Source organism: Macadamia integrifolia, chromosome 2, assembly GCF_013358625.1.
Source record: "Macadamia integrifolia cultivar HAES 741 chromosome 2, SCU_Mint_v3, whole genome shotgun sequence".
NCBI lineage: Eukaryota > Viridiplantae > Streptophyta > Magnoliopsida > Proteales > Proteaceae > Macadamia > Macadamia integrifolia.
The window spans coordinates 14,665,966-14,738,054 of NC_056558.1; the positions used below are offsets into that span (position 1 = coordinate 14,665,966).

The window sequence follows — 72,089 nt, forward strand, 5'->3', positions numbered from 1 at the left end:
GATAAGGTGTAAGACTTGGTGAGAGTGAGAGAAGTATTGAGTTTGACCCTCTTCGTTTCTGTTTTGATTTTAGAAATTAAAAACTAATTAGTAACCGTGGTATGGGACGCGGTGATACTATGCAATCGTACTTTGTCATATAGGAGCATGCGGTTTAGGATTATCATTTCCCCGTGCTACAACCCTTCCCAACAAGGATTGAGGTGTTGGATTATCACTTAGGGGGAAGCAGTGGTCGCGGTTGTCGGGTCATTGTGGCAGTTAGACATACACCCGGCTGGTCATTAGGACAGTCGGCAACCTCAGTGGTATATTCAAGAGGGCCAATCGTACTGCTTTTAAATTGCTGGGGTCAGCACCTTTACTTTTATATCATTTACTTTATGTTGAGAGCTGGTAGTCGGCATGCTTTACTTTTCTGAGTACTCACGGTGGGCCTTTTCTGACAACCCTATGGGCGTATCACGGGATAGAGTTCGCGGCTCGTACCCGGGGCATACCGCACTGTGGTTGTAAGTAGCACATAACCAAAGACTTAGTAATGTTGTTTAGGTGGATAAGATTTAAAATGAATTGCATAGCATATAGTGCATATGGATGTGATTGTTGTGTGGTTTTTCTTTTCACTTACTGAGCTAGTGAGCTCATCCAGCATGTACACCTCTTTTAGATGATTTTGCAGGTCACCCACCCAAAGATCAGGGGTCGGGCCCCACAGTTGAGTTTCCTGATGAGGATTGATGGGTCCTTGAGGAGTATGAGCACGATATTGATTGCATGTGCGAGAGCTGTGCTGCGGGACCGCAGTAATGACACCGTACAAGATTTTGTTTTTTGATTCTTTTGATGACCCCCCCTTTTTGTGTACTTGATATGTAAATTTTTTTTGTATAAATATCATGCATGCGAACCCACATGTACTTAGCTATATACTACAATTTGGGTATCAAGTATATTGGGGATATTTACAGGTAATTTAAGTCTTCCGTTGAATTTTTGAACACTTATTTTAGATGTGGGTATGCTGTGGTGGGGTACTGCTTGGTTTTGATGTTTTAAGTCAACTTTCTGCCTTAAAATGGACCCCTACAGGATTGAATGCAAATAAAATTTTCTTCCATGGCCACAGGTTACTAACTTGTTTCTTGCAGAATCTCTGTCCTCCTTCAAGGAGCATCTTATGGCCACTTCTTGTGCGGAAAATCACACAGAATTCATGCAAAAATGCTCTTTTCCATTATTGCAGAATCCAGATTTCTTCATCCAGCTTCCTTTAAAAAAGAACGAAGATATCAACCCCACCAAGGCGAACCATTCTGGGATGAATCCTAAAAATCTCGCTCTGGCTATTGAGGAACTCCAACAGCTCCAACAGCAAGGGTTGATTGAACCAACCACCTCGGTATGGGCATGTGAAGCTTTCTATGTGTACAAAAGAGCAGAGTAAACTAGAGGAAAGATGAGAATTGTCATTAATTATCAGCCTCTTAATACTTTTCTTGCAGATTACAAGTTTCCTTTACCAACAAGGCCAGTTCTTTTATCCTATTTACCAAATGCCCGAGTTTTTTCAAAGTTTGATCTAAAAGCAGGGTTTTGGCAACTTGGTATTCATCCAGATGACAGACCAAAGATAGATTTCTGCATTCTTGGCCATCATTATCAATGGAAAGTCATGCCTTTTGGCTTGAAAACAGCTCCATCCATCTTCCAAAGAGCCATGATGAAGATTCTCTCTCCTATTGAGAAATCTGCTTTGATCTATATTGATGATATTCTTTTCTTCCCCAAAGGCATGGATTCTCATTCCAAATTGTTGCAAGAATTCCACTCTATTGTGCAAGCCCATGGAGTTATGCTCTCTACGAAGAAATTGACAATCGACGTCTCTGAAATTGATTTCCTTGGAGTCACCATTAGAGACGAACAATATTAGCTTCAACCTCTTATAGGAAAATCACTATTCCAATTTTCTGATGACAATCTTACTAAGTAGCAAGTGCAATAATTTCTTGGAATTGTCAATTATATGTTGGAATTCATTCCCAGCAGAATCCAACTCACAACAATTTTACATGCCTTTTTGAAAAAGAATGCTCCAACATGGTCTTCTCAACATAAAAAAGCGATTCAGTCATTGAAGCGGATAGCACAATCTATTCCACCATTAAAACTCCCTTCTACAAGATTGTAAATTCTTCAGACTGACGCAAGTGATCATTTTTTAGGAGCAATCCTTTTTGAAGAGCTGAATAACCAAAGGCATGTTTGTGGTTAAAAAAGTGGATAGTTCACTCCAGCAGAAAAAAAAATTACCACAGCATATTCAAAGAAATTTTGGTTGTGAAAAGAGGCATTGAAAAATTTCAGTTCCACTTAATTGGTCATACTTTTGAGTTAACCGGATTAACCCGGTCACCAGTCCGGTTCTGTGTGAACGGAGTGTGATAGTTGGTGCCGTGTTTCAATATCTTTATGAATCGACCTGAATCAGATCATACCGTATTGGATGAATCTGTCTCTGTTTCATGTCTTGAGTTATGGTTTACTTATTTCATCGATTTCCTTGTATCATTCTATTTTTTTATTTGAATTGTGTTATTTTATTACAGACCTTAGCTAACATGGTTTATATATGCAGGTGAGTCTTTAATTCAAATGTAAGAACATGTGGGGTAATTCCCCAAGAGATAATGGTTCGAATCCATCAAGACTTCTTTATTAATTCAAATTCTGATCGAAGGAGATTCTCTTAGCAGCTTCTAGTTGTGTCGAAGGTTCTTTGTACTGTCATTGCAAGGATGAACAAGTCAGCAGAGAGGCACCGGAGCTGGCTAGTGCGATAACCCTCCGACGACAAAATCAAAATTAAGCAACAGGTATATGTTATTCCCAGATTTCGATCCCCTTCTCCATGGGCTTAGCACTTGTATTGATAAGGCCTGATCCTCTTACGTCCCTCTAGTGTCCTACTGCTCCACGTTCTCCTGAATCAAAGAGGGAGATGGGGAATAGAATTGATTCATGCGATCTTAGGTTGGGAGTTGATATCGGATCAAGGGAAAAATCAGATTTCTAATGAAAATAGAGGTAAAATTGTCTGATCAAAATTGATACAAACCAATCTGGATCCGTATCAAATTGATATCAATCCGATACCAAGGAGATGGGTTGGAATCATTTCTTTCAACACTATCATGGAAAGAAAAAAACCTCTCTCATAGTAGAAGATTGAGGTCTTCAATATATCTTTTTCCAAAATCAGAAGGCTCGAACTCAAGACCTCAGCCTTTGCAATGATGTGCCCTTCTTTTTTTGTAATGCTTATAGTGAAGCAATTAGAATTAGAAATTATTATTTGAATCATATTACTTCGGTTCCATGATTAAATTATTTGACATTTCTGATTTCTCCTCCTCAAAAACTAATGTCACTATTAAAAGGTAAATGAGTCAGATTACAAATTACATACATAAACATAAGATGTATGTATGTAATATATCGTTGGATGATATGAAGAGTCAATATACCTAGTCTCATCACTTAAGATGATTATAATACTTCTTCTTCTTCATCTTTATCTTCATGATCATCATCTTCTTTTTCTTTCTCTTCTTCATGCATATATATATATATATATATATAGAGAGAGAGAGAGAGAGAGAGAGAGAGAGATGAAACCTAATTGGGGAAAAATTGAGTCAATCAAGGAGTTTCGATGGATTCAAACCATCGTCTCATGGGAATTATCCCATGTGTTCTTCCATTTGAACTAAAGACTCACCTACATATATGAACCATGTTAGCTATGGTCTATAATAAAATAACACAATTCACATACAAAATGGAATGATACAAAGAAATGGATGAAATAAGTAAACCATAACTTACATGTTTTTGGAGAACTTTGTTCTTAAAGAATGAAAAGAATATGGTCCTCCAAACAAAGGCAGATGATTAGAAATTGTAAAATTTATATTAAATGGAAATAAAAATAAAATACAAAATAATATATTGTTCAAATCAGTATCGGATAGACCGATTCATATCTGGAACAGCAGGGCCAATACTACTGATTCATGCGATCCTGGGTTGGGAGTTGATAACAGATCAAGGGGAAAATCAGAGTTCTAATGAAAACAGAGGTAAAATTGTCTGACCAAAACTGATACAAACCAATCTGGATCCGTATCAAATTGATATCGATCCGATGCCAAGGAGATGGGTTAGAAGCAAAACCTCTTTTTCTAAACATATTGCGGAAAGTGATATAATGCAGTAACTAGTCAAAACAGTGAAGAAGAATGACAACTTTTGACAATTCCAGCAATATATCAACTTCAACCGTTTGCTGAAATTAATACATTCTCGCCACAATTTTTGCCGATTGTCTCTAACACAACACCTGAATCATCAAATCCCGGAGACAATAATCAGAAGTACCATACAGAAAAGAATACCAAATAGCTTATAAATCCAATCGAGAAACCCTTTTAATTTTCAGCGAGAGAGAGGGAGAAGCTGATCTTAAAGGGTTTAAAGGTAGTGGATTTTGCTTTTTCTGGGTTGTTGTTGCGTAGATGTGTATATATAGGGATGGGAGATTTTGTTGGGTAGAAGATGAAGTAAGCTGTGTCAAACTGAAAAGGATAGGAAGAAATCTGGAAATCTTGCAAAAGAGAAAAGAATGAAATCTGAAATCGCCAAAACGGTTACTAATTAGTTTTTAATTTCTAAAATCAAAACAGAAACGAAGAGGGTCAAACTCAATACTACTCTCACTCTCACTGAGTCTTACACCTTATCTAAAGCTTAATTTCCGTGATTTAAATCCCTGGTCCAACCTACACACTAAAGCAAGGTTCTAAAACTTTAGAACAGTCATGGGTTGATGCCATGTTTTAATATCTTTCTGGATCAACCTGAATCAGACCTGATTGTATTGGACGAATCTACCTCTATTTTTTTTTAATTATTTCTATTATGATTTTACCATTACATACATGTGTATTAAGATTGATAAGATCAAGGTCAAAGATTGGCCAAGATTGACACTGATCCTATCCGAAGATTTAAAATCCTTGCTCCAAAATTCGAACTACACACTCAAGGCCTAACTGGGGACTAAAACGCACATAGAAGAAAAAAATAATCCCAATTAATTTTAGTTGAACCACCAATATAATGCTGCTTGATCATGAGTGAACAAGGTCAGACCAAGCAACTGGGAGAAAAGGACTCGAACTTAAGATCAAAGCCTAAGTCTACTAGGACGAGACAAACTTAATCAACTGAGAGAAACGTCTGCACACAATTCTATGGTGTGTCCTTACTAGATACATCTCAACTATTCAATTCTTTTTTTTTTTTGGTAGAATCTCAAGTATTCAATTCACTGACCAAAGTCTTGTGCCAACTTGGCTGCTTGAATCTCTCTCCACTATCTACTCTATTTAGAGAGTAATGTTGGACAGCAAAATTGATGATCAAATTAATGCAAGTACTGGATAGCCTTATAGGCCCTTCTCTCTTAAAAGGAAATTGTTAACTCCTTTGTTCATACACTTTCATTCTTAATGTGAGGCCATATTTGGCCTAATGGATCTATATAAGATATCCATCATCAGAAAAACAAAAAATTTCAGTGTCACATTCTAAGGATCCAATCATATACCAAAGAGCCAGGTCAAAGAATATCAAGCTGAAAATCGGATAGCTAAACCACTAATTTTTTACCAAATTTATCAAAAAAAAAAGTAATTTGGACTTTTGTTGGGATAAGGTTTTGAATGTTGTTGTTATTGTATAATGTAATTTCAGCTTCACTTTATTTTTTTTGCCATCGCTGGAGTGAAACCCTTATACCCCCTCTATGTTTCATAAGTAGATATTTCCCAACCCACCTTCCTGGCACTGATCATTGCCCCGCCCTTCGAGCAATAGTTGTTGTCTATCTTGACGGAGACGGAAGAAAGAGAGAAAAAAAATAGAAAGATGAGAGGGAAATTACAAACAACACCATACCTTTAAAGTTTGATAAGTGACATTGCCATTTGACTTCTTATATCTAATAGTATTTTTAAGCCGAGTTTCTCCCCTATATTATAACCAATACTGGCCCTTCTATCATACTATACTAGCTAATGGATTTGAAGTGAATTTATTCTTAGTTACGGCAATTCCTTGCAAATATTTTTACCAAAGATATAAAAATAAAATTAAAATGTCTTCCAAATACCTACACAATTCTTAATACATTTACATGATGAGTTGTGATTGAAAAGACACTCACACCCTATCTCCACTTACCCATGTGTTTGGGCGTAAGATACATTAGAAAGTAACGTTTTTCACCCGTTTGTTTGTTTAACTCCACACTAATGATGCAGCAAGAAGAATCGATATACCATGCTCTGCCCTTGCCCAATCCCATTCCCAAACCCAAACCCAAACCCAAACCCAAACCCAAGCCAACAATGGCTGGTGGTTTTTATAAGATGTAGATGGCCACTGTCATATCCAATGAACTTTGAACTCTTGATTGAATCCTCAACTTCGATGCAATCTTTTTTTATTTTTTAGAATTTTTTTTATGGAATTTTTTATTTTTGAGATGAAAAGCAGAAAAAAATCTAAAGAAAATTTATAAAAGTTAAAAAATTTCATTTCCCTTCTCTTCAATTCCCATGCAACCAATCTGATGCCGACACTTAGAACCAACATTGATTACAATTACAACCAGAAAAACTTTGTTTACAATTACTTCCATAAATGGTGAGTTCTCAGTTAAACTTGATAAAAAAAAAAAAATCTCGAATATTTTTTATTAGTTGCTTCCGCTATTCTTATTCTAAGGTAATGGAATTTTATAAATGTAAAAAACTGTTGCTCGCAGATGTATTTTAACAAGTTTTTAAAATTATGAATTGATTTTGGGATTGGTCTTAATCGATATCAATGTGGATGAGATTGAGATCGAAATAGATTGGATGAATTTAATATTTTTATTTTAAATATTTTTTAATGTTCTGAATCGGATCGATATTAATTGAGATTCAATTTGGGTGACCCTAACCAATCCCATTTTTAAAAATATGATTCTAATCATGGACGTTGAAAAGCTAAGAAAATTCTTATGTGCGAGAAAGGGATTAAAGATCTTTCTCACGCCCTCATATTTATAGATTGAGGTATCGGTATTGAATTGAGAGTATTGGCCTCAGTCCAATTCAAAATTAGACGTTATTATCGGATCAAAGGTAAAATTATCAAAAAACCTAACCCGCAAAAATAAAGGTAAAAATATAAAGCCAATCGATCTAAACTAATATATATATATATATATATATATATTTTTAAAGCTGAGATCAACTTCATTTTCCCCCCCCCAAAAAAAAAATCATTTATTGAGTTCTTTCCGGATCTAAAATTCCAGATCCTCTCCAAATTCCACTAAGGTGGTGCAATTATGATCAATTCCCCTTAATCTGGTGACATGCGATTTTACAGATGTTGACAGTCGAGATTTGGGGAGAAAAAATTGAGGACAAATTGGGTTTAAATCTGCAAAAACCCAACCCGATCCATACCCTCCAAAGTAAAACCCAAAGTTTACATTGATTTGCCCCTTTCGATGCGAGAAATCTAGGTATGCAAATCCAGTTCATATAGAGGAATGGCCATTGCAGATCCTTCCCGAAGGTTTGCCAAAGAAGGTCTTGCCATTTGGTGAAACAATTGGAACTTAATGCAGTTGATATACCTTCAATCGAGACCTAATGTTTAATTGTTGTTCTATTTATTTTTCATGTTTTTTAAAAATATTTTTGTAGGAGAAAAAGGATGCTACACTTGTGTCTCTACGCTCATTGACCTGGGCACTGGCGCAATCGCCATGCAAGTGAATAGAGTTCTCTTATCTATTTTTCTATTCTTTATTTTGGTGGACTACTTTCATTATTCTGGGTGGATGATGATTGATATATGGTGAAGTTTACCATTTTGGCAATTGGCAACAATATTCCCACCTACCACACTAGAATGCTTTTAAAAAATTAATTGATGTTTGGTGAAGAGTACAATCATATCAGAATTTTATTCCCACCTAAAACAAGAAGTCTTACAAATTAATTGGTTTTTGATAGAGGTTAATTATCAGATACACATCTAAAAAACTTACTGTTTGGTTTTCCAAATCCATGTGAATATACTCATCTTTTTTTTTTTTTTTTTTTGGAGAATAACGCTCTTAAATTATCTCTCCCCCAACCTTGCACATGCGGAAGCCTTTGCAATGATATGCCTCTTTTTTTTTTTTTTTTTTTTTTTTGTATGCTCTTATAGTGAAACAATTAGAATTATAAATTATTATTTGAATCATATTACTTCGGTGCCATGATTAAATTATTTGACATTTCTGATTTCTCCTCCTAAAAAGCAAATGTCACTATCAAAGGGTAAATGAGTCAGATTACAAATTACATACATAAACATTAGATGTATGTATGTAATATATCGTTGGATGATATGAAGAGTTAATATACCTAGTCTTAGTCTCAGCACTTAAGATGATTATAATACTTCTTCTTATTCATCTTTATCTTCATGATCATCATCTTCATCTTCTTCTTTTTCTTTCTCTTCTTCCTTTGTGTGTGTAGAGAGAGAGAGAGAGAGAGAGAGAGAGAGAGAGAGAGATTGCTTTGAAATCTAATTGGAGAACAATTTTGAGTCAATAGAGGAGTCTTGATGGATTCGAACCATCATCTCATGGGAATTACCCCATGTGCTCTTCCATTTGAGCTAAAGACTCACCTGCATACATAAATCATGTTGGTTAAAGTTTATAATAAAATAACACAATTCACATACAAAATGGAATGGTACAAAGAAATAGATGAAATAAGTAAACCATACTTACATGTTTTTAGAGAACTTTGTTCTTAAAGAATGAAAAGAACATGGTCCTCCAAACAAAAGCACATGATTAGAAATTGTAAAATTTCTATGAAATGGAAATAAAAATAAAATACAAAATTATATATTATTCAAATCAGTATCGGATAGACCGATTCATATCTGGAACAGCAGGGGCCAATACTACTGATTCATGCGATCCTGGGTTGGGGAAATATCAGATTTCTAATGAAAATGGAGCTAAAATTGTCTGATCAAAACTGAAACAAACCAATTTGGATCTGTAGACAATAAAAGAGAAACAAAACCTTTAATTACCCTTTTTCTAAACATATTGCTGATAGCGATATATTGCAGGAACTAGTGAAAATAGTGAAGAAGAATGACAAAGCACCTTCTTCTTACAATTTTTGAGCAGTACTAGTTCTTGCAATATATCAGCTTCAACAATATGCTGAAATTAATACATTCTCGCCACAATTTTTGCTGAGTACTCTCTGTAACACAACACCTGAATCATCAAATCCCGGAGACAATAATCAGAAGTACTATACAGAAAAGAAAGCCTAATAGCTTATAAATCCAATCGAAAAACCCTTTAATTTTCAGCGAGAGAGAGAGAGAGAGAGAGAGAGAGAGGGAGAAGCTGATCTTAAAGGGTTTAAAGCAGGTAGTTGAATTTTGCTTTTTATTCTGGGTTGTTGCATATATATAGATAGATAGAGATTTTGTTCGGCAGAAGATGAAGTAATTGGCTGTGTCAAAGAGAAACGGATGGGAAGAAATCTGGAAATCTTGCAAAAGAGGAAAGAATGAGAAATCTGAAATCGCCAATATGGAAATTTGGAAATTTTCTAATGTGCTTACCGTTTTGAAGCCGTTACATGTAAAGAAATTAATGATGTTAAATCAGTTCGGTTTCGGATGAGTTCAACAGAAAGGAGAGGGTCAAAGTCAAACTCAATACTCTTATTCTCACTCTTTCTCACTCTCAAGTCTCACCGATGCCAAAACGGTTATTAATCAGTTTTTAATTTCTAAAATCAAAACAGAGAGGAAGAGGGTCAAAGTCAAAGTCAAAGTCAAAGTCAAACTCAATACTCTCAATCTCACTCTTTCTTCTACTAAAAAAATAAAAATAAAAATTTCACTCTTTCTCACTCTCCCCGAGTCTCACACCTTATCTTAAGCTTAATTTCTTCCAAATAAGAAATATTTAATTGATTTAATCAATTTGCCCCAAGAGGGGCACAGGGGTCATTCCGCATCCCTTGTATCTAGACTTGGCCCATATATCCCACCTATTAAAACCAGATTATGGATGGTTCAATTTAATTTAGTTTTAAATGGTATTTGTTTTATCGGTTTGGGGTCAAAATTGACTCCAACTAGAATTCTAAGTATTGATATTGAATTGTCTGATCAGCCGGATTGTATATTGATACCTCTGGATCGGGTCTTGCTATCGGATCAAGGGTAAAATTGTAAAAAACAAAAAAGGGGGAGAAAACTAATTGATTTAGGTTCAGGCAATATGAGCATATCGAAGGAGACCGATACCAACCTAATCCCCAAGATTTAAATCCATGCTCCAGACTACACACTAAAGCGAAGTTCTAAAACTTTGGAACGGTCATGGGGTTGGTGTGATACCTGGTTTAATTACACAGTTGACCTGATTTAACCATGCAGGACCCAAACCAGAGAGGGTTAAGGCGGGTTCCTTATGAACCATGATGGCAAGGGTGACTTTGAACACAGGTTGGCCAGACAAATCCGAGTCAGTGCCAGAGGAGACGGGTGTACCCAAGCCGTGTACATGCTCATATCATAAGGTCATGTACGGGTAATGCTGGTACGTAGCCGTATCCTAAAGTGTATACGTATTATATAGCTCGTACCGAGAGTGAGATACATGTCGAGAGTCGAATTCCATCGAAATCTCAATTGTTTGGATAAGTTTTGACCAACAGGCGGGCGAACCCGCCCACCTGTGTGACCCACCCATGTGGTTACTAGATATTCTCTAAATATAAATAGTACTTATTGTGTTTCTCATTTTCTCATTTAATGCATTAAAGAGTTGGTGAGAAGAGTAAAGAGGAGAGAGAAAAGAAAGGAAGAAAAGAGAACAAAGAAGAAGAAAGGGAAAGAAAGAGGAGGAAGAAATGATTTTAAGCAACGCCGAGGTTTGATCTTCTCATTCCGACATTGGAAAAGTGATCCCCAACACAAGATCTATGATTTGAGGTGAGCGAAAGTTATACTTCTTAAATTTTCACCAAACCCCAAGTGAAACCCTTGATTTGGCTAGGGTTTCTTGAGATTGTGTAAAGCCCACTTGAGATAATGAATCTAAAGTTTAATAGATGGTCTATGTGTTGATTTTGAAGGTTTAAAGCAGCGTTTACAAGATTTGAGAAGCATTGGTGATTTCTTGAGTTAAGAGGTGATTTTGAGGTTTTGGAAGAGTTCTTGAGCAAAGAAGGTATGATGGTTTTTCAATCCTTAAATCCAACTTAGATCTAAGTTAGAATCATCTTATAAGACCTTAGATGTATGAAAAATGTAATTGAAACAACCCCATTTGGTTTCCCCAAGGTTGAGGAACATTTCGAGGAAGAAAGCAAATTTTCGCCCCCACAGGTGGGCGAAGACCGGTTGGCGAAGCCGCCCGCCTAAGGGCGTCCACCTGGGGGGGTAGCCCCTCGGTCCCCATCGGTGGGTGGGGACCTGCGGGCGAAGCCGCCCGCCTGAGGGGGCCCACCGGTTTAATCGGCGGGCTATCCTGCCCACCTGTGAAGACCGGTGGGCGATGACAGGTGGGCTGTCTGGCCCACCTGTTGGCCCCCCAGTCGGATTTTTGAGCCCGAATGGGTCCAAAACGGGCAGACAACCTTCTTTTATGATTTTAAATATGATTTAAATATCAAACATCGCAGGAATCCCTATTGAAGTTGTGGCGAGAATGTATTAATTTCAGCATACTGTTGAAGTTGATATATTGCTGGAATTGTCAAAAGTAGTCATTCTTCTTCACTGTTTTGACTAGTTACTGCATTATATCACTTTCTGCAATATGTTTAGAAAAAGAGGTTTTGTTTCTAACCTATCTCCTTGGCATCGGATCGATATCAATTTGATACAGATCCAGATTGGTTTGTATAAGTTTTGGTCAGACAATTTTACCTCTGTTTTCATTAGAAATCTGATTTTCCCCTTGATTTGTTATCAACTCCCAACACAGGATCGCATGAATCGGTAGTATTGGCCCTGCTATTCCAGATATGAATCGGTCTATCCGATACTGATTTGAACAAGATATTATTTTGTATTTTATTTTTATTTCCATTTAATATAAATTTTACAATTTCTAATCATGTGCTTTTGTTTCATTCTACAAGAACAAAGTTCTCTGAAAACATGTAAGTTATGGTTTACTTATTTCATCAATTTCTTTGTATCATTCCATTTTGTATGTGAATTGTGTTATTTTATTATAGACCTTAACTAACATGCATGGTTTATGTATGCAGGTGAGTCTTTAGTTCAAATGGAAGAGCATGTGGGGTAATTTCCATGAGATGATGGTTCAAATCCATCGAGACTCCTTTATTGATTCAAAATCTTTCCCCCGTTTCAAAGCAATCCATCTCTCTCTCTCTCTCTCTCTCTCTCTCTCTCTCATAAGAATGAAGCTGATCTCAAGCTTTAAAAAAAAAAAAAAATAATATCAGCGAGTGGAATAACAGAGTGAAGCAAAGATTTAGATCTCGGGAATCAAAATGGCATCAAAATAGTATTATTGATTTGGATCAAACTTCATATTAAGCTTGGACTGGTTTTATATTTTATCTTTTTTTTCAAATAAAGGATTAGGTTTTTTAATTTTAACCTTGGTCCGATAATAATAATCAATTTTGAAAATCGGACTGACGGCGATATTCTTAATTTAATACCCGACTGAGAATAGAGATCTTAATCCCTATCTTAGCAGGTGAAGGAATTTTTTTTAGCTTTCAACATCAATATTAGAATCATATTTTGACNTGGCGGGTCATGTAGTCGATTCATTTAGTCAAGAAAAAGACTAAGTTGTTGTTGTTGTTGCTGTAAATATGAACTAAAATATGGCTAAGTAAAGGCACTTTCAAGTGACGCCCTAAAGGAAAATTTTATCCCTAGCTAATTTGGACAAAAAATTGTTGGCCTAATAGTGAGAATCCTTATGTGAAGTTTATCACCCTTATATGGTTATCAAACTTTAGTTCTAAAGGGGTCTTTAATTGTCTTCTTTTCTTATAGTGAGGCGGGGTGGTCATTTTGACAACCCTATGTTTGGAGCACACGATTGGATAACGTTTTTTTCTCCTATTATTTTTTCATGAGAGGTAAGGGCAATGGAAAATCAGATTTCACAACACTTTTTTTTAGGGTAGGGGATTCGCATGCCACATCAGGGGGGCAAGACTCAGGAAACGATTCAAGTAGGGGCATGGGGAGATCGAGGAGAGGGAATGAGTTGGTGGTGAGTTGGAGGCAGTGTATCTGAAAGCAAAATCAGGGATCAAATCGATAAAGACAATTTTGAGCCTAATTGGATCGAAATTCAGAGAGTCTGGAATTGGGATTGATGACTGTCGATTCGGGTCTGATTCTAGAAACCATAGTCGGAAGAGAGACTATGTGAGAGGGATGTACACACCGCTTGCATGCACTAATATGATTATATGAACAAAATTTTCCCAAATTTTTATTTTCAAATCATTTTACATGGAATTATGCAAATTAAAATAAAAGAAAGGCTTTCCAAGCTATTATTTTCTTTGAATAATCACCTAGATTAAGCACAAATGTAGTCTCTCACTAGATCTTCCGTTTGGTTGCAAGTAAAAAGGAAGGAAAAAGAAGTGAAACCAGTTTTAAAAATATATGTAATATTCTGTAATAATGATGGCATAAATATCTTAATGATAATTTTCATCTTTTTTTTTAATGGAAAAAGGGTAAAATATCTGCTTTCTTAAATCCAAAAAAAAAAATTTGTTAGTTAAATATAATAAAATTTAATAATTAGGATTTTTTATTTTAATTTTAAATTAATTAATTTTCCTTACGACCAAACTGAAAGCATTGAAAGTATGAGAATTAACTACAAGAACAAGCATATGTTGAGGAAGAGGATATTAAATATACTTAACTATCCCAGGGTGGAAAGTCTTGCCTTTGGTCCAGTCAAAAAGCTGCGGATAAGGACCTCAACCTTGGAAGTCATCAACCACGCAAGTGGTGCAGAGAACCATCTCCCATTGCAGAAATAGAAACAGCATAGCCATCCTTAGGGCTTTAGCTTGACTTACTCCTCCTGACCTCATTGCTCGACCCATCTTTGATCGTAGATGAGTTAACAAACTATAGCTTATATATATATATATATATATATTGCATTAAAGTGAACGTTACACATTTCTCTATCCAAAAATAAAAAAGTGAGATTCTTATTTATTTTTGGTAAATCCCTATATATTTTTATTTATTTTTTGTAAATCTCTATAAATTTGTATATCACCCCATCTTATACTGTTCATGTGGTGTGGTCGCCACACTTCACCGGAGGATCTGACTCCTCCCCACTAAGCCCAGCGATCAGATGCTGGTTTTCACAAGCCAACAACCAACCGTTGCGCAAACATGCAAGACCTATTAATTTAATGGTTAAAATGTATAAAAATAAAAACTTTAGTGTTGGAGTACATGGTAAGGCATCTATACGAGGTATGGCATTGAGGCGTCCAAGACTCCAAGCGGTGCCCTAGCTGTTCAACAATGCAATTGGCATAAACACGGCAAAGATGGCATTCCATTAACATTAATTGATTACATAGAGAGATGACTTTCTAGGGTGAATGTCTAGAAATTTTTTTGCTAAGCCTTTATATTGGAACATATCAATGATTAAAGATCATTCATAGCATATGTGAAGATGAACAATGTATTTCAATTAGGGGAAAATGTTTTTTTGTGGGAGTGTGGCCCTTACGAGACACTTTGGGGGAGGAGAGAAATGATTGGCCCACCCCCATGAAATAGTAAATTAACCTCTTTGTTGATGGTTCTCTGTGCCTTACCAACGATCCTCACGCATGCGTATGAGCGGCATTCCCACATAGGAAACATTTCCCCTTCAATAAGTTATGAGTTGTGAAGGTGCCAGCTTAAGGACCAAGGCTTGTGTTTTTCTTTTGGGGGGGGGGGGGGACTTGGCTTGTGTTACTACTAGGTCTTGGGACTGAATCACGCTTGAACCTAAGAGATGGGATCGAATCAGTCCATGCCTCCGAAAATGGGAATTGGGGATCGGTCAGTGCCCTTACTTAAACCGCAATCCAATCAAATCCATGCCATGTTGTGCTATAAATGGAATCGGCAGTGGAATCGAGAATCAACCTTAGAATTGATCCGATCAGACTATTTTTATAAAGAAAATGACTTAGAATCGGTTGATCCGATTCCATTCTAATCACTACAAATAGAAATAGCCCAGAATCGGCACCACTTATGACACTTGATTCTGATCTGAGTCGATCAATTCACCGATCCAGATCATCCATATTACATACACAAATATTAATACAAAATATAAAGTAAGATACCAAAGTCACTCAGTAATTCAAGCCTCCAAATGCACAATCATCACACCTGCAATTGGGTCTATGCTCCACCGTTGCTTCTGGAACATCCCAGCAAGTATCCGGAGCAACTGCATAAGTATCTGTGTTGAAACTTGGTAGCTCACTAGTATCTCCATCTAAGTAAAACAACAATAATAATGGGGTGGGCTTCCCCAAGCTTAATGAGGGGTGGGGGCAGGCACACATACGCTAAACATGTGATGCAATGCATGTTCCATAAGGTTATATGATGCATATGAATCCATTTGGCTACACTACTCACCTAATTCTATTACTAAGTCTATACTATTGGTATTAGCACTATGCAACATAGATGGTATCTCATCCCCAGTACATCGGGCTTTAGAGATACAATGTAGTTCCAAGCAGGACTCAGCCGGTCCTAGAAAGAACCTCGATCCCCCAATTAACCCCTAGGTTAGTATGGTATCTCATCCCCAGTACATCGGGCTTTAGAGATACAATGTAGTTCCAGGCAGGACTCAGCCGGTCCTAGAAAGAACCTCGATCCCCCAATTAACCCCTAGGTTAGTAACCCCAACAGTTGTACGTTCTGTGTTGCATCCACCTCTGGGTACAGTTCGTCGTACCACGAAAAGTGTATTGCTAATCAGGCAACCACTGGTTGAGATTAGCCAATACATAACCCCCTACTGACAAAGGGTTGTAACACATGAGTTTGTGAATTCTAACTCAAATGCATTCTAAGTGATGCCATCCAACCACCATCCATCATAACAAAATCAGTACAATCATCAGGCACTGTGTGCCAGAATGCCCCTTCGACCTCACCGTGTCCCGTCTCACATACTCACTTCCACAGTCCACAGTATACCAAGTCCATAATTCCACACAATATGCACAGTATAGATAACAAGTAAAAGAGACATATAATAAACAGTCATATTACATCAGCATACAAGCTATAAACTGAATGCAAAACACTACCTAAATTAAGTCAATCGTCCACTCACCTCAATAGCCCAATCAACTGTGTTCAATAATTCCCTGCAAATTGCGAATCTTCATAATTGGTAGGGATCATAAGCAAGCCAAAATGAGTGCAATCTACATGCACATTACTAAAATTTGGACTTGGTACTCATGTGACTTGGGAGGTTTGCCTACTAATTTGGGTTGGGAGACTTAGTTTAAATTTGATCATATAAGGTGGTTTAGGTTCCCTACATTAGGGCAAGATTAGGGGTTTGCAGGGCTATGCACAGAAGGCAGAGCAGCCATGGCAAGGATGGGCAGAAAAATTGGTGGCTCTGAAGCTCACCTATCAGCAGGGTGCTTGCAGAACTCTGCAGCTTTTGATTTGCAGCGGGAGACCTTCGCACTAGTGTGCCATGTTGCACATCAGTGACCGCCATTTGGCCCTATATGGTGGGTTAGTGTGGAGTATCATTGAGGCTATTGAAAGGGGCCGGGTTTGTGCACGGACTATTGCCTCGATTCTTGAAACCGTGGTTGGGATGGATCAATGTTGCAATTAAGGGGTCAGGGTGGATTTGGCCAGTGGCTATTACTTCTAGAATAAGTCTGATCTAAATAATTTAAAGAAGTATGAAGAGAGAGAGAGAGAGAGTTATGAACATGATAAGGGTAGGGAGTGGTTGAGTTGCAGTAGATGACGTGTGTAGTGGTGTGAGTTATGTATGGTTGCATGTGGTTACGTAAGTTACATGTAGTTATGGAAGTATGGGTTACATGGGTTATGTGGGTAACGTGATATTAGGTAGTGTGTGTAGATATCGCAAGTGTTGTACGTTACTCAAAACTGTTTTTGAGTAATTGTTAATTGTTATTTAAATAGAAGTCCTACAGTATCGAGTATCGGGAGGTATCTTTAATCCAGATAACAACTTTCACACTCCGTTTACACAGAACTGGACCGATGACTGGGTTAACTTCGATTAATCCAAACCTGTCAGGATCATCTGATACAGTATCCAATCACAGCATACACACATCTAAGATAAACATTCAAAAGTTCAGCGGAAGACTTAATTTACCTGTAAATACCCCCAATATACTTGATACCCAAATTGTAGTATATAGATAATTACATGTGGGCCCGCAGACATGATATTTACACAAAAAGAATAACAATTCACATATCAAGTACACAAAAAATGGTCATCAAAAGAATCAAAAAGTAAAAGTCTGTACGGCGTCAATACTGTGGTTTCGCAGCACAGCCTTCGCACGTGCAATCCGTACCATGCTCATACTCCTCGGGGACCCACCAATCCTCAGCGAAAAATTCAACTGTGGGGCCCGACCCTTGATCTTCAGGCGGGTGACTTGCAAAATCATCAAAAAGGGGTGTACACGTGGGATGAGCTTACTAGCTCAGTAAGTGAAAAGAAGGACCACAACAATCCACATAACAATCGTATCCATATGCACTATATGTTATGCAATTCATTTTAAATCTCATCCACCTAAACAACATTATTAAGTCTTTGGTTTGGTGTTACTACAACCACAGTGCGCGTATGCTCCGGGTATGAGTCGTAAACTCCATCCCGCGATACGCCCATAGGGCTGTCGGAGAAGGCCCACCGTGAGTACTCGAAAAAGTAAAGCATGCCGACTACCGACTCTCAACATAAAAGTAAATGACAGAAAGTAAAGGTACTGACTCCAGCAATTTAAAATCAGTACGATTGGCCCTCTTGAATATACCACTGAAGTTGTCGACTCTCCTAATGACCAGCTGGGCGTATGTCTAACCGCCACAGTGACCCGACACTCGTGACCACTGCTTCCCTCCAAGTGATAACCCAACACCTCAACCCCTGTTGGGAAGGGTCATAGCACGAGAAGATGTTAATCCTAAACCGCATGCTCCTATATGACATAATACGATTGCATAGTACCACTGCGTCCCATTCCACGGGCAACCAATGCACTCGTTTCCAAGCCGACTACGACATCTAGTTTAATAATGCATCATGCACGGTGATTTCATCATTCATCACATAAGCACATCGATTATTTAGCATTGAGAAAGTAAGACACAACACACATGTCATAATCATATGAGGATGACTAAGATATACATAATTTGCATGATGACATGGCTAGTCTAGATACAGTTGAATGATGCCAAACAAGCCTTAAAGTAAAAGCAAACGTCCTCTCCCCACTTACCTTTCGAGTACAAAGACTCACGCCCGGTACGGGTGAGATCCGACGCGAAAAACATAAATTTTGGTGAACCTATCATAAGTGAGTGGGGTTAGCATTTCACCACTTTTGGGTCAAAACTAGCAAGATTTGATGACCAAATCATATTTAGAATCATAAAAGAAGGTTGCACATCCTTTTTGGATCCATTCGGACACAAAAATCACGTTGGGGGCCTCTCAGGTGGGTCCGACAGCCCACCTGTCACGGCCCACCGGTGGGGACCGAGGGCCGGTCCTCTCAGGTGGGCAGGTTGGCCCGCTGATCGGCCAGCCGATCATCTCAGGCAGGCAGGTCAGCCTGTCGGTCCTAGTCGAGGGCCTGCCTTCTCAGGCGGGCTGCCCTCAGGCGGGTTGTGCAGCCCACCGGTCCCAGCCCACTTGAGAGGGAGGAAAATTTTCCTCTTCCTTAAAACTTTTTTCAACCATTGGGAAATCAAATGGGGCTTTCCAAATCACATTTTTCACACTTTCAAGGTCTTATAAGATGATTCTAACCTAGATCTAAGTTAGATTTAAGGATTGAGAAGTCATCTTACATTTTTTGCTCAAGAACTCTATCAAAACCCCAAAAATCACTTACTTGCTCAATAAATCACCAATGCTTCTCAAAACTTGTAAACACTTCTTCAAATCCTTCAAAATCAACACATAGACCATCTATTAAACCTTAGATTCATCATCTCAAGTGGGATTTACAAGACCTCAAGGAACTCTACCCAAATCAAGGGTTTTATTTGGGTTTAGTGAAAGTTTAAGAAACAGAGCATTTGCTCACCTCCAATTGTAGATCTCGTGTTGGGGATCACTCTTTCAGCGTAAGAATGGGAAGATCAAACATTGGCGTCGCTTAAATCCATTTCTTCTTCCTCTTCCTTCCCCTTTCTTCTTCTCCATTCTCTTTTCTCCCTTCTTTTCTCTCTCCTCTTTACTCGTCTCACCAAACTCCTTAATGTAATAAATGAGAAAATAAAAACACAATAATGCTATTTATACTTTTTAAAATCACTAGTAACCACATGGGTGGGTCACTCAGGTGGCGAATGCACCCGCCTGTGACCGCCCACCTGAAGGTCGAAAATTGACCAACAAGTGGGATTTTATGGAATTCGACTCTCGGCACAAGGTATATTATACGTATGCACTCTAGGTTGCGACTACATACCAGCATTACCCGTACATGGCCTTATGATACGTGCATGTGCACGGCTTGGGTACACCCGTCTCCTCTGGCACTGACTCGGACTTGTCTGGCCAATCTGTGTTCAACGTCACCCTTGCCATCATGGTCCATAAGGAACCCGCCTTAATTCTCTCTGGTTCGGGTCTTGCATGGTTAAACCAGGTTAACCGTGTAATTAGACTGGATTCAAAAGTAGGGCATCACAACAACCTTGTTGTTCCGAGGAGGGAGCCTCAATACATCCAACTTATCTCTTTATTTCTTATTTTAATTCCCTGGCTTATCCAAAATAGGTACGTCACGACAAAGGAGGAATTTTCCTTCATGTGTACCAGCTTGGTATCAAAGCTCAGACATGGTGTTCCACCAGTGGATTTCCTACAATTTCTCTCTCTAAGAAACGAGGTCATGGCTTACGAGGTCATGGCTTCCTCAATTACATCAAACAAAGACTACTGACTGAGCAACATGGGAGGATCCAAATGCTACTATGGTTCAATTTCCAAAAGAATGGTCTTGAGGGCAAAACTAAACTTAAGGGGAATGGATTGTTACGTGCACGACTTTGGGTGGGATTAGTTTTATTGAAAAATAGGGATTATGAATAAGTTATTTAGGAATTATCCTTTACTAGTGTAGTGATATAAGAGATTAGTAGTTATTATCCGTTATTGTAACTTCTTAGTTGTGGGATATGTGGGCATGTTGGAGAAGTTGTTGTAAAATCTATTTATAGAGAGAGAATGAATGAGAAAATAAAAGAAAAATATGATTTGAAATTTCTATGTTTTCTCCATAAGAGAAAAGGCACAGCACCTCCAAATCGCCGGGACGTCATGGCTTCATCGATAAGGCCAAGTTATTCTATTTATTTGCCTTTATTATCTTTTAATTATCTCTTTTTTATTTATTCAGTTTTATCTTCCCCTATTTTATCTCTCTGCCTTCCCTGTACGTATCAGAGAGAGAGAGAGAGAGAGAGAGAGATGTTAATAGTCCTTCAACAACAACCCATGATTTCTTCAAAGGAGGAGAGTTTTTTTGCCCAAGAGAGTGGTTGCTGCACTAGCATTGGAGCTAATGTGAGTGCTGTGCAAGCATCAACAAGGGTGAAACTTTCATCTTTTATAAAGGGTAGAATAATTTTTTCACAAGGGCCTATGTCTAGGCGTAGGAATCGTCCTTCTTCCCTTGTTTAAATTTCAAAATTCTAATTCGGCCTTAGGCAGATGTTTTCAAATGGGCCTTGGGATGGAAGAGCTCTTGATTATAGTTCCTTGCCATATGGGTTGAGGAAGAGGTTCGTGCTTAGGGTAAAAGTAAAAAAAAATGTAATATCTAGGTAAACAGGTAACGTGGGTGAAGATAATATTAGTGGTATTAATTTCAACCCATAATGTCAATTTTGAATTCACGAATTCCAATTGGGCCTTCAAGAAATGGACTTTGAATGGACCTTGGACTATAGATTACATAGTTACCAATAGTTTTTGGCGCTTTTTTATTGAACACATCATAAGCTTAATATGAAAGACAAACATTCCACTTAGTTAAACACTCCTAACAATTTTCCACGTGGCAGATCTAATCAGTTGTACACTACGAGACCGTTGTAGCATTAATCCCAATTCAATGCTCTTTAGTGTCATTTGATGGTGTCTAACCCAAAAGGTCGAGTTTTAAGGTGGATAAGCACTTTCCAAGATCATAAGCACAACTACACACTACTTGATGGATGGATGTGGGACTAAAACCTCTTATTTCCAACCATAGAGCTTCACTCACGCATGTCTCTCGTCTGCCTACATGTGAAGTTTCCAGCTGAATCATAATTTGCCACTTCTTCATTACCCACAATATAATAATCATAATAATAATAATGTGTCACTTTTTTGAAATCTACTAGTATGGGAGAGTGGACAGTAATGCATGCATAGGATGCTTGTCTATATACAAGCAATGTAGTTTGATTGAAGTAAGCTATGCAACTTGATATTTAACTAATTAGACCTAAGGGTGTCAACTGGGACAAATCTATATAGGTATCAGTATCTAAGGGGTCAATTTCAGAATCATCCTGTTTAGTTAATGGGACCAAATCTGGATCCAAGTCTCGTTTATTAATAGAACGAGATGGTATTAGTTCCTGAACCGTTCTAAGCACTGTAAAAAAAGGCAAAAAACTTCAATGGTTCCATTATGTATTGTAGAATTTTCATTATCATTAGATTTAAGGTGTACTTTACTTTAAGAAGCAAAGTAGAATACAAAACTATTTCTTCAAACTCTTTAAGGTCACTTGTAAGTTTTTCAAATCAACAAGTAAAAAGTAATGATGACCAATGTAGTTTTAGGCTCTCTTTGATTTGATTTGATCTCTATTTATATTTATTTGACCTGTTTTTATTTTTACAGGTATTTGGTATTATTTATAATGCCTATTTTTATTTATTTTAAATTAAAATAAATCACAAATCACAAATAATTTTCTGATCCATGCACTTTCTTTCAAAGAGCACATGTTTGTGATTGCTTCAAATCAGGGGTAAAAAGGTAACTTCAGTCATTTTTATAAAATCCTTCTGTTTCATCAACCTCATTTAGGCTTTTGCACGAGAGGGGGTCAGGTCAAAGCAGAAGTTCTCACATTCCTCTTTTCTTCTTTCCTGAACCTGTACTCACTGTCATCTATTCCCACAACCATTACCGATTTCTCTATCTTCGTCGTCACTATACTTTTGCTGCATAAATCATCAATCAGTAGATGGAGTTTACCTGCTCTAGTGAGGCGAGATGCTTCTGAAAATGACCTTGGGTTTGTCGAGGGTTCAGATTTAGATCTACCTATCTAGCCCAGGTGGTGAGTCCCCTCTCATAAGCAACCGTTGGGTTCATCTCTGTGAACATGTTATTGCCCTCAATAAAAAAAAAATCTCACTTGTTAATGTCAAAAAGTTTGAATATGAAACAACTAATGAGGAAATCAGGCACACCAGGTGTATGTTCTCTTATGTGATTGAATCAAAAGCATGTGTACCAGTGAGCTGAATCAAACACAAGAATATCAACATCTCTCTAGAATCTTGTGTTCTCTTCAATCGAATCCAAATGAAGAATCTTTTTGTTATGAGGTCCTTTCCCTCTTCAATTCCACCAGGAATAGAACCATCAAAACTCAATCGGTGTTTCAAAATCCTGCATTAGATTGATAGATGATTGAGATTGTGGGTATTGGGTGCTTTATGGGGCAAAGTGATGAGCTTAATGGAACTGCTCGCTTGATTTTCGATAAAATTCCGTATTGAAACTCAATCTCTTGGCTTCATACTGATCCTCTCTTCTTCCCTTGTCATCGTTGTTTGTTGGCTATATACTGATATAGAGCTTCAATTGGGTTTCGCCCTCCTAAGCAATCCAATTAATGATCTCATCAAATATGTGAAGCATTAGTCATAATATTATTATTTTTCTTGGATAGGTAGCTGAGTCATACTTGCTGACTACACGAAGGAGGAAAACCTTCATACGATGAAGCTGAGCACATGGTGAAAGCACTAACCTCTGCTCGGACTTCTTCTACTCTATTCACCTACGAAGACTACACGAAGGAGGAAGCTTCTCAGTACGACGGTGACGAAACTTCTGCACGAAGACGACGAAGCACTCTTTCTCTTTCAAAGGCCTAGGATCATGAACGACATGGTTGAAGCCAGAGATTCGCCGAGGTTTAGGGCAAACAACCACATCTTTGGCGCTCCTCATGTCTTCGCAAGCTGTGAAGGTGTTCTTCTGGTATCCGCAATAGTTCATCTTTGCAGCTGCTTAAGATCCAAAGCCGAGCGTAGGTAAAACGAAACAAGACTCAAAATTTAGATAAAACCGAGGCTAGAGTTATGGATCTAACAACAAGAAATGCGAATCTATTCAACAAAGATGAGATCTTTAAGATCTGTTAAGTTTTACAATCCATCTAAACAGATCACCATCTAGATCATTAGAAAAAATAAAAAAACAAAACTTTCAGTCATCTATAATTTTCTAACAATAATTTAGTGAGATTAATATTAAATCATTCTATCTGTTCACAGTGGTTCACCTCTTAACACCTGCAATCTATGCAATATGCTTTTGATTTGTTCTCACACAATGCACCTGTTCTCGCCAATAGGTACAATGAGGAGGAAATGAAGTTTGAAGGAAACAAAAAAAATTTGGGTATGTATGAAGACGAATCACTATTGTTCTCAGTTATCAAAGTTGATCAATTTTTTTCTTGACTTTCCTTTCTTCGTAGATGGAGGCGAGCGTGGAGCTACAGTAGTTGCCCAAGGTCTTGTCTTCCCATGTAAACTGAGAGTTGGTTGTTGAGCTACTGATTTTAGAACTAAGGGCAACTAATCTCATAACTGCCCGCTCTTCTTCCTAACTGTTGAGCTAGAGCGGGCCAACAAGTGAGCCTCTTATGTGCAAAGCTCTCTCTGATCTATAGAAAGATGATTAAAAAAAAAAAAAAAATCTCATCCAGAGTAAAGATTTTTCCTCGAGAAATCTCAGAAAAAAGAGTTCAGAAAATCAATATAACACCTTAGAGAAAGCAAAAAAACATAGAACTACTCAGATCTATTGCGGCACATTAGAGAACATAACAAAACAGAATTTACTTTGCCCTAAACCACATTCCCAGTGAGAGGAGATAACCAATAACGGTTTACTCTCCTAGCTAAGGTCGAGGTTGAGAGAGTTTGGAAGAAAATGGGTTCTTTTTAGAGTTTAAGTATAAGGGTAAAAGGGACATTTCGCACTTTCAGTTAACGGTGTTACAAATTAGGGGTGCGGTAGACATTATTTTCATTTTTAGGGGTTACTCCAAGTTATTTTTAATTTTAGAGGTGGTACTGGATAATTTCCATTTTAAAAAATAAGCAATACCAAACCTATATTTCATCATACAAATTATTGAATGAAATGGTACCAAATCACATTTATTTACAATTCACAAATTATTATTGCAAATGATTTTTCATAAATAAGTTATAAACACAAATGTAAATCATACCAAAAACAACCTTAGTATTATCATCAAACAAGTTTATAGCGACGAAACTAAAGTTTCGAGACTTTTGTAAGAGAAAATACAACCTAAGTACATCGAACTACAATCTTAAAAATTGACCATAAATACATGAAATATATCATTTTAAATCATACCAGATCCTAGATCCATTCGGTACCTAACTTGTATTTTGGACGCACCAAAATCGATCTATTTTATTCATTATTCAGTATCAAAATTAGGTCCCAATACGGTCTTATTTATTAATGAAATGATCTGGCAACAAGTTATAGCAGGATGGTGTCAGATTTTGATCCCAAATAACGCCCTTAATATTATTAGACCATGACCCCTCTATCCAATCACAGTATTTCCACATCATCATCACGTATTCATGTGGCTAAGAATGGTGGGCTATAATTTTTCTATAGTGAAACTACAAATGTAACCCTACGCAGATAGGAAAGGGTGAGGCAGTGAAAAGAAATAAGGTGACCCGTCGGCCACCACAGAACAATAGAATTTCCATGATTCCATCGTAGAGTAGGGGTGTTTTCGTCAAAATACTATAAAAGTCCATAGTTAGACTCTGACCGATTGGTCATGGCAACAACCAGGAATAATGGAATCCTGCCTGCCGCGCTTTCAAGACGTCGTCTTCTAGAGTTCTAGTTAGAAAAACTCGTCCAAATGTCAAATGACTTGAAATATAGCGTTTCCAGTAGTTTTAGGGGACGGTGTGTTCATCCGTTGACGTTATCGGAGTAGTGATCTTCCTGGAAACTTTCGCCATTGTTGGAATCCTCCCCAGATTTGTAAAGGTATTTGGTTGCCGTTTAGGTGGTGCATTGGTGGGTTGATCTGTTATCGCGCGCAGACATCACTCCTCCTGATATATACGAATCGAAAGACGCATTAATTTGCCAGATTTGGAAGGGTCTTGTATAATTTTGCAGGTTGGGAATTTCAGGGGGTTCCTCAATTGATTCTCATTGTTGGATCCGATGGCGGAAGGGACTGCGCAATCTCGCTATGTGAAGCTTACGAAGGAACAAGCTCCTGTGGAGGAGGAAATTACTCCAGGGGAGCTCAATCAGCCTATTCAGGTTCCTCAGGTCTATTCTTATTGCCTTCATTGTTTTCTTCTCTTAAACTTTTTTGTATTGATTTGATCCCATTGAGTTGCTATTCGAATTATCATTCGCAATCTTTGTGGTGGCTCTAATTTTGAATGGTTATTGGGGATCAATGTTAATTGATGCAGATCTGGAAGAATTTGTGAATAGTGTAATGTAATATGTTGATTTTTTTCTTTTGGTAAATGCTGGTTTTCGCTAATTTTGTAGAGCTTGTTCTTTAGACTGCCATTATAACCTGAAACCATCATTCCTTTGCTAGTTAACATATTTCTGGACGCATCTTTTGATGTCCTCTATGTTGTGGCCGGTGGTAATAAGTTTTTTTTTTCCAGTCTTCGATGCATTGAGTGTTCTCTCTATTCGCTTTCTTTTCTCTCTCTATTTTCTCTCTGTAGACAACTCAAAGTATGGTAAACGGGTGGGAAATTAAATTATCAGTGTCTTTTATGAAGTTATGGTGTATGGTGTTGAAAATGAGTTTGATCTGCCTGATCGCATTGCTTCTGGGGCTTTTGATTCATGTATTTATCTGAAGGATAGAAATTGCAGTTTCTAGTAGTGTTAGATCAACTTCTCGACGTAATAATACGATTCCTTCATGTAACTGGAGGGTACATATGATGTTTCAGATATTTTCAAATGGGGGTACTATGTTAAGTTTCTTCCAGAAGGCCCTCAATGTAATTTCTGATTGCTTGTGTTATCGAGCAGTTGAATGTTCACAGGTGCAGTGAGTGTGGTCAGCCCCTTCCCGAGAGCTATGAGCCTCCCGCAGATGAACCTTGGACAACTGGGATATTTAACTGTGCTGAGGATACAGAGAGTTGTAAGTGTCCCCTCCCTTTTCACCTTACTTCAGTTGACATTAATCCTTATGGATTCATTCTTTTCTTCTCTCTAATTGACATATTTCGTTTTTCTTTTTGTTTCAAATTATAAATGTTAATTCATGCAATGAGGTACAACCCATTTCTAGTAATTGGTGTGTGATATGTTTGGAAAATTTAGTGAAATTATATATCACAAACATTGAAGTTATATATACAACCATTACTTATTCCCCTCCCTTCAACTCCCCCTCCTCCGAAATAAATGCAGATGACAGTTTTTCAAATTTATCATCTGGATAATGTAATCCAAGTTCAGTCTGACAACATACTCTCGATAATACTTGGCTGTACTTATGAAGATAGTTTTCGTAGATAACACCTGGCACTGATTTTGACTAGCTCACGCACAAAAATATGACAATGTAAATTAATAATTGAGCCTATACTGTTGGTTTGGCAACCATTTACTTGATAGACCTCATTAATACCTGAAACTTGTTAATGTGCAAGACAAAGTTTGATTTCTGATTAAACATTGAATTAATTCCATGAATCCTACTTCCGTGGTTTAAGTATAACATCTTCACATTAGTTGTTGAGTTGGGATTTATTGCATCTTGAATTAATGGTACTTCCTCTAATAGAGCAGCCTTTTTCCAGGATTACTTTTTGGAAATCAGTTTTGGATCAAGGAAAAAGGATTTCTGAACTGGGTTGAATCCACTGTAGAATTTTCTCTTTTGGCACACTCAATCCGAATTCTTGTTAAACCTGCACCAGAACCCTTATAGTTGCGTTTCTCTAACATTTTAAAACAAGAGAATGAGATGGGAAAATCTCTCTCTCATACATAGACACATGCATTTTTTTCCTCATAGTGGCAATTCAGATGCCAAATTAATTTCCTTTTTAGATTCTCAGGTGGATGATGATGTTTTGAAATATAAGGTGGAAATCTTACTCATATGGAATCATTTTAGAGATTACTTGGAATCAGTGCCATACAACAAACGCGGATCCTTGCGTTTCAACTTTATTTTTTGATGAACAAAGGAACTGTTTGGAAATGGCATTTGTTTAACAGGTAGTAAAGATGCTCTTGGGTGACTTTTTACTTGGAGAGGGGATAAGAACTACTTATGTTCAATTCATGAACAGTACTTAAATTATATAGCCTCGCAGCATGATTTAATATATGTAAGGTGTGTGCCAGGATGTTTTTTGGTAGTTGTTTTTGTTTGGGTGAATAATAAATTCATTCCCAAAGAAGAAATATACAAGGGCCCCAAGGGGGAAGAAAACAAAACAAGCAACAAACTAAGCAAAGCAGCAAAATCCATCTGGGGCAGCAGGCTGCAAGAGGTATAGGGGCAGACCCTAAAACACAACAATGAGCCTGTTCCTTAGGAAATCCCTTACAATAGGTTGGGGGGATCATGGCTAGCTTAGAACTAATACCAAAGTAGATGGCATTCCAATTCTTATCAAAGGATTAGGAGTTAAATGTCCATCTTTGAAGATTGCGTTCCATCCAAATGTGATTGATGGAGGCACAGAACGCAAGCTTGCCAGCAATATCACAAACAGAGCTCCCTGCAAAAGTCATATCCACTAAGATCCACTCTCTTTGAAGGGCAAGAATTTTCTCTTGGTAGGCCAGTAGGTGTTGAGGACTCTCTTCCAAACAGTGGAGGAGAAGGGGCAAGAGAAGAAGAGGTGGTCAATATCTTCTAAGCCATTTCAACAAAGGGAGCAAGAGACGGAGACCTGAATCTGCTTGTAGATGAGGATGGGATACATGGGGAGGTAGTTAGAAAGGGCTCGCCAAACTATGAAGCTATGACAGAGGATGTGACCTTTGAACCAAACAATCTTGCACCAAGGAGATAAGGGACCACTTGATCTGACCAAGTCCTAAGCCGAGGAGGAACTGAAGAGACCTAGATGACCTAGGGCTTCCTCCCTTCAGAATATATCGTTCTCTCATTGTCCTATCCCTTAAGAAAACCTCTATTTGACAATGGGGGTTGAGAAAATTTAATAGAAGTTGGCTTCTGTGAACGCAGCCTGCTTGTAAAAAGGCGGAAAACTTACTCTTATCAAGGTATCGATGCCAAATGTTCATCCTTTCTGCCTTGTGAAATAAATTTGTTTCCATTGACATTAGAACTAGAAAAACTGCTGCATGATTTCCTCTATAAGGGATTTGTTGAGGCTTCTAGAGGATAGTGGGACTTGGCCTTAGATTGGAAGTGACGTGTGGTTATTCGAGTGGAAGTGACGTGGGTATGTAACCAAACTTTCGGGAGTAAATGTAGCATTTGACTCTCAATCTTGCACAACTCTTCCATAATTTTATAACATGGTAGACTAACAAAGATGATTAGGTTGCCTGATTATATGTTTAATAGCTTTGACCAGTTGTTGTGCCTTTCTTCTTCCCCATAGAAGTGCAGGGTCTTCAGTTTTGTTATAAAGTGGGTGAATCCCCACAAGGCTTGTGGAGGTTTTCAAGATCTGGCAAAAACTATTTCGGGATCCAAATTGTGGGAGACCTGGGTAACATTGGCTGAACTTTTACAACTGCTACTGACTGGTGCATTTGACAGTAAAGGAATTGTAGAGCATCAAAAAAAGGCTGAACCAGCACACGGGTGGCTGCAAAACCAGAGGACTTGTTTATTTTTTTCTATCCAATTGTGGAGAGTTTAAGAGGTTGAGAAGTAGTGATAACCAATTCTAATTGATATACTTTCTTCATACGAAGATAAGGAACTTATAGGTAACATTTTTGTTTTCAGTTTTTTTTGTTCCCCCCGCCCTTGTTCTGAACTTTTTGCTTTTTTACATTTTTCTTGTCACACTCAATGGAAGGAAGTTGTTTGATTACTGAGAGGGGGAAGGAAGTAGGGAGTCATCATGTGCTACCTCCTCAACAAAGGCAAATCATTTGATCTCACTCTATTCCGCATAATTGTAATCTTTTTTTTTTCTCAATTGAAATGCTGGTTTATCTAATTCTGTTGCTGTGGATTCCAGTTAATTTTTTATCTTGGTACTCAGGATTGGCAGTTTCTGTGGTTTCTACAAGCAGATATAATTTTTAGTATATTTTTGAGTTCCACACTTTCATCTGTATTGCATCAGAGTTAGTTTTGATATACTATAAACATTATTTTTCAGCACACAGAAAAACCAAAAACCCAATAGTGTCATCATATGATTTCATTTTTCAAGTTAAACTCCTTTCTCTCTTCAATGAAGTTTCTCTTCTGCAGTAAATTTGGATCCTTATACCATTCCTTCATTAACTTAGAAACCTGTTTTACCTTGTGCTTCCTTTCTACAGGCTGGACTGGACTTTTTTGCCCTTGTGTGTTGTTTGGGCGTAATGTGGAAAGCCTGAGAGAAGATATCCCCTGGACACAGCCATGCGTTTCTCATGCCATTTGTGTTGAAGGTGGCATTGCACTAGCTGCAGCAACAGCAATCTTCCATGGTATCGATCCAAGGACGTCATTTCTCATTTGTGAGGGTTTGATGTTTTCTTGGTGGATGTGTGGCATCTACACTGGTCTTTTCCGACAATCATTACAGAAGAAATATCATCTCAAGGTGAGCTCCACTTATTTTCTTAAAGGCCTTGAATATTTATGAGGCCTGTTGATGTAGTGTAGGAGCATGCTATGTTGGTGTTTATTATTTGACAGAATGTTGGTTGTTACTTTGCATTCTTTGATAACTATGGAATCTTGGGACTGTTTCAAGATCATTCGACAGTGATTGTTCCTTTTCTATTTTTAATGAATAACAGAGTTTATTACAAAGAATCAGAATAATGCACATTTGAAAGCACATCAAAGAAAGTCACCTGAACCAAGTAAAATACAAAAAGAAAATTTAAGGAATATAAGAGATCTATAGCGGATGGAAAGTGTTTGAGATTTTAAAATGTAACAGCAAGCGTACGGATCAGTGTAGCTATGGGTCGAACAAAGGGAGAGCAACCACTTTATTTTTTTTTCTTTTAATAATGCGAAAGTGAACTGATTAATGGTTGTGATCTAATTCTAATTACCGTCCTAAACATATGTATCTAAAATAACATCCTAATCATTTGTCATCTAAGAATTTAAAGACGCAAGCCATGCAATTAAAATTAAATAAATAAATAACTGAAAATAAACAACCCACACAATTAAAAAAAAACAATAAAGGAAAACAAATGCTGAAATAAAAATAAAGCAAAAGAAAGGGGAGAAAGCTAGAGAGAGACTCACAAGTAGGTTTCTCTACTTAGTCCGAGCAATGCATCATAATATGAGCTTCCCTACTTGACCAGAGAGTCACTCTTACAAGGGTTACTCTACTTGGCTTTAGGGAAAGGGAGACAATTAAAATAAAAACAATAAATTGATGGTTCTATAGCTAGGAGGTGCAAAGCCAACACGTACACTAGACATGAACCTTAGGGGAAAGGGATAGCAATAATGTAACGACTGAAATTAAAATCCTAAATTAAGAAAGAAAGGGTAGTCAGAAGAGGGAATGAGATGGGGGAGAGAAGACTATTGAGGGAGCCTACTTACTTAAACTTCAACCCTTGGACTGAAAACTTGATCGATTTGAGATACTACCAATACTAAAAACCAGATCTGGAATAAACCAAATCTGAAATTTTTAGTACTAGAGAAAACAAATCTAAAGAAAAAAAAAATAGAACTTGAAAGACATGCTTCATAGCTTGTTCTTGTCACCTAGAACTAAGCCTAGAACTAGAACTTGAAAATTACAACTTCAATTGCTTAAACAATAAAAATAAAAAAACTGAATCAAAAACAAAAGTGCTTGCATTAAGTGAATAAAAAGAACTTACAAAAGTGTTTAAAGCATAAACCTAGAACTAGAGCTAAAGAAAGAGAAAACTAGAGAAAGAGATAGAGCAACTAAAAAAAAAACCTAGAAGAAGAATGAAGTGTCTCCCCTCCTCTTACATGAGTTGTATTTATAGGGAATGGGGAGGTAGGGTAACAAATTTCTCTTTCCTAAAAGGGAGAAACCCACAATTGGTAGTGAGATCTTTTGAGACCAAAAGTGCTAAGGTGGAGGAGAGACGAGAGAGAAATAAACTTCGAGAAATTTCCTATAATATTTTTTTTTTGCTTATTTTCTTTCCTTCTTTTTTTTTTTAATTTATTTCTCTTCTTTTTATCCCTCCAAGGGACTATTTTCCTTCTTGCTTTGTGTGATTTGGATAATCTTTTGGTGATGATGTGGAGGAGAGAGAAGATTTGGATAAGATTTATTTCTCCCTTTGTTTTTTTTCTTTTTTTTTTTTTCTTCTCTTCTTGCACAAGAACCCCTTCCACGATTTTCTTTGCTTCTAATTTGATGTGAAAATTTCCTCCATGCCCTTAGTGCTTTAAGTGAGTGAAAAGTAGGAAATCTTCAACAAAATTCTCCAAAGAAAGACAACTATGAGATTCGAACTTGAGACCTCCTGGTGAGCAAGGGAATTTTGTGCACCATAGCTCACTAAGTACACTAGGTAGTTGTTGTTGGAGAGATATGACGTCCGATAATGCTTAAAGCCTTTAAAATACAAAACCTGCAAAAAGAGAGTAAAACCCAAGGTAGCTCCATTCTAAATATATGAAATGCATGTTTTATTACCCTAGATTTCACACATAAATGTGCTCATCAAAATTCCCCCACACTTAGACTTTGCTAGTCCTAGAGCAAAACAAAAAGAAAAAGAATAAAAATAAAAATCCTAACTCACTTTCGTAGGAATCACGGTTGTACTTAGCATATGCAACAAGCCTTTAAACCCCTAGGTCACCCCTAGTAGACGAGTTGTGTCTCGTGGGTGTTTGTAGTGAATATGCACCCAAAATTCAGAATAAACAAATCCCAATCTTGGCTAAAGGTAAGGGTCATACCGATCCGGAGCAAAGATAATTTCTCTTACAAGGGACCCCCACACTTGAACTGTTATTACCTTTTATCAATTCTAGGCACTACCATATTTCTTAATTTGGAACTCACCTCATCTCTTCCAAAACATCCTTATCTTAAGGCAAAACCACTTGTGAAGAAATAGGGAACTAATGACTAAGGCGTTGGAATGTTTTTGACCAAAACATATTACTAAGCATTAATCACATTTGCACATTTTTTTCTTCTTTTTTTTTTGCTTAATAAACTCTATTCTACTCCACTACTTTTGGCCCGAATGACATGGTGGAGCAAACACCAGACACCCAAGTTATTATGTAGCTTCACTTTTTGCATATGCCCACAAAGACAGTGATGTTAGAGTTCCTTCAGAAGTTTCCTCCCAAGGAATTTCAATCAAGACACCACGCTTCCTGAGGCGCAATGCCCTGTCTAGTTCCAAGGGAATCAACTCTTATTCTTCTTTATACCACATTTCACATTTCATTTAAAATTGTGCATTTGTCAACTCATACCAAATTAAAAAGAATATCTCAACTCCAAATCAAAAGTACAAGGAACCCAGAGACTTATATATGGTCCAACACTATAAAATAGGGGTCTCTTATTTTGCAGAAGAAAGTCTCATCTTAAGACACAGGCTTGTTTCTTTCTTCTCAATAGGGTTTTTATACGTTCAAAATGGGTACCTTAGTCAAAACTTTTATTTTCATACATCAAGCAACCGAATGGTATGATCATTAGACAAAAACCAAAGTAGGACTTCATCCTTTAGCAAGCTCAAAAAAAACAAAAAGAAAAACAAATAAAATAAAGTGGAAAAAGCAGAAACTGGTTTCCCTCCGTCACACTTAGGTCATGCAATGTCCTCAATGCATGGAAAGAATTAAAAACGAAGACAATGCAAGGGGGTCATACCTGATTAAAATTTAATCATCAGTGTAAAGAGGTTCATGGAGATCCATGACCTCTTCACTACCAGTATTAGGAAACTCGAGGAATGGTTTCAAATGCTGACTATTAACCTTCGAAATTACCCTTGTTCCTGGATTCAAAATCTGCACAGCCCCATGGGGATATATATTATGGACAATAAACGGGCCATCCCATCGAGATCTAAGCTTACCAGGAAAAAGATGCAATCGAGAGTTGTACAATAAGACCTTATCACCAATTGCAAAAGATTTACGCATAATGTGCTTATCATGGAAAGCTTTAGTCTTTTCCTTGTAAATCCTAGAACTTTCATAGGCTTCATTCCTAAGTTCCTCTAACTCAGATAGTTGGAGCCTACGATGAACTCCCGCATCAGACAAATCAAAGTTGAGCTTCTTGATTGCCCAAAAGGCCTTATGCTCCAACTCAACTGGTAAGTGACAAGCTTTCTCATAACTAAAAGGTAGGGAGACTGACCAAGATCGGTCTTGAATGCAGTCCAACAGACCCACAAGGCATCAATGGTCCTAAGGGACCAATCCTTACGGTTGGGATTAACAGTTTTCTCCAAGATTTGTTTGATCTGCCTAATAGACACCTCCACTTGGCCACTAGTTTGGGGGTGATAAGGGGTAGATAACTTATGGGTGATCCTATACTTTTTCATTAAGGCCTCAAAAGGCCGATTACAAAAATGAGTACCCCTATCACTAATTATTGCACGTGGTGCACCAAAGCGGGAAAAAATGTTCTCTTTGAGAAACTGGACCACCACTTTTTGGTCATTAAATTTACAAGGTATGGCCTCTATCCATTTAGAAACATAATCAACGGCCAAAAGTATGTACAAATTCCCAAAGAAATTAGGGAATGGTCCCATAAAATCGATGCCCCATACATCAAAGATCTCAACTATCAAAATAGGGTTGAGGGGTATCATGTTCCTCTTACTGATACGGCCAAAAGACTAGCAGGTGGGACAAGCCTTACAAAAATTAAAAGCATCTCTAAACAAAGTGGGCCAATAAAATCCGCATTGGAGAACCTTTACGGCAGTCTTCTTAGGTCCAAAGTGTCCACCACATGTATGATCATGACAAAAAGAGAGAATAGAATGTTGCTCATGATCAGGAACACATCATTGGATAATCTGATCCGGACATATCTTAAACAAATAAGGATCATCCCAGAAAAAGTGCTTAACTTGGGAATGAAACCTATACTTATCTTGGGTGGACCAGTGATCCAGAGTCACACCTGAAACTAAGAAGTTGACAATGTCAGCAAACCATGGTTCACTGGACACTGCAAATAACTGTTCATCTGAAAAGTTCTCGTTGACTGAAGAATCGACAGTCAAGGAATTGGGAATCCGGGATAAATGGTCTGCAACTAGGTTTTCAACTCCTTTTTTATCCCTAATTTCTAAATCAAACTCTGACAAAAGTAAAACCCACCTAATGAGACGGGCTTTGGCATCTTTCTTATGAACTAAGTATCTGAGAGCAGAATGATCAGTATACACCACCACATGTGAACCAACTAAGTAAGACCGAAACTTTTCTAATGCAAACACAACCATTAAAAATTATTTTTTAGTGGTTGTATAATTGAGTTGTGCATCATTTAAGGTCCTACTAGCATAATAAATGACAGTGGGTAACTTATTAATCCTTTGACCCAAACCCGCTCCTATGGCAAAATCCGAAGCATCACACATCAGTTCAAAAGGTTCAGTCCAAATAGGTGGTTGAACAATGGGTGCATTGGTCAACTCCTTCTTAAGTTGTTTGAAGGATTCTAGGCACTCTTTAGAAAACTCAAAAGTTTGATCTTTGGCAAGTAATGAAGTGAGAGGTCGGGCTAATTGACTAAAGTTCTTAATAAACCTTCTGTAGAAGCCCGCATACCCTAGAAAAGATCGGACGTCCTTAACAGATTGAGGAGGTGGTAAATTATCAATTAAATCCACTTTGGCTCTATCTACCTTAATTCCCTCCTTGGATATTACATGGCCTAAAACAATGCCAGATTTAACCATGAAATGACATTTCTCCCAATTCAAAATCAAATTCTTAGATATCCATCTTTTGAAAACTAGAGAAAGATGATGAAGACATTCAGAATAGGAATTCTCATGAATTGAAAAGTCATCCATAAATACTTCTAAGAATTTTTCTACCATTTCAGAAAATATGTTTATCATGCATCGTTGGAACGTAGCAGGGGGGCATTGCAAAGCCCAAAGGGCATACGCCTTTAAGTAAATGTTCCATATGGGTATGTAAAAGTGGTCTTATGTTGGTCCTCTAAAGCAACTGGGATTTTGTTATAGCCAGAATATCCATCAAGAAAACAATAGTATTCATGTCCAACTAACCTCTCTAACATCTAGTCAATGAATGGCAATGGAAAGTGGTTCTTCCAGGTTGCCACGTTAAGTTTTCTGTAGTCTATGCACACTCTCCACCCAGATTGGATACGGGTTGAAATTAGTTCATTATTGGCATTGGGAACTACAGTCACACTAAACTTCTTAGGCACTACATGAACTGGGCTTACCCATTGGCTGTCAGAAATAAGATAAATTATTCCATGATCCAAGCACTTTAGGATCTCTTTCTTAATAGCTTCTATCATCACTGGGTTAGCTCTTCTTTAGGGTTTTGTGGATGGTTTGGAATCCTCCATAAGATGTATATGATATTGCACAATGGAAGGGCTTATACCCTTGATATCAACCATGGTCCAACCTAGGGCTTCCTTATTATCTTTTAACACTTTAAGTAACTCCTCTTCCTGACTAGAAGTCAAATTGGAAGAAATTATTACAGGAAGAGTCTGGTCAGGCCCTAGGAAAGCATACCTCAAATTAGATGGCAACATCTTAGGATCTAGCTTAGGGGGCTCAACTATGGAAGGTTTGGGAATGGAATTGGAAAGGGGTCCTAAGGGCCCAACAGGTGTGTGAAGACTCAAGACTTTAGAAAAGAAATTTTCACTATCATCATTCAACTCATCCATACACTCTTGGAATTCTAAATCAAAATTAATATCAAAGTTGGTAATTAAATCATCAGAAAAATCCAGAAAATCCTCAATCATATTAATCTCTTCTTTCATATGTAGTTGCTTGCCTATCCTAAGCATGTTAAACTCAACAATTTGGTTACCAAAAGAAAATCTTAGGAAACCATTCCAGCAGTTGATTAATGCATTACTGGTAGCCAAGAATGGTCTTCCTAGAATTATTGGGATCTCATCCTTGGTTGAGAAGGGCTTGGTATCTAACACAATGAAATCAACAACGAAAATAAATTCCCCCACCTTTAGTAAGACATCCTCAACCATCCCTTTAGAAATTTTAACAAACCTATTTGCCAACTGAAGAGTAGTTCCAGTGGCTTTCAATTCTCCCAATCCAAGTTGCTTGTACATATGGTAAGGTAAAAGATTCACACTTGCACCAAGGTCAAATAAGGCATGCTCAATGTAGGTGTTGTCTATGACACAAGATATGGTAGGGCTCCCTGGATCTTTATACTTGGCTGCTATAGACTGAGTAATTATGGAACTAATGTTACCTGCCAAAAACGCCTTTTTGGGCACACTAGTGATACATTTGTGAGTACACAAATCTTTCAGTACCTTTGCATAGGCGAGGATCTGGGATATGGCATCCAAAAGAGGGATGTTCACTTCTACCTTTTTGAAGACTTCTAAAATTTTGTCCATAGAAGCAGTCTTCCTTTTGTTTACCAAGCGATTAGGAAATGGGAAAGGATGAATATAAGGACTGTTAGGGATTTGTCCCTGTCCAAAAGAATCATTTTTGGTTTCCTCAACCAAATCATCTTTAGTTTCAGAAAAATCTTTAGGTTCATCAGACGAACCTGAAACAAGAGGCACACTTGTGTCCTCAACTAAAGGAGAGCTAACAAGAGTAATAGATGAGGAAGATTTAGGAACGCTCTGTTGGTACTCTCTACCACTCCTAAGGGCATAAAAAATATTACATTGGTTAGGGGGCCCTTGTTGGGTCTGACCTTGTATTATATTCAGTGGTGCATTAGTTGATATTTGTGAACTAACAGGCTGATAATGCCTAGGGTTAGGCTCTGGTTGACTGGGTAAAGTTCCTTTCTCCCTCTCACGCATAATTGAGACAACTTGAGTGAGTTCTCTCGTAAGATTTTGATGGCTTGTCATGAGGAGGGCCATATTTTATTCCAAGTCACTTATTCTGCTTGCCTCTCCAGTGTTGGTAAACCCAGGGGGTTGCTGATAAGATGATAGGAGAGGGGCCCTAGGAAAACTATCCTGAGGTCCTACATTTGACCTAGGAAAAGTATTTTGGGAAAAAGATTATTGTGCAAAGGGAGGCCCTTGGAGTCCAGGTTGACCTTGATTATGGAAATTGGAAGGCCTTGCTTGGTTGCCCTGATTCCAAGAGAAATTTGGGTGATTTCTCTATCCTAGATTGTAGGTATTACTATATGGATTATTCTGGTATAAGGCATTAACACTATCACTAGAAGTGCCCCTAGAGGTGTTAGGGCATTCTTCTATGAGATGTCCAGGGGACTGGCACCAAGCACAAATCTTAACCAAATTGACTGATGATGGCTCTCTAGGAACAATAGCCTCAATTTTCTTAATTGGGCTATCCAAATGGGCTTCCTTGGCTACTATCCGATCCACAAAATATCCTTTTCCTCCTATAGTTCTTTCACTCTCTTGGGTTGATTCCCACTCACGGGTTTTATCAGCTAAGTTAAGTAAGAATTCCCATGCCTTTCCTTCATCTGTAAAGGATGTGAATCCCTCAGGGCACATAGACTCTATCATTTGTTTAGTTGGGTAATCAACACCCTCATAAATTATTTGACATAAATGCCATAGGTCTAGGCCATGGTGAGGGCATTTTTGGAGTAGATCCTTGAATCTCTCCATAAGTTTGGAAAATGACTCACTAGGCTTTTGCCTAAACTGAAGGATATCACTTCTAAGCTTATTGGTCTTGTGGGTTGGGAAAAAATTCTTAAGGAAGACAACTGTGAACTGTTCCCATGAGGTTATGAAATTTGTGGGTAAGCCATACAATCACTTTTTAGCTTGGTCTTTCAATGCAAAAGTGATAAACCTAAGCTTAACAGCATCATCAAAAAGTTGTTGGATCTTAATTAGAACACATACCTCTTCAAATTCCCTTAGAAATAGGTATGCATCCTCAGAGGTCAACCCATAGAAGTGGGGCAACATAGTGATGTATTGAGATTTGAGTTCAAAATTATTGCCCTAGGCTTGTGGTAGAATTATGCAGGAAGGTTGGGCTGTTCTAGCAGGGTAGAACCTGTCTTTTAGAGATTTAGGTGAAGGGTTTTGCTGTTGGTCTCCCATATTGAAGGGTTTTAAAGAGAGCAAACGTATAGGGTCACTACTTGTTGGATCTTTTCTTTCTAACTGATTCTTAGTATTACGTACCCACCTAACACTCATGCAATAGAAAACTACCCACAACTAGAGTAAGACAAGCACAAAAGAATGGATAGCAAAACTTTTTTTTTATGATTTTTTTTGATTTTTTTGGCTTTTTGGGACCTTACTGGCAGGGATCTGAGGTTGCTCAGGTCAATTCTTGAGGTACTACTACAGGGCAAAACCTGTCTTTATCATACTGTGAGGCATGACGACCTCCACCGATACAACTATTATTGCAAGTTGTTCTTCTCAGGAATTCAATAAAAGAAAATGAAAAACAAAACAAAGTAAACAAAGCACTCCGATTTACCAAAAGAAAGCGAAAAATAACATGGAACTGTCTCCCCGGCAATGACGCCAAAAACTTGTTTGAGATTTTAAATGTAACCACAAGCGTACGGATCAGTGTAGCTACGGGTCGAACACAGGGAGAGCAACCACTTTATTTTTTTACTTCTTTTAATAATACGAAAGTGAACCGATTAATGGTTGTGATCTAATTCTAATTACCGTCCCAAACATATGTATCTAAAATAACGTCCTAACCATTCGTCATCTAAGAATTTAAAGACGCAAGCCACGCAATTAAAAAAAATAAATAAATAACTGAAAGTAAACAACCCACGCAATTTAAAAAAAAAAACAATAAAGGAAAAAAATACTGAAATAAAAATAAAGTAAAAGAAAGGGGAGAAAGCTAGAGAGAGACTCATAAGTAAGTTTCTCTACTTAGGCCGAGGGATGCATCATAATATGAGCTTCCCTACTTGACCAGAGAGTCACTCTTACAAGGGTTACTCTACTTGGCTTTAGGGAAAGGGAGACAATTAAAATAAAAGCAATAAATTGATGGTTCTATGGCTAGGAGGGGCAAAGCCAACACGTACACTAGCCATGAACCTTAGGGGAAAGGGATAGCAATAATGTAACGACTGAAATTAAAATCCTAAATTAAGAAAGAAAGGGTAGTCAGAAGAGGGAATGAGATGGGGGAGAGAAGACTATTGAGGGAGCCTACTTACTTAAACTTCAACCCTTGGACTGAAAAACTTGATTGATTTGAGATACTACCAATACTAAAAACCAGATCTAGAATAAACCAAATCTGAAATTTCTAGTACTAGAGAAAAAAAACTAAAGAAAAAAAAATAGAACTTGAAAGACATGCTTCATAGCTTGTTCTTGTCACTTAGAACTAAACCTAGAACTAGAACTTGAAAATCACAACTTCAATTGCTTAAACAATAAAAATAAAAAAACTGAATCAAAAACAAAAGTGCTTGCATTAATTGAATAAAAAGAACTTACAAAAGTGTTTAAAGCATAAACTTAGAACTAGAGCTAGAGAAAGAGATAGAGCAACTAAAAAAAAAAAAACTCTAGAAGAAGAATGAAGTGTTCCCCCTCCTCTTACATGAGTTGTATTTATAGGGAATGGGGAGGTAGGGTAACAAATTTCTCTTTCCTAAAAGGGAGAAACCCACAATTGGTAGTGAGATCTTTTGAGACCAAAAGTGCTAAGGTGGAGGAGAGAGAAGAGAGAAATAAACTTGAAGAAATTTCCTATAATTTTCGTTTTTTTTTGCTTATTTTCTTTCCTTTTTTTTTTATTTATTTCTCTTCTTTTTCTCCCTCCAAGGGACGATTTTCCTTCTTGCTTTGTGTGATTTGGACAATCTTTTGGTGATGATGTGGAGGAGAGAGAAGATTTGGACAAGATTTATTTATTTCTTTTTTTTTTTTCTTTCCTTTTTTCTTTCTTCTCTTCTTGCGCAGAAACCCCTTCCACGATTTTCCTTGCTTCTAATTTGATGTGAAAATTCCCTCCATGCCCTTAGTGCTTTAAGTGAGTGAAAAGTAGAAAATCTTCAACAAAATTATCCAAAAAAAGACAACCATGAGATTCGAACTTGAGACCTCCTGGTGAGCAAGGGAATTTTGCACACCATAGCTCACCAACTACACTAGGTAGTTGTTGTTGGAGAGATATGACATCTGATAATGCTTAAAGCCTTTAAAATAGAAAACCTGAAAAAGAGAGTAAAACCCAAGGTAGCTCCATTCTTAATATATAAAATGCATGTTTTATTACCCTAGATTTCACACATAAATGTGCTCATCACTCAGACATGAACCGGCGGAGCACTGCAATATTATCCCTAGAGACGGAGCTGGTATCTGCCTCTGAGGGTACTTTAGGATCAGCCTCTATCATAGTTGCATGGGTTGTAGCCCTCCTTTGCGGCCACCACGTGTGCCAAGAAATCCACCACGTGTAGTAGGAGGATGGCCATGAAGAACCCAACACCTATCTTTGGTATGCTCAAGTTTCCCATAATGATCATAATGTTGGGGTCTATCTTTGTCATCTCCACAGGATGACCTCTGGCCTCGGCTGCTTCCACGCATGCTCTTTGGGTGGTGGAAGAAAGAGCAGAGCACTCAAGTGGAGGTGCAGACTCCATACCACTTCTCTTGGTCTCCTACTCATTAGGTAACTACACATCACATCAAGAGATGGGAGGGGTGACCCGCCCAAAATCTGTATCCGGATTGGCTCAGAATCTGAATTCATCTCACCTAGTAAAATCAGAACATGCTCCTTTTCAATAGACCATAGGCCTTGGCTTCATTTTTAGGATTGGACAACTGAAGGTCCCGATAATGATCATAATCCTCCTAGAGTGATATAACAACATTATAGTAGTCAGAAATAGTCTTGTCCCCTGCTTTATGGAGAGGGTCTACTGAAGAAGCTGGTAAGCTTTAGTAGAGTTACCTACCTTGCCATAGGTCTTAGAAATGCTGTTCAAATATCCTTAGCAGTTTCCTTCCGGATAAACCTCCTACCTATCTCAGGTTTCATGTAGAAAAGTAACTAAGTCATAACAATAGAGTTCGCAGTTTCCCATTTTTGGTAACTTGGTTCAGCGACAGAAGGAGCCTTGATGACCCCAGTAATGTACCCTAGCTTTCCTCTACTTCGTAGGGATAGCATCACAGATTGTGAACAGTCCAAATAGTTGGTACTGTCCAACTTCACAAGAGAAATTTGAGTATTGGGATTATCAAAGACAATCGAACTTGGGTTGGTATTACTCAACCCACCCAATGTAGCTTCCATAGGTTCCGTGAGATCAGACATGATGTAAAAATACCCCTAAATCAACACAAAGTGTGGTTAACACCCAAACCGGGGATTATATACTTAATCTGAAAAGTTCTTTCCCAACACTCAGAGACAAAAAAATAGCAGGCAAATAGCTTAAAGGATTTCAGAAAAACCACATTCTCCAAGGTGTAGCATCATCACAAAGCGATACATGATGCCCAAATAGCATTCCTTACAATTCCAAAGCAATAAGAAGCTCGTTGACACATTCTTTTAGCCAAAAAGCCAAAAACACAGGGTTGGTGGTAGCTAGTTTTCAGCAGAAAAATAGTTTTTGGAGAGAGATCTGTTTGGAGCACCATGCGACACCAAATGGGGGTTTGTAGGGACCCCTAGAGCGATCGAAGAGAGGGTGGTTACAGCTTCAAAGCTGGCCGGATGAAGGAGAGGAAGAAAAATCTTCCCTTGGCTGGCGGTAATGCTTTCCATAGCTGGAAGTTGATGATGCAAACTCCAAGTGTCTATTCCTTCAAAGAAAAACTTCCCTTGATGTCATAATGGTCTTTTTTCACGCCTATCTCTTGATTTCTTCAATCCTTTCACATGGTAAATCTTTCTTTGGAACCCAAGAGAAAAAATTAAAGTGAGAAACTTGTAGCACAACTCTCAAACCAACACATGTTGCTTTGATAGAAAATTAGAATGTAAAGATTGAAGGGGAAACAAGAGAACAAGTGAATGGAAGGTTGGAGAAGAAGAAGAGAATAGTGGAATGTTGTGTGTAGAGAAAAGATTCTCTACCACCTATATATTACTTCACTTAACAAGATATAAAGAATTACATACACCTCCCTAGGGAGGTAAAAGGGAAAAGGAAAATACAATAAGTGAGTAAAATACACTTGACCCTAAAGTGCCCTTATAGCATAAACTCCAACATGGAGTGGATAGATGTGGGTGGGATATAGCTATCTCAGCTTGGGTCGCTCACCCATAGCTATCTCAGCTATTGATCATCCTCTCTCAGGAAGTTTGGAGCAAGCATTGGCTGCAATTGAGTTGTCTTTTTTAATTGTGTAAATTGGTATAGCAGCCTCTCTTTTATAGAGAGTAGAAACTTACAAAATAGAAGGCAGTTCCCAAATAGGGAACTTACATTAAAAGGAAACTAACATAGTTAGGCAGCTAGCCACTAACTTAAAGCCTAAGAAAACATAAAAGACAACTATAAGGGACATTCTAGATGCTAACTTGTACAAGTTTGACCAGTCAAACACAAGGGACAAAAGTACAGCTGTAAGGAGAAATTGCGGGCAGCAAAATAGAGTCTTCTGGACAGCTATTCAAGGCTGGTTCAATGGCCATGTGTGGAGTCTTTTAGAAGCCCAAAACTGGAAAGTAAATATGCAATCTCAAGGGGCATCCTATTCTGGTTCTATGGACAAAAAATAGAGGACCAGCTGGGCTTGATCAGCCCGAGGGCTGGCTGGTCTGGCTGGCCTTCTTCCTCCTTCGATAGTGAAGGCCAGCATGTGGATCTACATCAGGACTGAGATAAATTTCCCTTTCGGAAACTTTGACAAGACTTCCACCAAGTTCTCAAATTTCTGGTGCTTCAAATTCTATATATTGCTCTTGTCAATTATCTGTGCCCATAAAATTGTTCTGCAGTCAAATAGCTGATCCAGATTATGGCCAGCTTGCTCTTTTATTTGGGCCGGTGGGGTATGGAAGTTAGTATTGTTATTAGTTTGGAATTGCTTCCATAAGTGATACATTACTCAATGGAACTGTTTTACAAATAATCTCTAATGGATTTATTGGTGCTGTACTTTTTTTCTTGGTAGGAACGAGTTACAATAGAATGTCTTGTTTATATTATCTCAACGAAATGGGAGGAATATTATTCCAATGCCAAAAAATTTTATGATGTTCGGTTGCTTCTCTATGACTTCTCTTGCATTGCTAGGAATGAGTGGTTTTGTTGCGGAGTCAAATAGTAATTTTTAGGATACTTATTAACCAAATGGTCATAGATCAGTTGGGGTGTTTAGCACGAAGAAATGTACAGGGTGGTCACAGATCAGGGCTTCCGTTTTTGGAAATTCAGTGCACTTTGGATTTGAGCCTCTGCTAGCGTGCTGTTGGTTTTTTTAAGCCAGCTGAAAAATGGATGTGCGCGGCTTGTGGGGTGGTGGGGTATACAAGTTAGTATGGTTATTAGTTTTTTTCCTACTCTCAAATTGTTCTTCACTTTGAGCTGGCCCTGTAGATGTTAGTTTGTGTTATCATTATCATTAATCTTTTGCCACTGATCAATTTTATAGAACCTAATCAAACTGGTAAACAGAACCATCAGCCCCCACCTTGAAAAAGAGAAAAAGTTTAGGATACATATAACACATAGTCTAATTAGCATATATGTATCTTGTCTTAGGTATGTTTTCATCAAGGCTTTGCTATTTTTTCTGTTCTTATAGTGTTCTGGGTCCAATGATTTGGTTTCTCTTTGTTCTAGTGTTTAGCATGTTTTATAAGACGTGTTTCATCTTTGAAGGAAAAAATCGAAGTGGTTCCTCTTGGATATTTAGAATCATTATTGATGATAGTGTTGTGACTACCACCATCCTATGTTAACCCGAGCTCTACATGCTTCAATTGACAATCCAATGTGCTTGTGTTTGTTTATGTATTACAAACCTAATTTTGTTAAGTCGGTATTTCTCACTCAGTTTCCTCCTGTGTAGTTTCGCAAGCGGAGGTGAAGATGGCTATGTCAGGTTACATCATTTTGACCCAGAATACTTCAATATCAAGGTGTAGCCAATGTCTTTCTAATACCAAGCTCTTTTTTTGTTTTTTTTAATCCTTCCTCTTTATTTAATCTTCTGTGTTAACATTTATTTGGGAGAGAGGGGGGGGGGTCATATGCCCCTTGTAGAGTGAACTTTCGTTGAATGCAGAGAATCAGTTATATGCTACAATATACATGTTTTTTTGCATTATTATTGGATCAGGACAAGTTTTTGCAATGGGTCATACCTATCAAGCTCTTGAATTTTCTAATTTCTAAATGTCTAAAAAGAAATTAACAAAAACTTTCAAATTCAACTCTTTATGGAAAACAATTTGAGAATGGGGTGACAACCGAAGTGTTCTTGTCCGTCTCCCTCCCCACCCGAGTAAATTGAACTTGCCCTTTTGCAAGTGGGGAGACTGATTAGCTTTTCTTTGCCACTTTCTGGAGAGTAAAGGCTTATGAGGAAATTAATTTAGTGTTTTCTTTTGTTTTTTGGATAAAAGAAAATTCAATCAAAGGAGAACTTAATACATCTAGGTGAGTGCTAGAGTTATGGATTTTGGTCTTTGTTCATAACATGATAAGCAATGCGCTGAAATTAATCAGTGTTCTCATACGGACAAAATGAAAAGCCATTTTCCTTTTGTATTACTAGGACTTGAGAGGTTTTACGTAGCGTTGAATCTCTTTCTTTACAGTTCCATTTGACCTTTTTCTTCGACTATTCTTACTGTTCCCCAATTCCGTCAGAACATTAAAAGTTCCAACGGTTTCGAAGACAAGAAAACAACCCTTGTGGTTCGGTTTTGAGATTCAGCCACTAGATTTCTCAGCTATTCTTTGTTAGCCGTTTGCTGTAGTAATATATTCCCTAATCTTTTGTGTCTTTCACAACGAGTTTAAATGCAAGTTGAAATTTATGGAAATCAGTTTTGGAATCAAAAGGCTTTGATATAATGTTTTAAAAAAAAAAAAAAAAAGGGAAAGAAAGAAAGAAAAATAGTGGATAATGTTTAACAAATAACTACAATAGGTTGGATGAATTGCGGGGTACGTTTGGAGTGTTTTGATCTATGTACTTTAAAACTTGTAAGGAAAAACTAATAGGACAGCTATTCGACGGACAATAATTATGGGAGTTACATGTTGGGTAATGAAAAAATAAAAAATTATAGTAGCTGAAATGAGAATTGTTGAGATGGATGACAAATGGTAAAACTAGAAAAGACAAAGGAATGGATAACCTGAGTGCTAATGCTTTTCCTGTTCGAATATAGAGGAGTTAAGATGCTTATTACATAGCAATTTCCTAATATGGCTAATTGATTCTTATGTGATGTCCTTGGATGGACGAGAGCCTTTGGAGACTCAAGTGGAGATTAAGGAAAGCGGAAATTTACATGTCAAAGGAAATCTATCGACTCCTCGGCTGTCTAATCTGACGAATGCAGAGATTTACTCTCTACAATTGTCTAGGAATCTGTTGAAGCAGTTTTCGGCTCAGTTCAGACCTGCACAACACAGATTAGTTTGTCCCAGAGGGAACTTAGGGATGGAGGCTCTGATGCCTAAGTCAGGTCTCAAATAGGTTAGAAAGGAAAGGAATGTAGAGTTCTGAGCGTGTTAAGAGTCTTACCCTTGAAAACCATCAAGTGTCCTTTATGTAGAGGTCGTTTGCTCCATCTATTGGCTAGCTGATTGCTTTCCTTGTTGATGGGGAACTTCTGGTTATTGGTAGGTTCGTCACCGTTTGGGCCAAGATCTTGCAATAGTTAACTTAACCATGGTTAGCCCATGGTAAGATAACCATCTAACCTATCCTTGGTCAAGTTTGTCAGCTATGGTTAGGTCTAGAAATGGTTACGGATGTCATTATCCTATGATCAAGCACATGATCTAGGTCTCACGTGGATGACTAACACCGCATGTGGGGCAAGGTATATGGCTTATTTAGGGTATTACTCCTTGCAAGACAAGAGGTTAGTCTCATCAGAGACGACCACGGATAAGGCGTGATTTAAGGTCGGGGTGATGGACACTGACTAGGGCCTTGACATCATAATTCCTATTCTATCTGGGCCACGGTCAGGATATTGAGAACTGATCCGGACTATCATTGGTTAGTGCTATAATGGTATACTAGATGCCCCCCACTCCCTTGAGTTCCTGGAAGAGGGAGTCAAGGGAGTAGATGATGCACCTTCCATCCTCCTCCCTCCCCATTTGTGACTGCTTGTCACTCTTATGTGTGGATGTCGAGGCCTTAAATAGACTTGGTGCCTTCTCTTGATGCGCGTGTTGTCAAGTCCACAACTATCGTCATTAGTGTCCTTGAGTGGCATGATATCCAACCATATGTGAGGGGGTTTTCTTGATATTAGGAAGGGGAGGACACGTGTTTGCCTATGCACAACAGGGGGACTGTGTCACACCCCGTTCACACAGAACCGGACTGGTGACCGTGTTAACTCTGGTTAACTCAAACCTGCTAGGATCATCTGATACAGTACCCCACCATAGCGTACCCTTATCTAAGATAAGTGTTCAAAAGTTTGGCGGAAGACTTAAATTACCTGTAACTATCCCTAATATACTTGATACCCAAATTGTAGTATATGGCTAAGTACATGTGGGCCCGTAGGCATGATATTTACACAAAAAGAATAACAATTTATGTATCAAGTACACAAAAGGGGAGGTCATCAAAAAAATCAAAAAGAGAAATCCTGTACGGTATCATTATTGCGGTCCTGCAGCACAGCCCTCACACATGCAATCAGCACCGTGCTCATACTCCCTAGGGACCCACCAATCCTCAACAAAAAACTCGATTGTGGGGTCCGACTCCTGATCTTCAGGTGGGTGACCTATAAAATCATCTAAAAGAGGTGTGCACGTGGGATGAGCTCACTAGCTCAGTAAGTGAAAAGAAAGACCACACAAACATTCACATCCATATGCACTATATGCTATGCAATTCATTTTAAATCTTATCCACCTAAACAACATTACTAAGTCTTAGGTTATGTGCTACTCACAACCACAGTGTGCGTATGCCTTGGGTACGAGTCGCGAACTCCATCCCTCGATACGCCCATAGGGTTGTCAGAGAAGGCCCACCGTGAGTACTCAGAAAAGTAAAGCATGCCGACTATCGGCTCTCAACATGAAAGTAAATGACAGAAATATAAAGGTGCCAACCCTGGTAATTTAAAAGCAGTACGATTGGCCCTCTTGAATATACCACTGAGGCTACCGATTGTCCTAGTGACCCGCCGGGCATATGTCTAACTGCCACAGTGACCTGACAACCGCGACTATTGCTTCCCCCCAAGTGATAACCCAAAACCTCAACCCCTGTTGGGAAGAATCGTAGCACAGGGAATGATAATCCTAAACTGCTTGCTCCTATATGACAAAGTACGATTGTATAGTGCAACCGCGTCCCATACCACGGGCCACCAATGCACTCATTTTCAAACCGACTATGGCATCTAGTCTAATGATGCATCATGCATAGTAATTCAACCATTCATCATATAAGCACATCAATCATTTAGCATTTAGCATTGAGAATATAAAGCACAACACACATATCATAAATCATTTGCTTAAAATGCACAAACAATGCGTGCGAATGGCATACGAGGATGACTAATCAACACATAATTTGTATGTTGACATGGATAGTCTAGATACAATTTAATGATGTAAAAACAAGCTTAAAATAAAGTGAAATGTCATCTCCCCACTTACTTGTTGGGTACAAAATCTCACGTTCGGTACGGGTGAGATCCGGCGTGTGAAATGTAAATTCTAGTGGAACCTATCATAAGTGAATGAGGTTATCATTTCACCACCTTGGGGTCAAAACTATTGAGGTTTGATGTTTAAATCATGTTTAAAATCATAAAAGAAAGTTGTCCGCCTGTTTTGGGCCCATTCGGGCTCAAATATCTGACTGGTGGTCCAACAAGTGGGTAAGACAGCCCACCTGTCATCGCCTGTCGGTCCAATAGGCGGGCCCGATAGCCCATCGATCCAACTGGTAGGCCCCCTTAGGTGGGCGGATTCACCCATCGGTCTTCGCTCGCTTGTTGGGATTAAGGTGCTGCCCTAACAAGCGGGCCCCTACAGGCAGGCGGCTTCCCCCGTTGGTCTTCGGCCGTCGGTTTTCGCCTACCGGTCCGCCCACCTGCGGGGGAAAAAATTGGTTTCCTCCTTTGAAACATTCCAAAACCTTGGGAAAACCAAATGGAGCTATTCTAATCATATTTTCCACACATCTAAGGTCTTATATGATTATTCTGACCTAGATCTAAGTTAGATTTAAGGATTGAAAACAATCTTACCTTCTTTGCTCAAGAACTCTTCCAAAACCCCAAAATCATCTCTTAACTCAATAAATCACCAATGCTTCGCAAATCTTGTAAACACTTCTTTAAACCTTCAAAATCAACACATAGATCATCTATTAAACCTTAGATTCATCATCTCAAGTGGGATTAACAAGATCTCAAGGAACTCTACCCAAATCAAGGGTTTCACTTGGGGTTTTGTGAATGTTTAAGAAGTATAGCCTTTGCTCACCTCAAATCATAGGTCTCGTGTTGGGGATCACTTTTTTGGTGCCGGAATGAGAAGACCAACCTTGGCATCTCTTAAAATCATTTCTTCTTCCTTTTCTTTTCCTTTCTTCTTCTTCGTTCTCTTTTTCTTCCTTTCTTTTCTCTCTCTTCTTTACTTTTCTCACCCACTCTCTAATGCATTAAATGAGAAAAAGGAAAAACACAATAAGTACTATTTATACTAGAGAATATCAAGTAACCACATGGGTGGGTCACACAGGTGGGCGGGTTTGCCCGCCTGTGACCACCCACCTGTTGGTCAAAACTTAGCCAAACAATTGAGATTTCGATGGAATTCGACTCTCGGCATGTATCTTACTCTCAGCACAAGATATATATTACAATACACTTTAGGATACAGCTACATACCAGCATTACCCATACATAGCCATATAATACGTGCATGTACACAGCTTAGGTACACCCGTCTCCTTTGGAACTGACTCGGACTTGTCTGGCCAACCTGTGTTCAAAGTCACCCTTGCCATCATGGTCCATAGGGAACCCGCCTTAACCCTCTCTGATTCGGGTCCTGCCTGGTTAAAATGGGTCAACCATGTAAGTAAACCAGGTTTTAAAAGTAGGGTATCAAATTTACCCCCCCTTTTTGAAAATTTCATCCTCGAAATTACAGTACCTGGTTGCTCGAAAAGATGAGGGTACTTGGCTTGGATTTCATCTTTTTTCTCCCAGGATGCTTCTTCAAGTGAATGGTTAGCCTATCGCACCTTTACGAAGGAAATGGAGCAGTTGCGAAGGGTCTTCACTTTTCGATCCAAGATTTCAGCTGGCTGTTCTTTATAGGTCATATCAACTTCTAGATACTCTGGTCCCACGGGTAACACATGTGATGGATCATGAACGTATCACTTCAGCATGGATACATGGAATACATTATGAACATTTCCAAGCGAAGGGGGAAGAGCAAGCATGTAGGCTACTAAGCCAACCCAAGTCAAAATTTCAAATGGGCCAATGTATCTTGGGCTCAACTTACCCTTTCTATGGAACCTATGCAACCCTTTAGTAGGAGAAATCTTAAGAAACACCTTTTCTCCTGCTTGAAACTCAATGTCTTTCCTGCGGGTGTCTGCATAGCTCTTTTGACGTGATTGAGCTGCCTTAATCCTTTCTCGAATAACATCGACCTTGTCACATGTCATCTGTATCAATTCGAGTCCTAACATTCGGCGTTCACCTACCTCATTCCAATACAGAGGAGTTCTACATTTCCTACCATATAATGCCTCATATGGAGCCATCCCAATTATAGTTTGATAACTGTTGTTATAGGTAAACTCCATAAGGGGTATATATTCTCCCAACTACCACACATTTCCATTGCACATGCCCTGAGCATGTCTTCTAATATCTGTATAGTTCGCTCTGACTGACCATCAGTCTGTGGGTGGAAAGCAGTACTCAAGTTCACTTGTGATCCCAAAGCATGCTGAAAACTTTTCCAAAATTTGGAAGTGAACCTTGGGTCCCTATCTAACACAATGTTCACTGGCACTCCATGTAAGCCATGTTATCTATATAAAGTTGTGCTAACTTGGCCATAGAGAATTTGATCTTGATGGGAATGAAATTAGCAGTCTTAGTAAGCCGATCAACTATCACCCAAATCGCATCCATCCCCTTAGGTGTGCGTGGTAGTCCAGTGACAGAGTCCATCATAATCCTATCCCATTTCTAGTCTGGTACTGGGAGTGGCTGAAGAGTACCATAAGGTTGATGCCTCTAAGCTTTTACTTTTTGGCATGTAAGGCAAGTCGCCACATATAGGACTATTGTGATTTCCATGTTTGGCCACCAGTAGTTTTGTTTGAGGTCCTTATACATCTTTGTACTTCCTGGGTAGAGTGAGTACTCAGAGCTATGTGCTTCCTACACTATCTTATCTTGTATCTCTAAATCATCGGGCACACACAACCTACCTCGAAACAATAATGCCCTGTCGCTGGCTAAAATGAAATCAGGGTTATTCATTGTTTGCTCTTGAATCTTAACTCTGATCCGTTGCAACTCAGGATCCAAAGGTTGTTTTATTATCGTCTCTTGCCTAATAGACGGATGCACCTGTAGAGCTGCTAGGGATATAGTTAACCATTTAATGTTTTCTAGTTGATGTTCAAGCTCTAAGGTTGCTCCTTCATATAAGAGGGTTTCATCCATTAGCATCGCCTCTTGTACGAGTTGTGGGCTGACTGCTAAGTATGAAAGTGACACCGTTTGTGCCTTCCGACTCAACTAATCTGCCACTACATTAGCCTTACCAGGATGATACTGAATGTCACAGTCATAATCCTTCATGAGCTCGAGCCATCTCCTCTGCCTCATATTCAAATCTCTTTGGGTGAAAAAGTACTTAAGGCTTTTATGATCACTGTATATCTCGCACTTCTCCCCATACAAATAATGTCGCCAAATATTTAGGGAAAAAATAACTACGGCTAGTTCCAAGTCATGAATGGGGTAGTTCTTCTCATATTCCTTTAGTTGCCGGGATGCATATGCTATCACCTTACCGCGTTGCATGAGAACACAACCCAACCCGACCTTAGAAGCATCAGTGTAGACTGTCATTCCACCTGTGCCTTCAGGGATGGTCAACAAAGGGGTTGACACCAACCTTTTCTTCAATTACTAAAAGCTCTTCTCACATTCCTCTATCCATTCAAATTTTACCCCCTTTTTGGTTAACTTAGTCATTGGTGCTGAAATCCGAGCAAAATTCTTAATGAAGCGCCTGTAGTACCCGACTAAACCCAAGAAACTTCTAATTTTTGTAACGTTCTTGGGGTCTTCCCACTCTACTACTGCTTTCACCTTATCAGGATCCACCTCAATTCCATCCTTAGACACTACGTGTCCTAGGAATCCAACTTGCTTAAGCCAAAATTCGCACTTACTGTATTTGACAAACAATTGTTGTTCTCTTAGCCTCTATAATACCATCCTTAGGTGTTGAGTATGCTCCTCTTTCGTCTTAGAGTAGATCAAGATGTCATCAATAAAAATAATTACCCATTTATCAAGGACATCGTGAAATACTCGATTCATTAAATCTATGAATGTTACCGGTGCATTGGTTAACCTAAAAGATAACACTAGGAACTCATAGTGACCATACCGAGTCCTGAAAGCTGTCTTGGGTATGTCACTGTTCTTTATCTTGAGCTAGTAATGGCCTGATCTAAGGTCTATCTTTGAAAATACATTTGCATCTTGTAATTAGTCAAACAAATCATCAATGCGTGGCAATGGATACCGATTCTTAATGGTTAGCTTATTCAATTCCCGATAATCGATGCACATATGCAAGCTGCCATCCTTCTTCTTGACAAACAATACTGGGACGCCCCAAGGTGAAACACTTGGGTGAATAAACCCCTTCTCCAATAATTCTTGCAACTGCATCTGTAACCCCCTCAATTCGGCTAGTGCCATCCTGTATGGAGCTTTTGACACTGGAGCTGCTCCAGGAATCAAGTCTATAGCAAATTCTAACTCTCTATTAGGCGGTAGTTGCATCAGATCATCTAGAAAGACGTCGTGAAATTCTTTAACTATCTCTACCGCTTCTAGAGGTGTAACCTTTGCATCCACATCAAGTACTGTTGCTAAGTAACCCTGACATCCACTTTCCAACAACTTTACCACTTAAAGAGCAGAGATGAGGATCTTTCTAGCCCGTTTTATTTTTTCTGCTTGGTATACCAGTTCTTTCCCTTCATCATTTTTCACCCTAATTATTTTTTGGCACACATCACATTTGCTCGATGGGCTGACAACCAATCCATGCCAGCATAACGTCAAAATTCTGCATGTTGAATTTGATGAGTTGTGCATTCAATTTTTTTCCACTGATTTCAACTGGGCATGGCCGGTACACCTCCTTCAACTGTGTAACTTTGCCTATAGGCATACTAACAATCATCTCATGATCTAGTGTCCTGGGTGACATACCAAGTTTCTCAGCAAATCTCTTAGATATGAACGAATGTGTAGCTCCTAAATCAAACAAGACATAGGCTGGTATACCCGATATAGGTAGAACACCTAGTGCAACAATGCATATAAGTATAGCAGGTCATCAAAATTCAGCATAAGTAAAATCTTAAATTAAAATGTATCTGCTACCATTTCTATGCTGGCCTCAGCTTCCTCAGCTGATAAGGCATACATTCTTCCTTGCGGTTGATTCCCCCGAGTTAAGGGAGGTCTGTACACAGAGGGCTGACTGGATGGTAAGGCTGGTCTGACTTGACAGTCTTTGGAAAAATACCTATAAGAGTGGTAATTAAAGCAACGAATTTGTGACACCGAAACTGGGGTAGGGCCCCTTTGTACTTGACCTGATGTAGATGGGGGATGGGGTGGCCTTGTGACTGTAGGCATCGTACTAGTGTTTGGGTGAAAAGATGTAGAGCCCAGACCACTAGCTGGTCAAGGAAGGTATCCAGATGGCCTATAGGGCTGTCTGTATGCAGGCCCAGAACTATACGACCCACGGTATACCTTGGATGAGTTACCCATGTCCGGAAATGGATTAGTCCTCTTCCACAATCCAGGTGTGAGGGATTGTTCTCCCTTCTGCTTATCTTCTATGGTTTTAGCTTTTTGCACAATCTGGCCATAATCTGTCAAATCTAAGACCTCGAGCGCTGACCCAATAGATGCCTTTAATCCCTTCAGAAACCTTGCAGCCTTTTCTTCAGCTGACCTCATATGCTTAGGGGCAAAATGGAACAAGCTTTCAAACTGCTGTTGATACTCAAGGATAGTCTTATTCCCTTGTGTCAAGGCTATGAATTCCGTCTCTTTACGGTCTCTGCAGCTACGAGGGTAATGGTTTGCCAAAAATAACTCCTTGAACTGCTCCCATGTGGGTTTCAGATGTGCAGTAAACAATATAGGCTTCGAGGCTTGCCACCAAGAGTTGGTTTCATTCTTGAGTTGCAGCCCTGCACAAATAAGCTTCTGTGCCTCAGTGCACTCAACTACCTCAAATATCTTTTCCAGCACTTGGATCTACTAGTCCTGCTCTAGAGGATCACTCCCCACCTTAAAGAATACAGGTGGCAAGTTCCTCTTGAAAGATTCCACTACCCTTGTCGTATTATTCGTCAACGGGTAATTGGGTGCATATGCTGGATAGTAAGGGTACGGAGGGGGCACCATATATAGTGGAGTGCTGAGTGACGAGATTGGAGGTGTACCTCTGGCTTGCTCATGTGGTGTCGTATCAAGTGGTGCTCCTCCATTTTGTGGTCCCATACCAGACCCTACAGGTGGGTCTTGTGGAGTAATTATCTAAGGATATTGACCGGGTTGAGGAAGGTCTAACTATTGTTGTATAGCAGCCATAAATGCCTACTACTGCTAGAGCATTTGTTGCTGGAAGGCTTGCTGTGACTGCTGAACTATGGTCGCAACATCACTCGGAGTGATGATAGGTGGAGGATCCGGAAGTGTGGTCAAAGGTGGGTCCCTTTGTGCCACACCCTGGTCAAGGATTTCTTGAGGTTGTGGAAGTGGGGTTTGCCCCATAAAGCGGGACCTTTAAGGATTTGGTGGTCGATCGATAGGACGAGAACCACATGAGGTTCCTCAAGCATTGCTATCGGATCTAGTGCGTACCATCATGTCCTTGCACCTGGATCATACCGTACACAAAACATTGGTTAAGTACCTTAGAATTTACATAAGCACATAATTATTTCCCATTCTTTGACATAGCCCACGAAATCAATTTCACTCTATGGTTCACACACTCTCAGATTGACCTTAACTTTCAACCTGGCCACATAATCATATGCCAAAACAAGGGATATTGTAGTGTATGATGTCTTGCATCTAGCCACTGCTTAGCCCCGAGAGTACTGTGCTAGTGCTTCGACAAGTAGGACGGCGGTCCCACTCGATTTTTTTTTTTGTTAATAATGTATTATTATTATTATTTTATTTATTATATATATATTTTTTGCCAACCAACAAGCGACCACCGACGGGCAGCTTGGGTCAGGGCCCGTTGGTCGACGGACTTAAAGGGGCTTTTAGCTTCTTTGATCTTCATTTCTCTCATCTTCTACACTTAGGCTCAACTCAAGGCGATTTTGGAGGGTTATTTGGTGCATCCACTCATGATTTCATTCAACGATTCCACGGATTTTGGAAGATTCAAGCACCTTTCACTCTCAAGTAAGTCTCTTCTCCATTTCTCTTCTTGGAACATATATTTTGGGTGTTGAATCCGTCCATACTTCCCAAAATTTGATTTTTTATTTCATGTTTCTTTCCATAGAATAGTCATTCTATGAGAATATGATGCTTCCTTTGTGACTCATTCATAGTTTTGGGCTTTACTACCCAATCTATGAGAGAAAATCCGAAACCGTGCCCTAATTTCTCCAATTTGGGGTTTTCTTCTATTTCTTCTCTTTTCTCCCCAAATAACAACTCAAATGGGATTTCTTATCCTTGATTTGCACTTAAATTTTTGGAAAGATCATGGAAACTTGTATATGCTTGCAATTCCATCTCATTTCTATGAAAATCCATCTCTTTTGTGTTAGGTTTCTTGAAAAAAAAAATTCTGGGGTTTCTATGATTCTCTTCACTTTGTTCCATACTTGTGAACAACTTTGAATCTCTCTCATTCCTTGCACCTCAATGTCATAATAGAAATTTTTGCATATTCTTGGTTGTATAATGATAGGTATTACTATCATTGACATGTAAGCTTCAAGTTCTATACTTTTATGGGATTTTCATTCTCTTAGATTGAACTTGCACATTGAAATTGGGGGCTTTCTACCATTTGACACCAATTACCCCACTTGAGGAAATTCTTATGAGGCTTTCCATCACTTCTCACTTGCCATGCTTTATACTCCTTTGTTACTCTTCTATTTTGCAACATGCTAGTGGATGTCATGTTTGAGGATTTCCCCCTATTCATTTCTCCATGGCTTAACCATCCCTCTTTTTATAATGAGCCACATTATGTATTTAGGTGCATTTACATGTGCTTGCTCACCCTCTTATTTACTTCCTTTGTCATGCAACATTCTTACTTATCACTATTTCTTCTCTTCTCTTACTAGGATGCCTTCTCGCAAGGGTAAGGAACCCGCATCCTCTTCCAATAGACGTAGGGCCACAACTTCAAAAAGGAAGGGTGTAGGGACGAGTTCCCCAGTCCTTCATATAAGGCAACAAGGACATGCCCCCATAGATCCTCTAAACTATGATGAGGGACTCTTCTGGAGTTTGAGGGTAGCAACGAATTGGTAGACCTTTCTAAAAAAGTCTGTGATGATGGAGAAAACCGTGGTAACTTGTGATTTTAATAAGATTCAACTACAAGAGAGGTTTACTGCACTGGGTTAGTAGCCCATCCTTAATATTGACCGCCCATCCTATGAACACCTTGTTCGAAGATTTTATTATAATTTGGAGGTCTCCTACCAGTATGGGGAGTACTCAATCACCAGCATGGTGAAGGGGGTGAACATTCATTTGACAAAATATGATTACATAGTGCCACCGCGTCCCATACCATAGGCCACCAATGCACTCGTTCCCAAATCGACTATGGCGTCTAGTCTAATAATGCATCATGCACAGTAATCCAACTATTCATCACATAAGCACATCAATTATTTAGCATTGAGAATGTAAAGCACAACACACATATCATAAATCATTTGTTTAGAATGCACAAGCAATGCGTGCGAATGGCATACGAGGATGACTAATCAACACATAATTTGCATGATGACATGACTAGTCTAGATACTTGTTGGGTACAAAAGCTCACATTCGGTACGGGTGAGATCCGACGTGAGAAATGTAAATTCTAGTGGAACCTATCATAAGCGAATGAGGTTAGCATTTCACCACCTTGGGGCCAAAACTAATGAGGTTTGATGTTTAAATCATGTTTAAAATCATAAAAGAAGGTTGTTCGCCTATTTTGGGCCCATTCGAGCTCAAAAATCCGACTGGTGGGCCAATATGTGGGCCAGACAGCCCACTTGTTATCGTCCACTGGTCCAACAGGTGGGCCAGATAGCCCACCTCATCATTGAGCTCCCCTCATCTGGACCGTTGGTGATCTCTCATCTGGTGGTTTTGATCACATGGGATTGTCTCGTGCTTTCTCAAGGGTATAAGTGAATCATTTGCGTTTTTTGAAAGGTCACTTTTAGCACCTATTATTCTCAAACTATTGTTGTTTCTGCTGCCATTGTCTCAATCTGCTGCTACCATCTCTTTCCTTCATTTTGGTGAAGTTGATGTTTGCAGGGATCATTGCCATTAGCTCATTTCTGCCATCCCCTGTGGTTTCCCTTACTATATTCCTCTTAGTCTTCGGTTCTTGAATTAGTAAGTCCTTTCTTCTTCTTTTTTGAGCTTCTATTTGTTTCTACAATGGTGTCTAGGGACAACTCGTTGGATTTTGGCAAGCGCTCCAATTTTGATGTTAGGAATTTTTATGCTCCCCCTCTCGGAGGTAAAAAACCTATTGTCTAACGTTCCCTGGTGAAGAATGCCTCTATACCCAAGAGCACTCGCAACATGATCACTTTGGGTTATAACCCTAAGAATGATTCTACCTCTAGGTTGCCTTTAGGTCATGTCGTGTCGAGGATATCGACCAAGGACTTGGAGAAGTACTTATTGGTTTATCATATTCCTGATTCTATGGCCCTGAGGGTTCCCAGCAAGGGAGAGAGGGCTAATGGTGTTAGGTAAGGGGAGGTGTGTTTCTACGAGTATTCTGTGATTGTCAGCACTTCCCTATACACAAGTTCTTGTGTCGCGTCCTTAGGTATTATGACATTGTCCTAACCTAGTTGGTTCCCAAGTCCTAGAAGAGTTTGTTGGGATTCTATGTTAAGTTGAGGCGTCTTAATAAGACTCCTAAATTGAAGTTTTTTGTGAGTGTATATACCTTCTTTGGGCCCCCCTCCTTCCCTGGGTGATTTTACTTTAGGTGTCGTGACAAGTTGAACTTGGTCGTGGACTTCATGGCGACCTCGATTCATGAGTGGAAGGACAAGTTTTTCTTTGCTCGGCCTTCTGAACCATTCAAATTCCCAAATGTCTAGTTGTTGGTGAACATAAGGAAGGTCAATAAGTTGCCTGTCCTCGATGAGGATGATAAAGAAACCTTGAAGCTACTGAAGGTTTCTTTTCGTGTGGTTATCGCCACCAATTTTTCTGATGAATAATTCTTGGTAAGGTTTAGTATGAGTCCGAGTGAGCTTCCCTACTAGTTGTACCCAATCCATGATGGTGTTTTGTAAGCAATCTTAGTAATGTTGCTTCTTTTTGCAGTTCCTATGGATTACGGGCTCATACAAGATGTGCTCAACACGATCGAGGAGGAGCAGGATTTGGAGGAAGAAGTGGGCGGTCTCATTGATGAGGACCAAGGTAATGATGTTGAGAAGGGACCCTTGGGAGGAGATTTAGGTGAAGGCCATTAAAATTTATGATGACCACATTCCCTGAAGTGCATGCGCAAAGGAGAAGGTGGTGGCTCGAAGAAAAGGAAACAGGTGGCATCCCCCAATGAGTCTTCGATACCCCAGCCTCACTTGGTGCCGAGGTCATTGGGACTAAGGGCATGTCTACCCATAAAAATTCTACTAATGAGGTTGTGGTTATATCACCCTCAAAGGGAAGTGGTAAGGGTTTTGGGAGCTTCAGCAAGTAGTAACGGGTAAAGGGGAAGGTCGTCGATACCTCCACTGAGGAGCTTTATGTTCCCAACTATGGTGTTACTTACGGCCAGTTGATGTATGAAGATCCATCAATAGCCCATACTATGGTGATTGAGGGGACTCTTCTGAATGATAGGGCGAGCTTCATAGGGAAGAAATTCTACTCACTTTTGTCCAAGGGCTACACTCACCTGGTAGGGGTTGGTCTTTTTCTTTCTGTTGTACTATTTGTTTTCCTCTCTGTAACTTCTTGTGATTGGCGGCTTCTTTTCCTTTGTAGGGTTAATCTTTAATGGGTGAACTCCTTACCCTAGCGAAGGAGTACTATTGCATAGAGAAGGATTGTAAGAAGAAGTCCGATGCTACAGGGGCTGTGGTGGCGAGGTTGAGGGGGCAGTTGGCCAAGGCCATTGAGGACAAAGAAGCATCTAATACTTTGGTCATGTCTAAGGGCACTGAGATTAATGGATTTCAGGCTACCATGGATTACATTCAAGCGGGCTCATTGGAGGCTACAACTAGGGCTTTGGATGCAGAGGAGAAGCTTAAGAGGAGGGAGCTCAAGCTTCATCAGGCTAATATTGACATAGACACACTGAAGAAGCAGGTGTTGTTGTTAAAAAATGATTGTCGAAACCATAAGTAGTAGCTATAGAAAATGGTTGCTTAGCCCAAAAAGGAGGTTCACAAAGCTGTGGTCAAGTACAAGCGGATTGAAGATTTCAAGAGAGAAGGCCATGGTGGGTGCCATTGCTATCTTCTTGGGTTGATGACCTTGCACGAGGAGGTGGAGAGGGTCTACCTAGACTTCGACTTCAGTACCTTCTTGAAGGAGTGGGAGAAGGAAAAGCACTTGAAGATTGGTCAGCAATGAAAGGCTCTTGCTAGCAGTTCTTCCCAAACTATCGTGAATTTTGAGGACCTACCTCAGGTCAAGATTGTTGAGGTTCCAACCTCAGGTGGCCCGATGCTCCTGAATCAGGGGGCCAACCAGCTGCTCTTATTGATCCTCCCCCTCCTTTTAAGAATTAGACTTTGTAATGTTTTCGTAATTTGGTATAAAGAGAGACTTTATCTTGTGTAAAGAGATAGACTTCTTTTTCTTCTTTGTGATTTTGTGATGGTGTAGAACCTTTTTTCTTTTCTTTTTTTTTTGTAAAATTTCTTCAGAATGAATGAATTATACTTTTGGCTTCTTTCGTCATTTTACACTATTTTCTTGATGGCCTAGCTTCAACCTTCCCACAATGAAGTCATTCTATGGGGTATCAGGTGCCCCCCACTACCTCAAGTTCCTAGAAGAGGAACTTCAGGGAGGAGAGTTGACCTTTTCTCCTTAAGGATGCTTGAGCATGCTCGGCTAAGTTCTTGTTGGTGAATGGTTCCTTCTTTAGGGTATGGTCAACGCTGTCTCTGGCGATGATGAGTTAGAAATGTATGCTTGATGTAGTCCCATAGATAGGGGTGTAGAAACGTGTACTCGGTGCCTCCCATAGGTCGGGGTGTTGTATGCTCGGTGCCTCCCCATAGGTATGGGTGTAGAGAATAATGCTCGGTGCCTCCCCATATGTAGGGGTGAAGAGACGTATGCTCGGTGCCTCCCCATAACTAGGGATGTAGAGACGTGTCCTTGGTGCCTCCCCATAGGTAAGGGTGTAGAAATGTATACTTGGTGTAGTTATGTCTGACCATGGTAGTGCATGTTGTAGTTGTTGGGAGCATGAAGATTATTGAAAGTTACTACTTAACCAAAGAAAATGCTATGATTTCACAAGTCTTGAAGATTTTTATTAGAAACTTATCAAAGAGTAATGACGAGATACCATAAATGAAAGAATATGAAATTACAAGTAAGCCATGGTTCTTTACCCTTGGTGAAAAGGTAAATAGTCTTATTAATAAAACCTTATGTGGTTCGTGGACTTCCACGCTCTTTCAAGCTTCTTTCCCTCCATGATCTCCAAGTGGTAGTTGTCGGGCTTGATTATTCTGATGACTCGGTAAGGTCCTTCCCAGTTTGGTGATAGCTTCGTTTGGTTCTTTAGGTCAGATACCTCTGCTCGGTGTAAAACTAGGTCGCCAAGTTGGAACAGCCTATACTTAACCTTCGAGTTATAGTGTCGTGTTGTTTTTTGTTGGTAAACAACCATCTTCATCCAGGCTACCTCTCTGGCCTTATCCAACAGGTCGAGGTTGTTTCCCAAGCCTTGGTTGTTCATTTGTTCATTGTATTCCTTTATCCTAAGAGAAGACGCACTAGCCTTTACTAGGCTAACTGCCTTTGTGCCGTACACAAGTGAATATGGAGTTTCTCCTATTGCAGCCCTTTCTGTCATCTTGTGAGCCCATAGTATGCTCGGAAAATCTTCCATCCGTCTTCCTTTCACATCATCCAGATGCTTCTTAACTGTTACACCCATGCCTTAATCTGATTAAATTTGAACTTTTACGACAGGTCTCGTGTCGGATGTAGAAAGAACCAATTGTTTCTAGCTTGCAGCAGCCCATTGTCACAAAAGAAGGGATGACCCTACTTACCCATACATTTCATGCCTATCAAACTAGAGCAGATTCAACCCTTCAAGTTTTTCAACAAATTTCTCGAGAGTTTCGAGTATTTGAAGGAGTTGGCCACTACACCCATTATCCAGCCACCTGTTTGGACTAAGCCCTTTGAGCTGATGTGTGATGCATCTGCGATTAGGGCTATTTTAAAGCAAAGAAATAAGTTGCCCTATGTCATTTATTATGCAAGTAGTACTCTTAATGATACGCAACTTAATTACAATACTACTGAGAAGGAATTTTTAGCTGTTATATTTGCTTTAGAAAAAGTCCGGTCCTATTTGATTGGTTCTCATGTCATCATTTGCACAGACTATGTAATTGTTCGTTATCTCATCCAGAAGAAGGATGATAAGATCCGTCTCATTTGGTGGGTCTTGTTGGTTCAAGAGTTTGATCTCGAGATACAGGATAAGAGAGGAACTAAAAATATGGTCATAGACCATTTATCCCGGCTGTCCAATTCTTTGATTGATGAATCTCTAGTCAACGAGAGCTTTCTTGATGAACAACTGATGACAGTCTCTAGTGTGCCAAATATTGTCAATTATTTGGCTATGGGTATGACACCTGACCATTGGTCCACCCAAGATAAGTATCAGTTCCTGTAGACATCTAATTTTGTCACCCACCGAGGCAGTGATGATATATAGGGAATGATCAAGGTTCATGCTTCAAAATGGAAGGGAATCTAGGTCTTTGGTGATGATCCAAATGATGGTAATAACTTGAGAATCAACCCAAAACCCTAATCGAATCTCAAACCCAAAAGTGGCCTAAATCAGCCTGAAACCCTAATACAGACTAAAACCCTAATCTAGCTCTGAGGCTAATTTTGGACCTGATCTTTTGGAACTCAATTTGACAAATTGGTTCTAAGTATGCTCCGATGGTGCGGGAATGGCATGAACAAGGATTTTCAAAAATCCCCTGATTGGCAAATGGGTAAAGTCCCCTCTTTTCTATTCTTGATCGTTTTTGAGTGAACGCAGAGGTTGAACCAACACCATTGGATAGTACTGGAAAAGACGATTCGGATGATATATCGCATGCAAAAATCAAACCATCGGATCTCCCAAAATTAGCCCGAAAGTCAGAACGGGGATTAGTGAAACCCGATTTCGACCCAAATTGACCTAGACCCACACAAGAGCCATGCGTACCCGTATGGATTCCATACGGACCTGTATGGTTCCCATATGGCCCCATGGGGATTTTTTTGAAAAAGGAAACAAAAAAAAAAATGTGAAAATAAAGAACAAAATATAAAAATTATTTTTCATAAAAATAATTTACCTTTTTTGGAAAGTTTTGGAAACAGACCCATCCATGTTTTGACCGACCTGTCAATTTAAATAAAAAATGGTAGGTTTAGTCCATTTAAAATGTGACAAAATCATTTTTTGAAGATTAACACCTACGGGCTCATGGGGACTTGATTGCCAACCCGTGGATTAATTTTGAGAGCCGTAAGAGGGTGGGGGTTGACACCTATAAATGGGTCTTCTTCTCCCATATAAAACAAGATGAAGAAAATTCTAAGATAGCCTAGTGGTGGTAGCTTCGGCTTGTGGAGCTGGCATCTAGGGGAGGAGGTCATGGGATCGAACCTTGTCGTACGCATTGTGTGAATGTGAGTGTGTGTGTGTGTGTTTTATTATTTAATCTATACCCACTCGTGGGTTGCCCAGATGGTTAGGGCAAACTAGGGATTGTGTGGATTAGGCGCACAGTTAGGTTCGATTCCCCATCTGTGCATCTACTATTTAAGTGGAGATCACGGCGATGGGTTACTGTAGTCTCCCTGAGGATTAGTCGAGGTGAGCATCAGCTGGCTCGGACACCTTGGTTAACAAAACAAAAAAAAAAGAAAGAAAAAGAAGAAAATTCCTAGACATGAAAAAATATGGAGAAAAATCCAAGAGAGTGAGAAAAAGAGAGAAAAGAGAAGAAAAAGGGAGAAAAGAGAGGGAACAAGTGGGTGAAGAAGTTCTTCCACCTACCACCCTCGAGGAGCATGCCAAAGCTTGGAGAGCTATTGAAGGCCTAGATTTCCCGAAGGAGAGGAGCAAGCAACCGATGTAAGTCCCATCTGAGCCAAGGATCCTCACCAGAGCCGCCAGAGCATTAGCCGGGATCCATCCCCTCTTGACCCGTAACAGGGGTCAAGGTCAGGTATATCTTTTAACAGAGAAGAAATAATGTTGATTCTCTATTAAAATAGCGTGTATAGTACTATACATTAATAGTTTAATCATGCATTTGGGTTAGGATATATGAAATGGGAATATTCGAAAACCAGCATCTAATAGGAAGACCGGTTCAACCGAACAAAGTGGGTGCCTAACACCTTCCCAACTTTGTAACTAGGCACTTGCCCTAATCTCTGGACCAGACTGAGTCAATCTCGAGTCCGTCCCAATGGACCAGACCGATATCCCAGGTTCCTAGGCCCTAATCCTGTGGTGACTCCAAATATTTAATTTAATTCTTAGAATATACCCGAGGCAGATTGCCTCATGAAAGAGGCCCCCCACATGTCTTCAAGCGAGGATGTGGTAGCGCGACGGCCCATGGGAGAGAGTGACGAGGCTTTGACCACCCCCTCCACAGTGGTGACTCCACTAGGGACTACCAAGTTTCCAATATCAGATGCTACCATTAAATGCAAGAATTTTCCCCTTATTGTATTTGTCTGAAAACATGTTTGCTAACCCATGTATGTAACTGTATTTGCTAACCACACCATGCATAGTGGTCGAAGTGAAATCATGTGGCAAGGATACTCCTTGTTGTGCCCACATCCTCGAGGAGGTCAGTGCACGATATACTAAGTATTCTGAGATCACATGATACCCACTTCATGTACAAGAATGCTTAAAGCACAATCGTGCGGCGATGATGACCATTACCATGCCAGCACCCTTAGGGAAGTCCGCACACCTTATGGTATTCTGAGATCATATGAGAATACTTTTTGCATTACACCTTTGTGCACACTCACATCATAGTTCCATCCACCCCCGTAGCCAACTCTTTAACCTCGTGTGTAGTCACAAGTAATGGGTAAGGATGATACCCCCTTGATACCATACCTTCGGGTCTATTAAAAGGATCACGTACCTATTTGAACTTTAAAAGTAACCGCAAGCGTACAGATTAGTGTAGCTAACGGGTTGAACACAAGGAGAGCAACCACTTTATTTTAGGATTCTTTTAGTAATGCGAGAGTGTATCGATTAATTATAGTGATCTACTTCTAACTACCGCCCTAAAACATATGCATCTAAAAGCGTAATAACCAACACATCTAGGAATTTAAATACTTTAAACCACGCAGATAAAAAGTAAAAAAATGCTGAAATAAAATAAATAAAATAAAAAGGAGAAGAAAGCTAGAGAGAGGCACACAAGTAGGTTTCTTTACTTAGCCCGAGGGATGCACCGTAAAAAATGCAAGCTTCCCTACTTGACTAAAGAGTAACTCTTACAAGGGCTTCACTACTTATCTTTAGGGAAAGGGAGGCAAAGTAAATAACTAAAAGTAAAGGCAATAAAAGGATGGTCCATAGCTAGAGAGGGGCAAAGCCAATACATGCATCTAGCCAAGGACCTTGGGGGAAATGAAAAACAATAAAGTAAAGACTAAAATTAAAAACTTAAGTTAAGAAGGAAAGGGTAGTTAGAAAAGGGAATGAGAAGGGGGGAGAGAAGACTTTTGAGAAGCCTGCCTACCTGATCTTCAATACTTGAACTTGAAAACCTAAAAACTTGGTTGAGATTTGAAATACTACCAGTACTAAAAACTAGATCTGGAATAAACTAAATCTGAAATTGCTAGTACTAGAGAAGACAAATCTAAACTTGAAAACTTATGCTCCACACTTGGTTCTTGTCACTTAGAACTAAGCCTAGAACTAGACATTAAAATTACAACTGAATTCCATGAACAATAAACATAAAAAAAAAACTTGCATTCATTAAATAAAATAAGAAGACTAGAAGAAGAACTAGAGAAAAGCCTAGAGAAAATAAAACCCTAAAAGTGAAGTGCTAGAGAGAAGACCCTAATAGAGAATTACTAGAGAAAGGGAGGAAACCCTAATTGTAAATTTCCCTCTCCCCTCTTGTATGATGCTTATTTATAGGGAATAGGGGAGAGGGGGTCCAATGATTAGGGTTTGCTTAGGGTTTGATGAGGTGGAGGAGAGAGAAGAAAGAAAGGATAGAAAAGAGAGGAGTCCTACGACTTGGGTGTAGTTAGGTGGAGGAGAGAGAAGAGAGAGAGGGAGAGAAATCGTAGGAGATGAGGCTCTCCATGATTTGGTTTCGTAATTAGGGTTTAATTAGGTGATGATGTGGAAAATAGGAGGAGAAAAAAAAAAGGAAAAGAGAGAAAATAGGAGAGAGTCCTACGATTTGGTTCTTTTCTTTTATTATTTTTTCTTTTTTTCTTTCTCTCTCTTCTATCTTGCGCACAAGCTCCATTGGCTGCCCCTTGTTTTAAGTGATGAGTAGGAGAGAGAAAATCTTCTAACGAAAAGAAATCCAAAAAATAGTAGCCAAGAAGTTCAAACTTGAGACCTCCTAGTGAGCAAGGGATTTTTGCACACCATAACTCACCAACTCTGCTAGGTAGTTATTGTTACCAAAAAAAGAATCTTCAATCACTAAAGGGGGGTCCATCTATCCTTTTTGGCATTTGAAATATTCCTTGTGCACTTGGGACAACTGCAAACGGGATGGTTTTGCATCTTAGTTCAGTTTTGAACCATTACTCTTTTTTTGGCCCGAAAAGATTAATCACTTGTATGGGTGACCAAACGGATGTGTACTTTTAATGCAACACGTCCATCTTGCTTAGAGTTTTATCCTCTTCACAACCATCAAAAGAAATAGGAGCTTTTTATGTGTAAAATTGGAGATATGATACCTGATAGTCCTTAAGGCCTTTAAAATACAAAACCTGCAAAAAGAGAGTAAAACCCAAGATAGCTCTATTCTAAATATGTAAAAATGCATGCTTTACTACCTAGGATTTCACACTTAAATGCACTCATCAGAATTCCCCCACACTTAGACTTTGCTAGTCCTCGAGCAAAACAAAAAGAAAAAGAATAAAAAACAAAAACCTAACTCGCTTTTGTAGGAATCACGGTTGCATTTAGCATGTACAACAAACCTTTAAACCCCTAGGTTACCCTAGTGGACGAGTTGTGTCTTGTGGGTGTTTGCAATGAATATACACCCAAAATTTAGCAAAGAAAAGAAAATCCAACCTTGGCTAAAGGTAAGGGTCATATCGATTCGGAGCAAAGATAATTCCTCTTACACTTGATCTAGGGACCCCCATACTTGAATTTTTATTACCACATATCAATTCCAGGCAAAAGTATATTTCTTAACTTGGAACTCACCTTATCTCTTCCAAAACATCATTATCTTAAGGCAAAACCACTTGTGAAGTAGTAGGGAACTAAGGACTAAGGCGTTGGATTTTTTTCGATCAAACATGTTACTAAGGCATTGATGACATTTGCACATACTTTCTGCTATGTTTTTTTTTTTTTTTTTTTTTTTTTTTTTTTTTTTTTTTTTAATAATGAACTCTATCCTACTCCACTATTATTGGCCTAAATGACATGGTGGAGAAAACACCAGACACCCAACTTACTATGTAGCTTCGCTTTTTGCATATGCCCATATGACAGTGATGCTAGAGTTCTTTCAGAAATTTCCTCCCTAAAAGTTTTGATCAAGGCACCATGCTTCCTGAGGTGCAATGCCCTGTCTAGTTCCAAGGGAGTTAACTCTTACTATTACTTTTCACACTTAATTTAAAACTGTCTATTCGTCAACTCATGCCCATCTAAAAAGAAAGTCTCAACTCCAAATTAAGAGTACAAGGAACCCACAAACTTACAATTGGTCTTACACAGTAACGCAACAGTTTCTTATTTTCAAAAGAAAGTCCCACCTCAAGACATAGGCTTGTTCTTTTGTTCTCAATAGGTTTTTTATGTATTCAAGATGGGTCCCATAATAAATTTGTTTTTACTTTCATATGTCAAGCAACCGAATGGTATGATCATTAACCAAAAGCCAAAGTAGAATTTCATCCTTAGCAAGCTCAAAAACAAAAGGAAAACAAACAAAAGGAAAAAAAAAAACAAAAATAAAAAACAAAAAGAAATTGATTTCCCTCCCCCACACTTAACTCATGCAATGTCCTCAATGCATGGAAAGAATTAAAAGCAAAGACAATGCAAGCGGGGTCATATTTGGGTAAAAATCAATCATCTATGTAAAGAGCTTCATGGAGATCCATGACCTCTTCACTAGCAGCCGTAGGAAGCTCAAAGAATAGTTTTAGACGCTGACCATTGACCTTGAAAATTGCACCTGTGCTAGGGTTTAAAACCTCAACAGCGCCATTAGAAAAAATAGTCTGCACAATATAAGGACCATGCCAACGGGATCTCGACTTGCTTGTTAAAATATGCAACCTAGAATTGTGAAGGATAACCTTATCACCAGGAGTGAAAGACTTCCTAAGGATTTGTCTAATATGAAAACACTTGGTTTTCGCCTTATAAATCCTAGAATTATCATAAGCATCATTCCTAATCTCCTCCAACTCTACTAGTTGGAGTCCTCTATGAGTACCAGCAGTAGACAGATCAAAATTCAGCTATTTGATAGCCCAAAAAATCTTATGTTCTAACTCAATCGGTAAGTGACATGCCTTCCCATACACCAGATGATAGGGAGATTGACCCAAATCGATCTTATAAGTAGTCCTATGTGCCCATAAGGCATCCACCAATCGATTAGACTAATTCCTTACGATTAGGGTTGATAGTATTTTCTAAAATTTGCTTAATCTGCCTATTGGATACCTCAACCTAACCACTAGTTTGAGGATGATAGGGTGTAGCTAGCTTATGGGTGATCCCATAAGCTAGTTTGAAGGACTATAGGTTGAGTAATTATGAAATTAATGTTACCTGCCAAGAACACCTTTTTGGGCACACTAGTGATATGTTTGTGAGTACACAAATCTTTCAGGACCTTTACATAGGTGGGGATCTGAGATATGGCATCCAAAAGAGGGATGTTCTCTTTTACCTTTTTGAAAACTTCCAAAATCTTATCAATAAAAGCAGTCTTCTTTTTGTTTACCAAGCAATTAGGAAAGGGGATAAGGGGACCATAAGGACCATTTAGAATTTGCTCTTTTTGAGAAGAATCATTTTTGGTTTTCTCAACCAAATCATCTTTAGTTACTTTAGGTTCATCAGATGAACCTAGAATAAGAGGCACACTTATGTCCTCAACAAAAGGAGAATTAACAAGAGTAATAGGTGAGGAAGATTTAGGAACACTCTATTGGTACTCTCTACCACTCCTAAGGGCATAAAAAATATGGCATTGGTTGGAGGGTCTTTGTTGGGTCTGACCTTGTACTACATTCAGTGGTGCATTAGTTGGTGCCTATAAACTAACCGGCTGATGATGCTTAGGGTTAGGCTTTGGTTGACTGGGTAAAGTTCCCTTCTCCCTCTCACATATAATTGAGACAACTTAGGTGAGTTCTCTTGTAAGATTTTGATGGCTTGTCATAAGGAGGGTCATATTTTTTTCTAAGTCACTTATTCTACTTGGCTCTCCAGTGTTGGTAAACCTAGGGGGTTGCTAATAAGATGATAGGAGAGGGGCCCTAGGAAAAATAACCAGAGGTTCTACATTTGGCCTAGGAAAAGTATTTTGGGAAAAAGATTTTTGTGCAAAGGAGGCCTTTGGGGTCCAGATTGATCTTGATTATGAAAATTGGAAGGCCCTGTTTGGTTGCCCTGATTCCAGGAGAAATTTAGGTGATTTCTCCATCCTGGATTGTAGGTTTCACTATATGAATTATTCTAGTATAAGGCATTAACACTATCATTAGAAGTGCCCCCAGAGATATTGGGGCATTCTTCTATGACATGTCTAGGGGACTGGCACCAAGCACACATCTTAACCAAAGTAACTAATGATGGCTCTCTAGGAACAATAGCCTCAATCCTCTTGATTAGGTTATCCAAATGGAATTCCTTGGCTACTATCCCATCCACAAAATATCATTTCCCTCCTATAGTTCTTTCACTTTCTTTGATTAACTCCCACTCACAGGTTTTATCAGTTAGGTCAAGTAAGAATTCCCATGCCTCTCTTTCATCTGTAAAGGATGTGAATCCCTAGGGTACATAGACTCTATCATTTGTTTAGTTGGGCAATCAATACCCTCATAAATAATTTGATATAAAGGTCATATGTCTAGGCCATGGTGAGGGCATTCTTGGAGTAGATCCTTGAATCTCTCCATAAGTTTAGAAAAGGACTCACTAGGCTTCTGCCTAAACTGGTGGATATCACTTCTAAGTTTATTGGTCTTGTGAGGTGGAAAAAACTACTTGAGGAAGACAACTGTGAATTTCTCCCATGTGGTTATGGAATTTGTGGGTAACCCATACAATAACTTCTTAGCTTTGTCTTTTAATCCAAAAGTGATGAACCTAAGCTTAACAGCATCATCACAAAGTTGTTGGACTTTAATTAGAACACATACCTCTTCAAATTCCCTAAGGAATAGGTATGCATCCTTAGAGGGCAACCCATGAAAATGGAGCAACATAGTGATGTACTGAGACTTGAGCTCAAAATTATTGCCCTGGGCTTGTGGTAGAACTATGTAGGAAGATTGGGTTGCTCTAGCAAGATAGAACCTATCCTTCAGAGATTTAGGTGGAGGGTTTTGCCGTTGGTCTCTTATATTGAAAGGCACTAAAGAGAGTAAATGTATAGTATCACTACATGTTGGATCTCTTCTTTCTAACCTATTCGCACTATTACGTACCCAACCAGCACTTATGCAACATAACACTATCCACAACTAGAATAAGACAAACCACTAACACAAAAGAATGAATTTTTTTTTTGAAAACTTTTTTTTGATTTTTTTCTATGAGTTTACCTGCAGGGATCCGGGGTTGCTTAGGTCAATTCCTGAGGTATTACTATAGGGCTAAACTTGTCTTTATCATACTATGAGGCTTGGTGACCTCCACCGATACAACTATTATTGCAAGTTTTTATTCTCAGGAATTCAATAAAAGAAAAAGAAAAACAAAACAAAGCACTTCGATATACCAAAAGACAGTAAAAAATAACATGGAACTGTCTCCCCGGTAATGGCGTAAAAAACTTGTTTGAATTTTAAAAGTAACCACAAGTGTATAGATCAGTGTAGCTAATGGGTCGAACACAAGGAGAGCAACCACTTTATTTTAGGATTCTTTTAGTAACACAAGAGTGTATAGTGATCTACTTCTAATTACCACCCGAAAACATATGCCTCTAAAAGCATTCTAACCAATACAACTAGGAATTTAAATACTTCAATCCACGCAGATAAAAAGTAAAAAAGTGCTGAAATAAAATAAATAAAATAAAAAGAGAAGAAAGCTAGAGAGAGGCACACAAGTAAGTTTCTCTACTTAGCCCAAGGGATGCACTGCAAATAATGTAAACTTCCCTACTTGACTAGAGAGTAACTCTTACAAGGGCTTCACTACTTAGCTTTAGGGAAAAGGAGGCAAAGTAAATAACTGAAAGTAAAGGCAATAAAAAGATGGTCCATAGCTAGAGAGGGGCAAAGCCAACACATGCATCTAGTCAAGGACCTTGGGGGAAAAGAAAAACAATCAAGTAAAGACTGAAACTAAAAACCTAAGTTAAGAAGGAAAGGGTAGTCAGAAGAGGGAATGAGAGGGGGGGGGAGAGAAGACTTATGAGAAGCCGACCTACCTAAACTTCAATA

The 72,089-nt window shown here is 38.9% G+C and overlaps 1 protein-coding gene and 2 non-coding genes across 3 annotated transcripts; all 3 read left to right on the forward strand.

Moving 5' to 3' along the window:
* Nucleotides 1-25,654: 25,654 nt before the first annotated feature.
* Nucleotides 25,655-30,682, forward strand: LOC122059762 (cell number regulator 6-like). Its single transcript, XM_042622802.1, has 3 exons — nt 25,655-26,156; nt 26,892-27,006; nt 30,360-30,682. Exons 1-3 carry the CDS (start codon nt 26,046-26,048, stop codon nt 30,665-30,667), a joined length of 534 nt encoding a protein of 177 aa, XP_042478736.1. The 5' UTR covers nt 25,655-26,045; the 3' UTR covers nt 30,668-30,682.
* Nucleotides 30,683-38,810: 8,128 nt separating this feature from the next.
* On the forward strand, nt 38,811-38,917 carry LOC122072419. Its single transcript, XR_006138435.1, has one exon. It is a non-coding gene; the product is annotated as a small nucleolar RNA R71 (small nucleolar RNA).
* Nucleotides 38,918-70,548: 31,631 nt separating this feature from the next.
* Nucleotides 70,549-70,655, forward strand: LOC122072433. The gene has a single exon (XR_006138448.1). It is a non-coding gene; the product is annotated as a small nucleolar RNA R71 (small nucleolar RNA).
* The last annotated feature ends 1,434 nt before the right edge of the window (nt 70,656-72,089 follow it).

Bases quoted from the DNA above. Each gene is read 5' to 3' on its own strand.
- LOC122059762 (XM_042622802.1), top strand. From the start codon at position 26,046: ATGGCGGAAGGGACTGCGCAATCTCGCTATGTGAAGCTTACGAAGGAA. The intron at 26,157-26,891 runs GTCTATTCTTAT...GTTATCGAGCAG, and splicing joins AGCCTATTCAGGTTCCTCAG to TTGAATGTTCACAGGTGCAG. The intron at 27,007-30,359 runs GTAAGTGTCCCC...TCCTTTCTACAG, and splicing joins TGCTGAGGATACAGAGAGTT to GCTGGACTGGACTTTTTTGC.